Below are 69822 nucleotides of genomic sequence, written 5' to 3' on the forward strand. Positions count from 1 at the left end.
CGGGGAGGATTTGGTGGGGGAGGTCATCTGCTGTCTATCCTCCCACTGTTCGGGGCAGTTTTACCCAATTCCCCTCTGGCAGCATCAGCCACATTAGCCCAAATTGTCTGGTAAAACCTGGTTTAGTCTGCCCAGAGTGAGCTCAAGAAAGCTTTTATTAATGCATATGGGAAAACAGAGGAATAGCCCTTACAATTATCTCCATTATAACAGCAAAAGCACAAAGGTGTCAAGACTTTATCATCACCATTAAGAGGTTCTCGTCGCCTTCACGACGGCAAAGCTCGTGGGAACAGCGCTCGCGGGCAAAACTCGGGCTGGCAGAGCCATCCCTGAGGCTGCTGGGGAGGGCACGGCTTTGTCAGGACGTGGCTCCCCATCACCCAGCACCGTGCGGGACACATCCTGCCCACTGCCACCGACCACCACGCTGGACCTCAAAACGCAGCTCCTTCCGCGTGACGGTTTCTCAGGAAGCCCGGTTGCCTTGGCGGGATGTATGTATCATTGGGTGGAGAGCTACAGGAAGCGGATAATAATTTTTTTTTCTCCATTTGTGCCGGTTCAGACTCTAATATTTAAAGACAGTTCCTATTTCCTAGATTCACAGATGGTGAGGATGGAGGGAACCAGTACATCGCCCGGCCTCAGCGCGGGCACGGCGCGGGCCACGGACTGCGATGCTAAGGTAAGCAGTTTGCCCGACGAGAAATATTTTGCTTATGAATGAGGGGGCTTTTAAAAAAACACCCTAAAGGCAGCAGAGGGGGCGAGGTTGCTGCGAAAAGGCGCCCGAGGCATCCACGCGTGTTCGGGACACGCAGCGCCCACCGGCCTTCTCATGAGCTCGCCCCGGGACCACCGCGCAGGGCTGGGGCGGGGGGCGGGGGGGGGCGCGGTTCCACCGCCTGTCTCCGCGCTGCCTCCGCCGGCGGCCGGGCCGAGCCGAGTTTAGCCGAGCCGAGCTTAGCCGGGCCGGGCCGGGCCGCCCCCCGGCGAGTCCCGGATGTTGGAGCGGCCCCGTTTGCTCCGTCCTTCGCTTCCATAAAAGGCCAAGGGGCCCGGCGGCGCGGGGCGCGTTTTTCCTTTAATTATTATCCCCCTCCTCCTCCTCCTCCTCCTCCTCCTCCTCCTCCTCCTCCTCCTCCTCCTCCTCCTCCTCCTCCTCCTCCTCCTCCCCCCTCTCCTCCCTCCTCCTCCTCCTCCTCCCCGCCCGCCCCTTCTCCTCCCGCGGCGGCCCCGCAGGCAGCGGCTGGGGGGCGGCGGGGCAGCGCTGCACCCCCCGATCCCGCCCCACCGCGCCCCCCCATCCCTCCCACCCACTGCCCCCCCCGGGCGCGGAGGCGGGCCGTGCCGGGCCGAGCCCAGCCGAGCCGAGCCTTGGGCGGGCGGTGAGGCGCGGCTGGCGGCGCAGGAGGCCGGGGCCATGGCGCTGGACGGGATCCGCATGCCGGACGGCTGCTACGCCGATGGGACGTGGGAGCTGAGCGTCCATGTCACCGACCTGGGCCGCGACGTCACCCTGAGGGTCACCGGCGAGATCCACATCGGCGGCGTCATGCTGCGCCTCGTCGAGAAGCTCGGTGAGTGCCTCCCCCCCGCCCCCGGCACCCCCCGGACAGCCCAGCGCCCTGCCACGGTACTGGGCTTCAGCATCCTGCCCCAGCACCCTGCCCTGATACTGTGCTTGAGCTCCCAGCACCCTGTCCCAGTACTGTGCTTGAGCTTCCAGCACCCTGTCCCAGTGCTGTGCTTGAGCTCCCAGCACCCTGCCCCAGCTCCCAGCACCCTGCCCCAGCTCCCAGCACCCTGCCCCAGTGCTGTGCTTGAGCTCCCAGCACCCTGCCCCAGTACTGTGCTTGAGCACCCAGCACCCTGCCCCAGTACTGTGCTTGAGCACCCAGCACCCTGCCCCAGCACCCTGCCCTGATACTGTGCTTGAGCTCCCAGCACCTTGCCCCAGCTCCCAGCACTGTGCTCCAGGACCCAGCATCCTGCTCCAGTACAGTGTTTGAGCACCCTGCACCCAGCACCCTGCCCCAGTGCTGTGCTCCAGCTCCCAGCACCCTGCCCCAGCATCCTACCCCAGGACTGTGCTTCAGCACCCAGCACCCTGCTCTAGCTCTCTGCTTCACACCCTGCCTGTCCTAGCACCCTGCCCTGACACCCAGCACCCTGCCTCAGCACCCCCATCCCAGCACCCTGCCACCCTGGGTCCCAGCACCCCGTCCTAGCACCCCATCCCGCCCCGAGCTGCCCCTCTCCCCCTTCCAGGCTTCACCCCGAAGCCCCCGCTCCCACCCAGCACCCTGTGACCAAAACCAGCCAAACTTTTACACCCCAGGGCCGGTGGCGGGGCCTCAACCCCCATCCGCCGGCTGCTTTGTGCGCAGGATTTTTACACGGAGTTGGGAAACATCTTCATTTATGGGGTGGCGGGGGGATTTTCATGGGTGCTCTCCAGTTTACAGCAAAAATTGTGAAGTTGTAGCTGGCTCTGTGCTGCTTTGGGTGAGGAAAGCGCCTCTGAGGGGTCTTTGCGAGGATGGGGTGATTAACGGGGTGGCGTGGGCGAGGTGGGGCTTGGGCTTGGGACCGGGGACACCGCGGTGTCCGGTGGCTTTGGGTGGGCACCTGGACAAAGAGCCCGTTTGTCTGGGACGCGTGGGAACGCGCGGCCGAAGCCGCCAGGACGGCTTCGTGGTGGAGGAGCCAGCTTGGGCGCGCTCCCCGCCGAAAACGAGCGCCCCAACCCGCCGGCCGCGGGGAGCTCTGCCCTGCCAAACCTCCCCCTTGTCTTTTTATCAGCTTTTTATGGCTCGGGTGTATTTACTCAACGGTATAGTCCAGGCTGATGGCTGTAATTGCTCAAATAAAATATTAATTGCGAGGTCCCCGCGCGTGCCTGCGGCTGTGGGAGTAGCGGAGCTGTCAGCTGCAGGTCCCGGCTCAGCGCAAAGCCTTCGTGCGGCTTTAAAAATACCATCTTCCACCATGCTTAGGTTTTGATTTATTAATTATCTGAAGTTAAAGGAAGGAAGAGACGGATATAAATATGCTTGTTTCGAAAGGAAGCAAGCGCTCGCATCAAAGGGTCTCGTGCTGGAGATAGCCTTGACTCTCCAAAAACTTGATTTTTTTTTTTTTGTTATTTTTATGCTGGAGCTGCAGAAAGACTTGCTGAAGTTGAGCACTCAGTGGCTAGGGAAAAAAAAAAACCTAGCAGCTTTCTAGAGACGATAAAAAACCATCCCGTTGATCACGAATGAATAAGCGATGCTCCCCTCAGTTTCGAGCTGGGAGTCAGGGCTGAAAAAGAGCCGTGGGCCAACTCGTGTGCCGAAAGCCGGGCGCGTGCACGGGGCTGAGTCCAGCGAGGACCTAAATTAGCGCCTGACGTAATGCATCCCCCCCCCCAAAATGTGTTTGCCTGGATCCTCTCCGCTTGTTAAATTAGGGATTGTATTAGAGGGAAGGAATGCAGCGGCCGCAGCGCCGGCCCCGGCGGGGGGAGCGGGGATGGTGCTCCCCTGGGGGGCTCAGCCCCAATGCCCCCCTCCCTGGGACGGTCAAGACCTGCGGATATCTCCGGCTGTTGCCTTCCCTTTCCCCTTGGCTTTTGTCGACGAGCCAAGCTATACGTATTTGGTTCCTTTTAATCTTCCTGCGTGTCAGCTCTTCCAGCCCTCTCATTATTTTTATGGCTCTTCTTTGAGCTCCTGCCAGTTGATCAGGGTCGGGTTTAGCAGAGCGGGGTGGGACAGGACTCACTCCTCACCCTCTTGTGCCTCCTCAATGCCCTCCTTCATCCAGCCTCTGCCACCGCTTTGTCCCCAGATACATTAACTTTGCAATTTTTCCACATTGAAACCCTTCCCCTGCATTTTTAACTTGTCCCTCCTTGTTGTTCCTCTGTCCCTGCCAGTGTTAAGTTTCCCTTTTTTAACACCTCCCAGCAATAAAAAAATAATTCATCTTTTGCAAAGCAAATTTTTGCTGAGAGTTTTAAGGAAATTTCTTAAAAATAAAGTTTCCTTGCAGGTCTGGGGTTCCATATGGGCTGTTCCGCTTGCGCATCGTGGTGGGGGGAAGGAAGGGGGGGCTGTGCCTTGGGCAGGGGTTTGCTGGCTCCATTCTTTGGGACAAACCTCCTGTAGGCTTCGTGCTGCTGGAGGGCAGGGAAAGCAGATTTCTGTGGCCTGGCTGGAGTTTCACTGAAGTTTAGGGCATCGCTGTGAATTTGCATCAGACTGGCTCTGCTCTACTTGTAGGATGCTGGTAGAAGCTCTTCAACCATTAGTGAGCTGGGAGAAAAAATGCCTTTCCCTCCTCCCAGCAGCAAGAATTGCTTGGAAAAGGGAAAATTTTAGATTTACATTAGTATTTCCTGGTGCTTGTAGGAGAAAACGATGGCTGTAAATAGCCCTTTGCCTTGGAGAGGGCTGGAGTGGACGGGGGACGTGTGTTGGGGTGCCCTGCTCAGAGCAGGCACGCAGGGACGTCTCTTCTCCCTAATTGCACGGCTGCAGGTACCAGTAAATCTTGTCGACTCAGTCCTTGCCTGCGCAGAGTGGCTGCGGTCAGACTATTTGGGAATAGGCAATTAAAATCTGTCACTAATACAGGCAGGGGTTGGAAGAAACCCAAGCAGCAGATAGGGATTCTGGTTACTCAAGTGAATTGCAATGACCTGTTTGCTCCCCTGTTATTTATCACCCTGCTGGATTAAGCCACTTCGTTAATTGAGCCGTGCCGTGTGCTTGGCAGAGTCATCTCGGAAAAATAGGCAAAAAACCTGCTGAGGTTTTAAGAGCAGTGGTATTTAGTTGGTCCGTGCGGCTTGGGGTCTGTACTGGAAACTCCTGGTGCTTGCTCAGGGGTTTTTAGGAATTTTGCCACTATTGACTGACGAACAAAAAAAAAAAGAGGCTTAAAATCGCTGGGAGCAGAGGAAGGAAGGAAGTGAACACAGGTTATTGTTGTTGTCAACTTCAGGCTGTTTTAAACACATGCAAGAGAAAAACCCTGCTTTTTTGAAATGCGCTTGGGAGGAGCTTTGTGGGATATAGGTTAAGCACAGGATCGCGTTTGGGGGATGCTCTGTTTGGTAGTGGGAATAAAAGAATAGCTGACAGAAACAGGGAAGGGGGACAAATGGTGGCTGGCAGAGGAATGGCTTGAGACAGATGACCTAAATGTGCACTGAGCAGATTCAGAAAGCCCGTGGATAGAAGTTTTACAATGGAAATGCAGATTTCTCTCTAGGTTTCTTTTATGGACAGAATGTGTGGCAGCCGGCTCCAGCTGCGGGGGTTCACTGGGAACACTGGGGGAGGACTGAGCACCTTTAGGGGTTTGTGCCTGGAGAAAATAGATAAGTGAATGAAAAAAACACTCTGCTGGGTTTGGAATTACGATAGTTCTTCTGGATCCTTTCTGGGATAAATGTCAAAGCAAGCCCCCTGCCCTCAATAGACAGCGGCTGATAACAGCAGACAGTGATGACATCTTCTGAGGCCTTGGGGTTTTTTTGTGAATCACGTCTTCGATAAGAGTTTGGGCAGCTGGTTTAAACTCCATTGTTCCCGTTGGCAGATCCTCCGCTATCTCTTTTCCATCACTTGGGAGAGGTGGGATGTCACCTGAGGACTGACACAGGAGTTGTCACATGCAGAGTGTTTTGGTTTAGGTGACATAGCACATCGTAGCACATCAAACTCTTTCTTTTGCTGGTTTTAGCCTGCAAATGTGTCTGGGATTCACCTGAGGGGTTCTGTTCACCATGGAATGGACTCTGCCCATGTTATCTTGCTGGTGACTTCAGCTGTACTCTTTGCAAGATTGATTGAAAATATTAGTGTTTTCCCTGTAAGGTCCCTTTTTCTTAATGGACCCCTTAAAGGGTTATGAATAAAACACCAGGAAAGTGCAGCATCATTGATTTCCCCAGGTTTGTGTTTGAGGTTTTGCAGTGCTTATAAATGCTCTGAGCCATCAAGAGACTTGCTGGGGAAATTCTTTGCATTGAAACTGGAATGAACTCTTTAGAACAGCTTAAGGCTGTGTAAGAGAAATGCAGAGTCCTTGCCCCAGCCCATTTCTATTGCAAACACAAGGCAGGATGAGTCTGCAGTGCTGTCTTGCAGGTGACTTGCTCCTTTTGCTTTGGAATTCTCCAAGGAGACTCGGGTAGGGGCTCTGTAGGTGACCACGTGCACTTTTGCTGTTAGAGGAGGCAAGAAAAGTGGTTGGAGGCTAAAGAGAAATAAAGGAAGGGTTTTTACTGTAGCCACACTTTCCAAAAATACGTATCTGAGCATCAGTGCTTGGTGCCTGGAGTATGGTCAGGGCATTTTTCCGGTCCATGCTGCCAGGATGACAGCTGAGCATCTTCATTTGCAAGATCTGCAGATACTCATCTGGCCGTCAGTTGTTGGTCGAGAAGAGAAGGATGTTTTGCTTCAAAATCACTCTGCAGTATTGCTTTTCAAGTACGTGGCATTCACGAGAGACCACGAGTGCCATTTAGTACTCCGGGAGGCTTGCGAGAAGCGGGGTGGCGGGTGCTTGTCTCAAATAACATGATAAATGGTGGTGGTGTTTGGTGCTGAGGGCAGCTCGGGCAGGCGGAACTCCTCCGACACTCCGCACTGACCCCGCTCCAGATTTCCCCAGGAAACCTCATCTCAGGCTTTTTAACAGCAAAATTTGCACGGCCGGAGGGAGGTGGGATGGTGAGCACAGAGACTGGGGGGATCTGGCATGCTGCCGAGCACAGAAGTCCTCCTGCTCCAGGAATGAGCAGGGTTTTGGGCCGTTTTGAGGTGAAAGTGGTACCCTGGAGGCTGCTGGATGCTGCCCAGCAGAGATGCTCCAGGCGCAGATGCTCCTGCTTCAGCGGCATCTTCAAGGAGAGCACCAGAGCTGCCAAACCACCCTGCACTGACATATTGCCACTTGATTAATATCTTTGCTAGTGACCTGTGCTGAATCCTCATCCTCCGAATAACACATTTTTAATGACATTTAAGTGAGAATTTGCAAGTGCCTTATTAACACAGACACTTCCCAGCCACGCACATTGATCTGTGCAGGGCTGGCTCTTTACTTTACATCCAACTCTTGACTCCAGGAAGCTTCCACGTAGGCCCACACCGAATTACAGGATCATGGCTCGAATAATGTCCTCTTTGTTAGCCTAAGTGGAATATTCAGCTGAACTGCCAATGACCAGAGGAATTTGGGGCGGGGGTAGGTAAAAGCCGTACGCAGGCAGCTCCAAGCTGCGGTCACAGCAATTAATATTTCTATCCAGAGTGGTGATGACTCTTCGGAAGCCAAAAAAAAAAAAAAAGTTTTTAAATTTTATTTTTATTTAATTTTTTTTTTTTAATTCTTTCCCTACAATCCATCTGCTTTGGCTCAGAAGAGCCTGGCCGATGACACAGATCCCGGTCGGAGGGGGAAGAGAGCGGGGCGGGAGGCGGCGGCGGCGTTCCCGCGAATACCAGAGCCTGGGTTTGTCGTACCACAGACAGGAAATTGTTGGGTTTGCTGCTCCCACCCAGCCCAAATCAGTAGTTTCCTCTTCCAGCTCCCTCAGGTTTCGATTTGACGTAAGACGCGCGGGGAAGCCGGTGTGAGGAGCTGCACTTGCCACACTTACATCACTCCGAGGGAGCTAAAATGTTAGAAATCATCATGTTCATGCACTTTCCTTTTTCTCTTTTCTTTCTTTTTTCCCCCATAGCAATCCTTTCCCTCACTCTCCTCCATCAGGGCCTGCATTTCACTCAGGCATCTGGCTGAATCTCTCTCAACCGTATAAAAACCCAAACAAATTGTATTCAAAATTTCTATATAAAAAGACAAATGCCTCTGGGTGCCCCTGGCAGGGATTTCTGAACCCCCTTTCTGTGCCGTGATGTGTGTGATGGTTGAATTTATAGCAGGCACCATCCTCCTCTGTGTACCATCATAAAATCATGCCCCCACCTCTGATTTTTGATAAGAAATGGTGTTTGGGAGTTGTCCATCTGCAGTGTGCAGACCACTGTGGGTTTATGAGCACCTTCTTGCAACTCCACTATGGGACATTATAAAAAGCAAACCAGGAACCTGGATTTTAACCCTGGCTCTCTGGTTGTGGAGAGGAAAAAAAAAAAAAAAAAAGGATTGTGGATAACTGCATGAAATTGTGGATGCAGAGAGTGTTTATCGAGTTGGGAAAGAGAAGAGGGAGTATTTGCACTGCAAACTTCAGTCATTTCAACATCACCGGTGACACAGCCACTGCAAGCTCCTATTTTGGGTGTTTGGGGGATTTTTTTTAGTGGTAGTTTTTCTTACAGACAAGGGGAAGGAAGGAGATTCACGGCACTCATGGAGCTCTCAACACACTGATTTCAGCCTGGCATCCAACCCTGGGCGTGCTTGGAGGAAAAAGTCTTGTAGTGTTAAAACGTCTTAAAGAAGATGCATTTATTCATTCTCATTCCGAAATGTGAATTAACCAATAGCCTAGAAAGGGGCAGAGAAACAAAACCGAGCAAAGCTTCTCAGCTGGTGGGATTCAGTTCTGAATGTTCTCGGTGGTTTTCAGGGTTTTTCAAGTGTTATAATTCGGAAAAGTACTGAGAGCCCCAAATGCCTGCTGGATGGAGAAATAATGAGTTTGAGCAGAGTTGCAGTAACTTAGTTTTCTTGTCCGGATTTGCTTTTTGCACATTGTTCTTGTTGTCCAGGCTGGAGCTTCCACCAAGTAGAACTGATGGGGCAGGGGAAGAAAAGTGGCCAGCAAATCAGAGGAAAGCTGTTTCACTTTCTTCTTTATTTTTGGAGAACTGTGGTCCTCAGCTTTTCTTGTGCTCGCCTGTTGTCCTGCGAGGTTGCAGCAGCTCTGGGTGCAGCTCGCAGTTGGTAGCCAGCTGGGTCAAATATGAATGGTCAGGAGCTGTGCTCATGGCATGTCCACGTGCCAGCGTTGGTCCCTCTCCTGCAGGCCAGGTGGGATCTTGGAGACCTCCAATTTTGAGTAAAAAGTGGCTGAATTTGGGTAACAGGTTGAGAACGGCGTTGGGAGGGGATGCGTGTAGACAAACAGGCACACCAGCAGTTGCATAAACCTTCCCCTTTATAATCTCAGATGGTTTTTAGCTTGCAAAACTAGACAGCAACCAAAAATTCATCTTGCCAGTTATTACATTTTAAATCTCTTACCAGCCGATTATGCATGTTTGTTTGGTGGTTGTTTTCTTTTTTTTTTTTTTTTTTTTCCCCTCCTCCCTGCAGGCATATGTACTTTTGGAAGGGTTAATTGCTGAAACTCCAAATTCAATTAGAAAGTCTGCATTTTATGCAATTGCCTGGAAGGAGCTATATCACTGTCTTGCTGAACTTCCCTTCCTTGCTGATAATACACAGAGCTTTGCTCAACATGACATCCAGCCTGAGGGCCATCTCGGGCAGAAATTGTGTTCTCCACCACCCCACATGTCCTGTTCTACGGCTTTTGTGCCTGAGCTTGGTTGTGTGATGGGTGAGGTGGACCCAAGCTCAAGGTTAGAGGTCTTGAAGCCCTTTAAAAGTGTGTTGTGTGCGTCAATGAGCTTGGGCTAACTGATGCAGAAATTCCCCAATATTGGACACTTTTAAGATTTGGCTGGACAGGGTGTTGGGCCATCTTGTCTAGACTGTGCTTTTGCCAGAAAAGTAGGACCAGATGATCCTTGAGGTCCCTCCCAACTTGGTATTCTATGGTTCTATGAAATAAGAAAACCGGTGTGGTTTCATCCCCTCCCCGTGGCGTGCAAAGGACCTGGGGCAGAGACCAGCTTCACCCCAAACCTTGCTTTGCCCCAGGAGCTCGTGGCTGGTGGCATGTGAAGCACTTTTGGCCGCTGTCACTGCCAGGGAGGGGTGAGACTCCTCTCCCTTATGCTCTACCCCAAGGGATACACTTTGGGTGAAACCTGGAAGGTTTGATGTCCCTCTCCTGTGGATCCAGCATCCCATCTGGTCTGCAGGAGGGAGACCAATGCTGGCTCACAGGTTGAGGCTGCCCGAGGCATGCTGACAGTTGCAAACCTCGCTTTACAGAGGGCTAAGCTTTTATCAGAGAATAACCGTCGTTAAGGCACGCTTGGGGAATTGCCTGGTGAGACTGAAGCTTCAGATGAGAGGTTGGGAATTCAGGTGGCCCCCTGGGTCCTCCTTTATCTGCGTCGTGCATCCGTCCTGCCAGACGTCCTCTGGCTCCGCTATCGGGTATGATGTCTTTTTGGCAGGGACCGGCTCCCTTATGCCTTGCACGTTCATTGGGATGAGTCAGGATTGCAGACTGCTGGCACCGTCACCCTGGGACACTTTTTCTTTTGGGTGAGGGAAGGGAAGTGTGATACTGGCTGGAGGGTGAGGGAGCGCCCGGGCTGGTAGTCAAGGCAGTTGAGTGCTCCCTGGAGAAGTGGTTTTTTCCTTCCTTCCTTCCTTCCTTCCTTCCTTCCTTCCTTCCTTCCTTCCTTCCTTCCTTCCTTCCTTCCTTCCTTCCTTCCTTCCTTCCTTCCTTCCTTCCTTCCTTCCTTCCTTCCTTCCTTCCTTCCTTCCTTCCTTCCTTCCTTCCTTCCTTCCTTCCTTCCTTCCCTCCTTCCTTCCCTCCTTCCCTCCCTCCTTCCCTCCCTCCTTCCCTCCTTCCTTCCCTCCTTCCCTCCCTCCTTCCCTCCCTCCTTCCCTCCCTCCTTCCCTCCTTCCTTCCCTCCTTCCCTCCTTCCCTCCTTCCCTCCTTCCCTCCTTCCCTCCTTCCCTCCTTCCCTCCTTCCCTCCTTCCCTCCTTCCCTCCTTCCCTCCTTCCCTCCTTCCCTCCTTCCCTCCTTCCTTCCTTCCCTCCTTCCTTCCTTCCCTCCTTCCTTCCCTCCTTCCCCTGCTGCTGTGTTTCTGTCCGATGCTTCCTATTTTGTGCTGGATGAATCACGGAAACCGAACTCCTTAATTGAGTTTTCTGCCATTTCTCGTGATTCCATGGGAGGCAGGGAGCAGCCGGTGAAAGCCTCCTCTGGAGGGGTGCTTGATGAGTGGGGGGAAACACCTGGCAAAACCAGGTTGTAAAGATCATCTTAAAAAAAGAAATTAATAAAAATAAGAATCCACCCTTGCTTTCCTTTTTTCCCTCCCGTAGAAAAATGAGCAAGCCAAATTGCTCTGGGGTGCTGGTGCAAGGATTTAAAGCAAGTCTGCATGGTGCTTGCAAAGACCTTCCCCAGCCCATCGGTGTTTGTTAGCGTGGGGGTGTTGGGGAGCTGAGGTGGCCCCGGCTTTCGGCTCCTCCGGAGAGTTTCCTGATGTTTCCGCTGGGTTCAGCGTCACTGCAAAGCTGCTCTCGCCCTGCTCAGGGGTTTAAGCAGGGTTGGGTATGGCTGTGCTTTGCAGGTGAGCAGCTCAGAGAAACCCGTAAACCTCCCACTGCAATAGATGCTGAGAAATAAAATAGATTTTATTATATGTGTGTATATATAATAAATTTATGCATAAAACTGTAATAAAAGTATGTATGTACCTCTAGGGCAAACACCATATGCTTGGTTCACAGCTTGTGGTACAGATTGCCTGTGCCTTTTGCGTTTGTTGGGTAGCATCAGAGGTATAAAGCAAATTTAAAGGGGGTTTGCTGCTCTTTCCGCAGGTGAGTGGCATCAGTTCAGGGCAAAGGTGCTTCCAGTGTGGCCGGCACAAGATAAATAATTTTAGTCCGAGGAGGAGGAGGTGCTTGTGTTTCAGTATTAGCAGCGCAAGTGGTAGATACTGCTGTGGCATCTTAATGAATTAAATTTCCAAGTGCTGGTTGAGTAATCCTATTAACACTGAAAAGAGCTTCCTTCCTAGAGTTTACTTTAGAAAAAAAGTAACTTTGAGGCTTGTCGGGATTTGCTCTTCTCCCTGAAGCCTGCGTGCAGACCTGGCTCCGGCAGAGAGGCTTGAAAGGTTTTTGTCCCGTGGCTCGAGCGTGGAGGAGCAAAGCCCTGCGCTGTCAGGAGCAGCGTTTCAGGGGGCATTTGGGTTCAATGTGCCAGCCTAGTGCTTTTGCGAAGATGCTCATTGATGGTGTGGGCTTGTAAAATGTCCCTGCTCCGCACCTGGATTATAAAACAAACCCAGTGGTTTAGAAACCAAGCATAAAATTTCACGGGGGTGCCTCATTGCTGGGCTTTGTCACCTCTTCAGCACTTCACTTACCATCCCAGCCCTGTCAGGATGTAGGCTTAGCCTTGAAAACCTCACTTATAAACCAAATAAAAGGACACTTTTTTTTTTCCAGCAGTGCAGCAGCACGTTCCCTCATTAGCAAAAGATGCTCTGTAATTTTTCTGAGCAAGGATGCATTGAACATCTGCATTCAGCGTTGCGTCCCTGTGTGCTCAGTGTCCTCCATGGGTGATTTTTTTTTTTTTCCCCCTCCTCCTTTTTTTCATTGCTCTTGCATAGCTCTCTGCAGCTACACGGCGTGCTGTGAAGTCAGGATTTCACAGTGGTGAGCCGTGCGTGTCCCCTGGCACGCCGGGACGAGAGGGAGGTCTCCTGCGCTCAGTTGCGCTCACAGGAATCACAGTGTTGGGAACAAGGCTACTTTTGTCCGTTTTTTTTTTTTTTTTTTAACAAGTCAAACTATTTTTTGTGAAAGAAATGTTCTTAAATTCCAGTACAGGTCCACCCTGTTTTAGGCACCTCTGTGGGTGGGATTAGATGTTGTCCTAAACATTTGTTCTCCTGAAGACACAGTAGGATAAAATAGTGGTGGTAGTTGCCCATAGTAGTAGATACAGAAGAATTTAAAGTACCACTTTGTATTTACCCATGGGTAAAAGCCCTTCTGCAGGTGGTTGCTGCAGAGTGGCTGCTGTACATACGTCAAATACATATGAGGCATGCAATTAAAACCCCCTATTAAGCCTCATTAGTACCAAGAGCATCAGATTGTCATGGTTACAGCTTTATTACAGCAGTGTGATAATAATTTCATAGGATATTTATCTCTGTGTTTCAAAGTATAATTTTTCAAGTGTCGTGACCAGAGGCCGGAAGGATTTTTGTTCCATTGTGAACTTTGCTCTACAATTAAATCCCCGTTGGGGGTGGAGGGGAGTCTACTCCAGTGCACACCATACCCCAAAAGACTCAAATCTGCACTAAAAAATGGATTCTGCCCCAAGACAGCGACCGTTTCACCCAGCAAAGCACGTCAGCGTTTCTGTTGGACTCAAGATAAATGAAAACAGCTCTGGTTTTAATTTTTTTTCCCATAATTGTCCTAGAAGGAGTGGCTTTGGCATGTTTAAAGGAATCTGGGTTTAAAGAGGTCAGTATGAGCAGTGAGGAGCTACGTCCCATCCCTCCCTGTAGGAAGCAATGTGTTCAGCTGTATAGGTATATGTGTGTGTGTGTGTGTATACCCATATATACACCTATAAAATATAAATACATAAACACACACATAGCTGTGGTTTATATATTTTTATTTTATATATAAATAAATATAAAAAATTATAAATAAGTATGTAAAAATACATATATTTTTAAAATCTGGCTTGGGGGTTTTTTTTGCCTTATTTCTCACAGTGATGATGTTAATCCAGTCAGCTTGCTGGCATTGTCGGTTCGCAGAGCGGCCTGGGCATGTTGATCTCATGAAATCCCCTTCCCTGCACCGACCGGGAGGACCTTTCAAAAGCAAGTGATGATCTTGCAGCCGTTCCCCAGCAAACCGTGTGGGACTGGATCTGGTCCACTGGGATGCAGAAGCCGATCCCTGCACCAGCGTGTGCAGGTGGGGGAAGGAAACGCAGCAGTATTTAATAGTCGTATCAGTAGTTTCGGAAAAGTAAATAATATTAATGACCATGAGAGCAGGCACTGGAGCAGGACCTTCAGCAGTGCTCTTGACTGTAAAACGCTTCTTTATTCTTGCCCTACCCCACTGCCTCTGTCCTGCTTTATGCACAGAATCATCCATTTTTTGGTACTTCTGGATGTTTTGGGAACGTCTGAAATATTCTCTGATTTTTTGAGTGATGTGAAGATACACCTTCAGACCTCATTGACACACACTGCTTGACAGTACGTGGAAAAGAAAAACTTACCAAAGCAACCACATGAGGTTATGTCCAGTGACTTTTGGTGGTTTGTTTTGGGTTTTTTTCCCCTCTTTTTTTTACTTGTAGTCTTAAATTGCTCTCCTTTCCAAGTTTTTAAATACTTCTGCCTTGCTTTCCGTGCACGGTGGCCATGTGGTGCATCCTGAGGGGACAGGAGGGCAGAGGCCGGGGTACATCCCCTCCCAGTGAGTTTACCCAGGACACAGGAGACACTCCCAGCTATTTATTGCTGGAGGTCTCTTTTCCTTTGAAGGAGTTTTTCTTCCCCACTGCCTTCCCAAGAAGGGTGTGTAACCAGCCAACACCCAACCTCTGGCTTGGAGAGCCCCTGGCCACTCCTTGGGGCTTGCGAGTGCTGGATTAATGCATTATCACCAGGTATTTGAGTTTAAAGGTACTTCAATCTCCCAACTGGCTCTCGAGCTGTCTGCTGCCTGCAGTTGGGGTTTCAAATGTGCTGTCCACATCTGTAATTTTTTCAATAAAATGTGTATTGCATATTAATTTAAAAAAAAAGACATGCAACCCACTGGTTGTTTTCTTCCATCCCTATAAAAACCCTTATGCAATCTCAGCCCATCTGCACCAAACTCATTGAAAAGCTGGGAAGTTGGGTTTTCTTTCTCAATAGATTACCAAGTACAAAAATCTCTTTTTGCAAGAGGAAATGCTTGGCTTGTGAGTTGTTTTCAGTCCTTGCACCATATCTTATATATAGCATTTTTATATATGTGTGTGTCTGTATAAACATGTGTGTGTGTATATATGACACATATATATGTGCGTATATATTTTATATATGCATATATTTTGTCTGTGTATATTGTATATACATACATTTTTATGTATGTGTATATATATGATGTGTGTATGTATGTTTATATGTATAATATATTTTTATATATATGTGGATCAGTTTGAGGTGTTGTGTGGGTAATGGAAAGGCATTTTGCTGCCTCAACTTCCCAACCGTGTCTAAACCAGAGCAGGAATAATCATTGTTAAAGGCACCCTGGTGCCCATCCACCACTGGGGAAGAGCCAGAACTGGGGAGGGCTGCTGTGCTAATTCTGCTCCTATGGAAAAACCACCAGTGGGATGGATGGGCTTTGGTTCTGCCGTGTTTTGTACTGGAGGAGGATGGTCATAGAATCACAGAATGGTTTGGGTTGAAAGGGACCTTAAAGATCATCTAGTCCCACCCCCCTGCCCCGGGCAGGGACACCTTCCACTAGCCCAGGTTGCCCAAAGCCCCGTCCAACCTGGCCTTGAACCCTTCCAGGGAGGGGGCAGCCACAGCTTCTCTGGGCAACCTGTGCCAGGGCCTCACCACCCTCACAGGGAAGAATTTCTTCCTTAGATCTCATCTAAATCTACCCTCTTCCAGTTTAAAACCGTGACCCCTTGTCCTATTCCCTGACCCCTTGTCCTATTCCCTCACCCCCTGATCAAGAGTCCCTCCCGAGCATCTTTGTGGCCTCCTCTGAACACTCTCCAAGAGGTCCTTCCATGGTCCTTCCATATTGCTTCCCCAGGAGGGCTGAAGACTTGAATCTGTTGCTCTAAAAGCCATCACTTTTAATTAAGAAATGAACTGAAACCTCTCTTTGGCTGCATCCGCTGCCCCTCCTAACATGAAGAGTATTGCAGGGAAACCAGCTTCAGCTGCAAATCTTTGTTTCCAAAAATCAAACAAAAAACCATGATGCAAACCAGCCAGGTTTGCAGAAGTTCCCTACGTACCTACCCAAGCTGATGCAGGAGCTTTTTCATAATCTACCTCCCATGTTAAGGTGATGGAGGTGTTCACAGGCTCTTTGTTGTCCTGTGGATTTAATGAGGGATGTGTGTGTGAAAGGGGATCTGGTGCTACCCTGCGGGAGCCTTTCCCAGAGGTGGAGACCACCACTGCTGGAGTTTCCTGCTCTCCAAATATCAGTCTAGTGGGATTTAACCGTGTGCTGGGGAGGGGGGGAAAATAAGAGGTTTATTTGATCATATCAGGGCTCTATTGTCCTGAACGGTGCACAGAAGGAGAACCCATCTGCAATAGGGGATATCCCGAAATAACAAGGCAAATACAGTGTTTATGTAACGCTGGAGACTTGTATACTATTGCTTGTAAGTCATAAGCTCGCACAGAAAGCCTGCCAAGTGACGGTCATGCTTCTGAAGAAGGGAGGTTCAATAGTTGCTGCAAAAGCAGAGCAGAAAAGGGACTTTTAAAATCCACGGATCGGCAGAGGGAGAGCGTTTGGAGCAGCCAGTTCCTGGGATAAATGGGATAAATGGGCCATCAGGCAGAGTGGATGAAGCTGCCTCAATCTTCTTTGCACTTCACCAAAATTCAGCCTTTTGCCTAAGTGGTAATTGTGTATGTGTGTATCTGTGCAATGGCAAGCCCAGAATTAAAATACACTTTGTATGCGTCTCAATTAAGACTTATTTTCTGCTGCTTGAATTCTAGATGTGAATTTTGTGGTGGGAATAAAAATCTGCAATTGTAATTATGCTGGACAAGCTGGTCTGATGTGACTGCAGCAAGTCACTGGCATGAATTGAAATCTAAGGATGTTTAAGGTTTAAAACACTTTATTGAGCAGCCCTTCACCTCTTCTCATAATGTTCCATCTTCGCAGAGGACTCTGCAGCTGTCTGGGTGATTTAAGATGCCTCTTGCATTTGCAGGACTGTCTGAACAGCTTTTCAAGGTGAACAGCAAGCTTTCTTTTTGGGTTTTGCTGTACAAAATGTCCTCAGCACCACCCATGCCGTGCCTCTGCCTCTTGGCACGGTTTTGGGAGGCAAATGCAAAACTAAGTTCTTCTTCCAAAAAAAAACCAAAATCACAGCCAGGTCCCCCAGCCCTCCCCAGCTCCCAGTAACAGAGGTTTCGGTTCAGGCTGCTTGGGGAGGTGGAGGAAGGGGGAGTGGTGATTATTTTTGATGCCGGGAAGGAAGCGTGGTGCTTCCCTTTCCCGTGGGTGCTGCTGCTGGGGTTGGGCTCCTGGAGCTCCTGGTCCCCAACCCATGCTCCAGCTGATGCTGACGGCTCCAGCCTCCACATCTCCGCAGCCTTCACCTGGCAGGTTCCTTGCCCTGAAGGGGAGCATCAGTGGCAATGATTTGCTCTGACCCTAGCAAATTCATGCAGCTCATTTCCAGGGATCCCTCTGCACTCTCCTTTGCCCAAGATGACCGTGGTGGGAGGATGCTTTTTCATTGCACTGGGGACACCTAAATCCTGGTGGCTCTGGCCTTCCTCTCCCCCCGCCGTGCCATAAGCAGGAATCAGCCTAATTTAAGCTAATATGGGTAGATTTTCCCATCCCACTGAACAAGCCTGTTTCTTCTTCTATTTGCTTTGATTGAGATGCTGATGAACACTTGCAGGCTCGCACCATTTCTGCTTCTTTGCGTGACAGCGTTGCCATAAGGCTGCTACACTTCGTGGCTGGCCATAGCAGCTCAGGGATGTGCAAGTAGCATTTAGCAACTCAGAGGAGCTTCTGGATCTACCAACACCTCCGCTGAGATTTGCAGCGTGGTTTTGGACCTGTAGTAACCTTTTGAATTCGAGGTCTGGGATCTCTAAAATGAGTTTGCAGCGCTCAGAGAGTTACCCAGTCTCTGATAAATACAAAACAGCCAGTCCTGCAACTGACAGTAGTAAATGGGGAAAGACTAAGCCGAAATAATAAGCCTTGTTGTAAAGCTGTAACCCCAGCAAATCAGTAACTCGTGAATTGGGACCCTGGTGAAGATTTATAAACCTTTGATCAGATTTAACCAGGCAGTTGGCATTCCCTGGCGTGCAAGGATTACTCCAAGCCCTGGGTCGCACCCGCTGCCTTGCAAAGCACCGAAGGTTTCTTGTCTTGTTAGTGTTAAACTCAACTCCGCAAGTCAGCTGCTAAACATTTGCCAAGCTCTTTTATATATAACTACCCCATGGGGCAGCCACAAACCTTTACCTTTTTGGCCATAGACAACATCTCACTGTTAATTCAAAGTGTTAATTACTCTCAGGCCAAAAGAGGATGCTGTGCATATTCGTGCCATGGCCTGAAAGGTTAATCTGCAGCATAAACCCAAATCCCATTCTGTTAGTGATTCAAAATACCTTTTTTTTTTCCTCCCCCCAGACTTTCAGTGCCAATTTGTTCAGCTTTCAGTAGGGCAGAAGTTGGACTTCATTACCAAAGTCCATTGTAATGATTTCTCAGATTTTTTTGAGAGTAGCCAAGACTTGTGCAAGCTTGCATGCTTTTCTATATTTGGTTTTGTTTAATTTGATTGTACAAAGCTGTTGAAAAGTCTGGCTGAACATTTCCACTTTCTGACTGCATGATTATGCCATTATACCAGGAGTTCAAAGAAGAAAAGCTTCTGCTGGCTTTTCTCAGTAACCCTGAGATTGAGATCCTGTTTTCAGATGGGGACAGAAGAAAGTTCGTTTGTTACACTGTTTTCATCTTGATTAAGTTCCAACGTGGCTTGTGGGGATAGTCTTCATGATGTCTGTCCTGGAGTGTGTTCTTGGTACCTTCAGCCTGTCTGGTGGAGTGTCTGCTGGGGCTTCACCCCCGGACTCTGCTGGGTTTACCCTTGGCTTTCTGGCTGGTGCCCAGCAATGCATGAGCATCGCTGCTGCAGGATGAAGGAGCTGTTGCAATAAACATCAGCTGGCAGTTTTAATTTGGGTTAAACTGATGTTTCACATTGGGAATCTGGGATCTGAGGAGGATCTGGAGCTGAAAACTGAATTATTTTATTACCGGTGCCTTAACCTGGAAAGTGCAGTGCTTTTAAGCTTCTTTTTTATTATGAAAATTAAAATAATCCTCATACAAAGTCCATAAACTCAAAACTTACTGGTCACTCTGTCATTTGCCATATCGAGCCCAGAAGTGTCCCTGTAACTTGTCCTGCAGCCTCTTCAGGTTCTCATGTGCTTGCCCAAATGACATCCTGCAGAAACATTTGGTTTTTCCTTTGAAGTGAGAGCTCTGACTGTTGCCATTGATGCTGACACACCCCCCGGTCAGTGTTTTTGGAGATGGAAGGTCTAGGCTAAGCAGAGCTTTGCAAAATGCAGCTGCCAGCGCCTGGATCCTTCCCTCTCACTCACCTTCCCTTTCTCCTGTGTTGGTGGGACTTTGCACTGTTAATGCTGGTTGGTGGTTGTTGGACTGGAAGACGCTCCACAGGAATGGCAGGGGGATGCAGGGAGAGCAAGGCAGGTGTTAACGAAAAATATCCCAGGTGTTAGGTGAAGTGTTGCACAGCGGCTGTCTTTTGGAGTTATCGCAGTGCTCTGGTTCCCCAAATGCTTCCCAGCTGGGATGTGACCTTCAAAAACCCCATGGTTACGTGCCTGCTTGTGGGTTTCACACTGTTGTTCCTTTGGGAAGTAACTTTTAGTTTCATTTGGGAATTTTCCAGTTTTGTTTGTAGAAACTGAAAGACCCGGAGAAGACATGTTGTTTCTATTTAATCCTTCTTGCAAACCTCCTTCTAGTTCTGCTTTCTGTGTGTGCCAGGGTGGCTGGACTCATCTTTGCGTAGAGCATGTGGTGGGGATGGGGAAACCCAAGAATTGATAGTTAACCTAAAGAGCTGTGCAAAAATCCCTTCTCCGGGAAGGTGTTGGGTCGTTCATGACCCCCTTGGCTTCACGCTTGGCATTGCTGCTGAGCTGAGTGATCCACGGACATGTTGTGTCTCATCTTTATTCCTCTTGAGTTCTTTCCTACTTTTATCTCCAAGGTGGCTTCTAGATGCTATTGAGTACAAGCAATTATTTGTATCTGAAAAGGGCTGCCAGCGTTTTTGGATCGATAGTCACTTCTCCGTGAAAGGCATTTAAACTTCTGCTTTTGTCTTTTGAAGGCTAATTCTGGTCCAACTTTTAACTGGTAAAACGGTTTCTCTCTTCAAGATGTCAAGAAAGACTGGTCGGATCACGCTCTGTGGTGGGAGAAGAAGAAAACTTGGCTCCTTAAAACGCACTGGACGTTGGACAAATACGGGATACAGGCTGATGCCAAGCTCCAGTTCACACCTCAGCATAAGCTGCTTCGCCTTCAGCTGCCCAACATGAAGTACGTCAAGGTGAAAGTCAACTTCTCGGACAGGGTCTTCAAGGCGGTTTCTGACATCTGCAAAACATTCAGTAAGTAGCGAGCGCTGAAAGCTGCCGGTGGGGAGGTTGTCGTTCGGTTTGGCTCCTGCCTCTCCTTCGGTGCACGTGCTCGTCTCATAAATTTACTAAACCACTGGTATTTTCCGGCTTCGAACACCCAACAGTCACTTGGGCATCAAACAGCCTGGATGTCTGCTCTTTATCCCTCGCAAATCTAGCCTTTTATGTGCAAATACTTAAATAATGGGACCAGTTGTACCAGAAATGTAAGAAGAAATACGTTTTCTGTGCTGACGTTTTCTGTGCTGAATTCTGTTTCATAGCAAGGCTGTTCTCGGGTTTGTCTTAGGCGAGGCGGTAGCAGCCCTGCTTTATGTTAAAGCTGCTGGTGTTGGGTTGTAATTTTTTTTCTGCAAATTTATGTGCTAGATGAAAAACAAACCCTGAAATAGGAAACCTGCCAACTCCGTGGGTTCTCTTCCAGTGGAAAATCATATTAGAGATTAAGTGATGATGCTTCACTGTAAAACTGTCTGGTGGAGGGAAGGAACTGAGTCTCCCTCTCTCCTCCCCAACTCCTTTTCACAATCCTTTCCCTTGTTGAGAAGAAGCCCCAGAAGAAAGGGTGGATCATTTCCTACCACGTACACAGGGCTTGTCCCAGGCTGCTGCTTTTGTGCATCACTTTTTTACCCATCTTCACTAATTTCTCATCCCAAAAGCTAGTGCTTTTTTCTCCCCCTCCCCAGAAAAAAAAAAACAGGAGATGGTAACTTCGCTCTGAGGAACTCAAATAAGTGCTCAGCGTGGGCTCCGTACCGGTGTCCTTCCCACTTGCTCCCCTCTGAAAGGAACCTGCAACCCGACCTCAGCCGTAGTAAATCTATTTCTGCTCTCAAAAAGCAGCTAGGGTTACTCTTGGCTGACCCAGTTATTTTGTGAGGCAGGAAGAGCTCAGCCGTACGTGCGGTGTTACAGCGTCGCCCCCGGCACATCTGTGGTTAGGTCGGTATATATAGCTGATTACGAATCTTTGCTATTTCTTGCCTGTTGTGTTTTTTTTTTTTTAATATAAATATTGGGCAATTTCTCCTTAAAATAGAAAAGGCTTAGCCAGCATTATTTCCCAGTCGATTTTGCTTCCCCCCCCGTCTCCCATTGCCATTTTTAATGTCATGCTAGACAGAGAGGTCACAGGCATCCGTTTGGTTGCTGATGAATCTTTCTAGCAGTGAGTCACATCAGGAAATTCTGATACAGTTAATCACGTAACAAGAGATCTTTCACTGACACTGCCGAGCACTCAGAACCTTACATGGGCCTGAAGCAGCTATTTGTTCCAACTCCAGGGCTCTCAGTGTATTTATGAACAAACCAGCAGAATAATGCTAATATTTAAAGATGTGGAAGGGGGAAAAGCTGCTCAGATAGCTGCAGCCCAGCTGTGGTAGGAGCTTGCTGCAGCAGGCGAGGGGGGACACATCTGCCGAGGGTGGTTCTTCTGACTTTCCTTCCGTGGCATCCAACATGCTGGAATAAATGTTCCTGATTTGGGGCAAAGCAGGATTTTCTCTGGAAACTTCACTCTCCTTTTAGTGACTCTTACCAGCCTGAGCTGTTTGAGAACGGACGGAAACTACGTGGCTGAATACAGCGATTAAACCTTATTTAGCCTTTGTGTTTTCTGGGAGCCAGATGTTCAGCAGAGCTACGGGGAAGATGGCCACATCGGCTCGAGGGAAGAGGGGATGGGGATGCAGGGGGGAGGCGGTGCTGGAGCTAGAGGTGCTGGGAAGCTCTTCCCTGGACCACAGAGGTATTTGGGACACCTATGTTATACAAAGGTGTATAGTAATATATGTAATATACAGGTGTATATTATACAGGTGTCAAAATACTACTATTCTTATATAGATATAAAACATAATATCTAATATAGCTTAACTTATATATGTTATATATAATATACAGGTATATGTTATAGATATTAAAAATATGTGTCCAAATACCACTTTTTAAAAATATGTATATATAAAAATATATATAAATATGTAAAAATATAGGTGTCCAAATACCACTTTTTAAATATATATATATAAAAATATATATAAATATGTAAAAATATAGGTGTCCAAATACCCCTTTTTAAAAATATATATATAAAAATATATATAAATATGTAAAAATATAGGTGTCCAAATACCTCTGTGGTCCAGGGAAGAGCTTCCCAGTGGCAAGACATAAATATAAGGTTTGGTGTTTGCCCCAAGGGGGTCTTGCTTCATATCTACATACAATCCAAAAGCTGCCTGGGGCAAACACCAAACCACTCCACACAAACCCCGCGCTGCCTGCCCGTTCTTCCTCTGCCTGTGACCTTGGTGCTGTGCCGTGGGTCAGGCATGTCCTCAAGCACCCGGTCCTGGAGCCAAGCACTGGCGATGGAGGCAGGAGCTAATCTCATCCGGGAGGTCACGCGCTTGCTGGGCAAGAGGGGCTGCTGCTTTCTGCCATGCAAAATCATCCCGGGGGTGTCCTGCTGCATTTGCACAGGACGTTTCGTTCCTGGAAGGCGCGGGGGATATCTGCCCACACCTCGGTGCCCGTCGCAGCTTGCCAAAAATTAGAGTGGCTGTAGGGTGGTGGGGTCATCCTGGCTTGAGGAGCTTGCATTTTCCTTTTTCTCCAACACAGCGCTCTCTTGGGGGTCTTGCAGAGCATCCTATAACACTTTCCTAACCCACCTGTTCCCCTCTTCCCCGCCCCTCCCCAGGTTAGTGTTTATGCTGCCTCATTTTTCTCCTTTCCCTGCCCTCCGCAGCATCTCTGCGCAGGTTGGCTGCAGAGAGCACTTGTAACCCCTGTTAATCATGCTGATTGTCTCCCCAAGGAAAACTCAGTAGATATTTCAAGGTAGAAGGGGAAAGAAGTAGCCCCTGCTCAAACAGCACAGCTCTTGTCTCTGCAGATCCCTTTATTTCTAAAGTTGGGGTCCAGTGTGACCTGGACTGATGTCCAGCTGGCAGAACTGGGCTTGTGGGTTGCTCATATTTTAGCTATAACTCTTTGCTGTCTTTGCCCCCGGAGCATTTAATTACACACTTCAGTAATTTTAGCATATGGCATGATTAATGAGTAATTTAAGTAATTCCTCATGTTGCCGGGACTCTGGCTGGTTGCATTTATAAAATCCTCTATACGCAAGCAGGAACACACTTGGGTGAATTATTTAGGGTTGCGCTTTTTCTTATATTCCCTTTAACTTGTACCCAGAGGTGTCACCGCTGCAGCGTGTGGTTGTTTTTTAAAGAAAAGTCTCTGTTCTTGTGCAGAGTGAGGTTATTGCAAAGGGCAGCTCTCGCCGCCGGCCGGGCTGCAGCTCCCGGAGGTGACTGTGGGAAGATGCTGGAGCCACTGGCACATCCCTCGCTTTCTTGGAGGTCGTGCGAAGCTGGAAAAAAACACAATCTCATTCCCAGTCGCTGGATTGCAGCCCCTCAATTCCCACAGCAACCGGTCGGGAGGGTTAACGGCACAGATTGACCCTGCCTGCAGTAGGATCAGGCAGGAGCAGGCAGGAGGAGAGGAGCGGGGCAGTGGATGGGATGGGCAGCCCTCACCCGAAGGGTGGCCTGGAAGCCTGCCCGGGAGCAGCTGCTGGCAGGCAGCTCTGGCCTGAAGGGCCAGCTTTGATCTGCAATTAAAAACCAGAGAAAGAGAAAGTAAAACTTCACTTTTTTTTTTTTTTTTCTTGGAGCAGCATGGGTTTGTGCTGCCTGCCTGACCGGCAGCGGGGCACGGAGGTTGGGATGGGGTGCTGCCTGCGTGCCCCCCTCCTCCCATCGTCCCACTGGGGAGATATTTCCACCCAACGGACAGCCCATCAAATACACAAATGCAATTTGATGATTTGATGGGGTTGCAATCAACACTTTATTGGCGTGGGTGGGAATATCCTCGTTGGAAAATGGGATTTGAGGAGATGGGAGATGTGGCTGCATTGTCAACCTCCTGCTAACCCATCATCCTATATAACAACGAGCAGAAAAATCCTCTTTTCCTCCACAATGGTTGCATTGCAAAGCTCCCGCTAACTCATCATCCGATGCGTGGAAAAATCCTCTTTTCCTGCACAATGACTTCATTTGATTCCAGGACAGCAGACGCCTTGCATCTGCTGATGGATGCCCTTAAGCTGCTTTCTTGCAGCATCCTGCGTCTCCTCCTGCTGCCTGTATTTTTTTTCCATGTGTCCTGGGACCAGTAAGGGATTCCAGGCAGGATCCACTGCTGCTGTGTGGGCACGTGGGAGAGGAAAAACAAACAGCGAGATGCAAGCGTGAAGGTTTTTTCCCATGCCTTGGCGTTTCCTGCCCCAGCGATGCTGCTTCTCATGGGGAAACAGCGCGTGTTGCAGAGCCGCAGGGCGAGGGGAGATGCTGTGATGGCATAAAAGCTTGCATCCTTCTCCTCTTCCTCTGGATGTGAAGATTTGGGAGCTACTCTGTCCTCCAGCCTGAGCAGAGGAGCGGGGATCATTCCAGTTGATGCTGGTGGGAGCTGGAAGCACCGGGAGGAGGACGTGGTGCCCGAGCTGGGAGGAGGCAGCTCTAGGAGGAAGCACTCCAAAATTCATGACTACTCCCTCCCTTACCCACCCCGAGTCTGTGCAAGATGAAGAAATTCCCTTCAGGTCTTTTTTTTTTTTTTTCCCCAGAGGCTGGTAGGGCATCACACCCAGCTCCTGCCTCATAATCCTCAAAAGAGCTTCATGTGAATTAATCACCTGTTTTGGAAAACAAAGTCTGCGGAGCATCCTGTGTTGAGCAGTGACAGTTTCCGTGCCCACATCCCATCTCACTCTGCTCCCCAGCTCCCCGGGAGCGAGGGATGCTGGCAAGTTGGGACCCCTCTTGCATAGGGTAAGGGTGGTCCCATCCCGGGGAGCTTGTGGGGCCGGAGAAGGAGGGATGGGCTGCAGAAAATCCTGCGAAGGTGATGGGCTGCTTCCCCTCACCTCTCCCTGCCCCGAAATAAGGAGGTGCCCGCAGCTGTGTGACGGGAAGGCGATAGCCAGTCTTCCTTGCTTCAGCCTCCAGCCACCCAACGCAACCTGAGACGAGGTGATGGTGGCATTTGGGAGCGGCGTGATGCAAGCCCAGCCCCAGCAAGGCGACACCATCCAGCAGTCTAGACGCTGAATATGACCCTACCTTTTTTTTTTTTTTCCCTTTATAAATGGTCTCCACTCCAGTACAGAATGTCCTCTGACTTCTGAAGTATTTGTAATATTTCCACGCCCTCTGTTGCCAAAAAAACTTCTATAAAAAGCCGCTTTTTTTTTTTTTTTCCCAAAACTGAAACCCTTTGGTACTGCGAGATGCGCAGCGTTCCCTGGGCTCTGCCCGTGCCCGTCAGCACGCAGAGCCACAGCCCCGGCGCGGTGGCTTTCTAGGAGGCAAAGCTGTCTGGAATTACTCCTCACCGTTGCAAACTCCCACTGAAAACCTCTTTAAACTTTTTTTTTCTTCCTTCACACCCCTCTGGAAAACAAAGTAGCATTTTTCCCAAAATAGGGGGCCTGAAACAAAGTCCTGGTAGACGCATGTGAGCATCTTGGGTGGGGATTTGGGAGGCAACACCAGCATCTTGTGATACTGTGTCCAGATGCTCAGTAGCACCGTGAAGATGCTTGGAGACAGCGTTCGTGTACCAGCACGGAGACAGACCCGGTGAAATACCGAGGAAGGGTTTGCTGCCTTTTGCTGCCACAAGCAAAGAGGTTTGGCAGTAGCGCAGCTATTTCTAAATATGTCTAGGGGATGGGTGTGGAAGGAAATCTTACCATTTAGAGAGTCGGCCAAATTGCAATGTACTCAGCTTTTTAAATTGTGAGGCCCAAGTGTACCGCTGCCAACTTCTTCATTTTGCTATTTTCCTCTTTTATTGCTTGCCTATATTCAGCTGCAGCTGTTGCGTAGATCCAGATGAACACCAGAAACTGGTGTAAGGGAAATAACAAGATTTAATTGCAAAGCGACTGAAATGGAAAAAATATTCCCCTTTCTTTCCCCTCCCCACCCCGGTCCCTGTTCTGCCTGTCGAGTAGCATCAGGTTGTATGTCACCATGTGAGTCAGTGAATTTTTTCATCCTTACTCTGCTGTTGACAGAGACCCTTTAAATAGACTTTCATCCTGAAGACATTAGGAGATGCTGGCAAAGCTGATGCTGCCGCCTTCCTTAAGATTATTCTGATTGCTCTTTATGGTCCAATGCAGAGGGTGTAAGTGGATTTTTTCTCTTGTTTGTGGCGCTTAATTTAATTGAGTTTAATTTGACTTTAGCTGCAGTTCAGATACTTCAGGGGCAAAGCTCAAAGTGCTGTCTGTGCTCTGAGTGGCATCCGGATAGCTGGAGTCTGGGGATTTCGTCCCACTTGTGGAAAAAAACATCCAGACACTCAGTCTTTGTTAACTCTGTCTCTCCAACGGTGCTTTTTATCAGCCTTGCAATAACTCTTGGCTCCATCACCGCTGGCTGCCTCCTCCTCCTCCTCCTCCTGGGTCCCTCCTGGCCAACGGTGCCTGATTTCAGCTCTGGGTACCACTCACGCAGACAGCATTTGCGAGCAGCAGTCACGCCGCTGCAAAGCCCACTGACCACATTTTTCAGGTGGTTTTGCAGATGGCCACTGTGGTGGCAAGTCAGTAAGTCAACAGGCACTTGGGTTTTCCATGCTGAATTTGGGAAGGCTCTGGCAAAGCCCCTGCCAGGGTCAGCTGCAGTTTGGTCTGTACCTGTGACACTCGTTGGGCATCTCAGGAGGCTTTGCAGGATGTCCTGACATAGCTGCATGGCCCGGGGCAGCAAGTGGAGAATTTGGCTTTTGCCCAAGTAAATATTTAAGCACCCAGGCAGCTGAAGAACCCATAATAAAATGTTCTGAATGTAGGCGGGTGTAGAAACCTAGTAAACTGTGCTAAGGGGGTAAGGACCTGCTCCACCATCAGATACTGCCCAGCGTCCGGTACAACCACGGTCTTATCTCCAAGCCCTTCAAAGTTATATAAGTCTTTTTTTTTTTTTTTTGCCTTTGGTCTGTTTTGCAAAACTTTTATCTCGAGTGAATTTATGTTGAAGATAAGTTGGTTACTTTATTCTGTAAACTCAGGAATTCTGTAAATTCAGGAAGCACGATCCATAGAATTCACTCATTCCAAAGAAAAATAAGAAAAATACTTTTTTTTTTTTTTTTTAAAGTCTGAAATGGGGTTTGAGGTCTCATTTTTCTTAAGAATCGTCATGGCGATATGCAAAGGCTGTAATTTTTATGAGTCATTGCTTCGAGACAGTGGTGATCCAGTGCAGAGATAGCCCACTTCAAAACACATTTCCTGATGGAGGATAACTGGATCAGGATTAAAGAGAGGATTTCCCCTAAACGCTGTCTGTGCTACAAGTAAAATTATGGAGTTTTTATGGTTCAAGAGCTAACCAGGCAAACCAGCCCTGTGGCCTTTTAAGTGAGCCAGAAATCGGGTGGAAAAGTGGATGCTGAGAGAGCTGCTTTGGAGCATTCATTTTCCTTATATATCAAAACTGAATATTGAAACTACTTTGATTTCCCATAATTTTAAATTTTGGGGAACTGGGTACATACTCAGACCGATTCTAGTCTGTGATGCTGTGTTACATGTGTAGGGGATGCAAGAAAACCCCAAATCTGATTTCTCGTGGGAGTGAGAGCACCAGAATCATACTGTGTGTCTCCTGACCCCTTGGTGTGCTGCTTGATGGGGTCTGGGGACCCTACATTTTGGATGGGGACAAAGCAGCAAAATCACCCCTTATTCCACGCCAAGACACGTGGATTTTGGTCCCATCTCTGACTGCGACTGCTTTCCCATCACAATACACCTTGGTGGTTAAAGATGCAGCAGCTGCAAGATTTACTTGGTGGATTCAGTGCAAAAGAGCATGAATGGTGAATTTTACACCCTGCAAGGCGGATATTTTTCTTTAAAGCCGGTTTTCTAGGGGCGGTCAGTGTGGTGTCCTATGAAAAAGGAGGATTTCATCCCAGCTCTGCTGTTCGTCTCAGGGTGTGAGATAAATGGGCACAGCTGGGCTGGGTGAGCTGTGCAGGGGCTGGATGAGAAATAAAGGATTACATGGGGAGGAAAAGGCCATGGATTTGTCTTCAGCGAGAGACAGCACAGGCACAAGTAGGCTCTTGCAGGCAGATGGAAAAAAAAGATGCTGTAGGGAGTAAAATGGCTTCATCCGACAGTTAGAAAAAATTCTCTTGGAGGTTGAAAGCTGCCTTCCCAGTTGCGTTTTTTAAATGCCTCCCATGAAATGCTTGTATGTGTGCTCCTCTCACCAAAGGGCATTTCACTCACTTGATAAAATCACAGAATCACAGAATAGTTTGGGTTGGAAGGGACCTTCAAAGGTCACCTCATCCAAACCCCCTGCAGTGAGCAGGGACATCTTCAATGCGATCAGGTTGCTCAAAGCCCCGTCCAACCTGACCGTGAATGTTCCCAGGGATGGGGCATCTACCACCTCTCTGGGAAACAAAGCCCCTAAATTTGATGAAGCCCTTCTGCTGGGACGTGGACATGGAGCTGCAGCATTGTTAGGGCTCAGCCACAGCTGCAGCTGGTCCAGCGTGGGCTGGAGGAGATGTCAAAATACAAACAGTTCCTGCCTGGATCCAGCTGAAAAATGGTTTTGGAGCAGATTTTGGGCAGTGCTCTCCCATCCGTTCGAAGCGCGCCGCGTATCGTCGCAGATGGTTTCTGCTAGCAGCTGCTACCAGCGACGCCGGGAAGCTTGATAAGAGGTTGGGTAGCTGGGTTTTCACATGCTTGCACAATAAATAAAAATAAAATGCTAAAAGGATCATTTACAGTAATTTCTAGTAGATGTTGCTGGTGCCATCTGTCTTGTGTGTACAGACAAGGAGTCTTTTTTAAAGCAAACACAGCCCCGACCAACGCATCAATTGAAGAGTCAACACATTAAGCCTTGTTCAGAAGGTCACTTCTCCTGGTCCACCCACATTTCACTGACCCTTTTTCCTTCAAAGTGACCTTTGGCAGGAGCAGCCTGGCTTCAGCTGGAAGATGTGGATGAAATAGTTAACAAGAGGGTTTCGAGTGGGAATGTGGGGCTGAAGTCAAACCCTGGGGAGATGTTTTACTCCAGGTGAACAACTCCAGCAAATGGGCTCCTCCAGGTGCAGTGGGACTTAGTAAAAAGCCCAAACCTATACAAAGGACTTCAGTTTTTTTGCACCAGTTTGATACTCTGTGGATCTTACTCTTGCTCTTACGGTCAGGAAACAGGGGCTGGGGCTCTGGAGCTGTTCCTTGTCCCAGTTTCCAGTTAACTGGAGTCCTACCATCTGCAAGCCCTTACACCCTGGGATAGGCTCTGCTTTAGCTACAGTAACTAAACACCATGTTTGCCAAGCCTGGCTCTGTTCAAAACACTCTTGAAGTCTCTTTGTACACTTTTTAATCATAGGTAGCGGCAAACACTTTTTTCACCAGCAGTTTACTGAAAGATTGCAACATGCAAAGTTGCCTCTTGCTTTTTCTCTAATTCTGGGGTGGGAAATAAAACCAACATCGCTCTCTTGCTGCTTTTCTGCTCTCTGCATTTTAGCACGGTGGGCTTTATTTTTAATTTCCCCTGCAACTCTCAGTTGGCTTCAGTGGGTTTGTAAGGTCTTGGAGACGATGGTATGTCCAGCGGACCGCTGTTTGGGAGAAATTTGTGGCTTATCAGTGGGAAACACGTGCAGCCGCAGGGGAGCAGGGATGCTCCAGCATTGCGAGGATGCCGCTGCCTTTGCTGTGCCCCGCAGCCCTGCGCCGTTTTGAAGCAGCTGCCGAAAACTTGCCCATATCCTTTGTAATCCGATGATAGCATCGTGAACAACTGAGGGACTATAAAAAGTTGCTTTGAAATCAGATGGTCAAGCTTTGGGCCGACTCCAACAGATCGCTTTCAGGAGCTGAGCTTGGCCCAGAGCCCTTCTCTTGGCCTCTCTGAATGGTTTCAGCTGAGAGGCTGTATCAGTTGCTAATGCACCATAAATAAACATCAGAGTATAAACCTTGCTAGCGAAATACCAGGGGAACTCCTCATTTTAGGCTGTGCTGCGTGTTGTCCCTTGCACATGACCCTGGTTGCCCCAGCAGATTTTTTCTTCATGAGGTAAGCTGGCGGTGATAAATGGGAATACGAATAGCTGTCTGGATTCATACACTGGGTATTTATTGCTAGAAATGGTCAAAAAGTTGTGTGGTGAAACTTAACTGTTGGGTAGTGGGTGCAGGGCTGGAGTTGAGCATGATAATGTATGTAGTAATAATAAATCAGTGTTAAATTAAAGCTTAAATATATAAAAATAAATCTATACATGTCTATATAAATATATATAAAAATATATAAATATATAAATAAAAAACCAATATATAAATATATAAATAAAAACAAAGCTTAACTTAAAGCTGTTCCAGATGATGGTTTAGGATGGGAGACCCGCGATACTAAAGGTAGTTAAATCCAGAAGTGCCCAACCTCTGGATTTGGAAACGCCAGGGCTACAGGATCCATCCCTGGAGGCCACCTAAAATCAAATCCCCCCAATGTGACAGGCACGGCGGGGTTAGTGGTGGTACACAGGCAGTTAGTTAAAATAGCAGGGAGAAAAAAAGTGAAAAGCATGGGTTGTTATTTAAAATAGCGTGGCAGGGAGTCTGTCATGATGTCCTTTCTGGGAGGGGACAGCCCGTGTGCCAGCCCCGTGATGCTCACCGTGTCTGCAGACAGAGAAGTGAAACTCCGGGATGTGACCTGACACCAGGGAAGCCGTGCTTTAATAAATTAAAAAAAAAAAAAAAAGTAATTTTTTGAATGGTCTGTTTGTAACAGCAGCCATCCCCTGACAAATGTGGAAAAGCACTTCTGGTTAATCGTCTCACGGTGATGGGGCGAGGGGGGAGCAGAGCTCGCCTCCAGCCTGATGTTTCCCCACTTATTTGCAGTAAGGAGAGATGCTGGCACGGGCAGGCGTGAGTCGGGGCAGACTCATCTGCCGTGGGAATGTGTCCTGCTCGGGTCACGTGCTGGGGACCAAATTCCAGGTTTAATTATAATCCCGCGCCTGGGAGTATAGAGCAAACTCCCACTGCTGCCAGCCCGGCAGTGAGATATGAACCCTGTAACCTGTCCTCGTTAGAATAATGACTTATTGTCTTGTTCAGCATTCCACTTGGTGGGAAAATACAGCCTGGCTGCAAGGCAGCCAGCTCCCTCTCTTCTGTCTCCCGGTCTCTCTTGCAGCTACAGCTGCAGGCTCCGATGTGGACAAGACTGGGGGCTGCTTTCCTTAGGGCATCCCGAAGGCAAAGCTTTGCACATCTCCGTGCAGCTGAGCATTTTTGGGTGATCTATGCAAAAAAAACAGAACTGGAAACAGCACAGAGGCTTGAACGTGGACAACCAGCTGCAGAGGAGAGCTCCGAAACTCTTCCTTGCAGGCTCAAGCATGACCCATAATCTCCTTTTTTCTAATCCAAGCTGTATTTTAGAGCTCTCCGATCTTTTTGCAGCCTTTCATCATTGCAACAGGATGGCTTCATGCCCAGGTGAATGTTTTTCCAGGTCAGTTCCCACATATCAACTGAGGACAGTTTAGAATAGATGGAGGGTTTTTTTCTCCCCTCTTGGTTTTTGCAGCACCGGCGAGGGGACTCCTGGCTCCCCTCTGGTCCCTCGGTGGTTTCAGTGGTACAACTGACCATGGGCTCCTCTTTCCCAGAAAGCTCCTTCTTGCTTGGAAGCAGCTGCAGCAGGCAGAAGCAAACCCAAAGTGCCACCTTAGTGGGAAATGGCCTTAAAATTATCTTTTTTATTAGCCCCCCCATACTCCCATGGCTTAAAACGCAAACAGGCTGGGATGCTCTTCACTTTAAATAACATGGGTTTAAATTATTGAGGCTGGTTCTGGGCAGGGAAATGGGAGAGGCTAGAGTTTTGCTGTGGAAAGGAGACACTTTGGCCAAGATCTCTTTAAAAAGTGAGTGCCTGAAATATAGGCTCTAAAATTTCTGGTCTGATAAGTAAATAAATGGCTCGACTCTTGGATTGCTCCTATGGAAGTGAGAGTACCTGGCCTGTTTACCTTGGTGCCTAAATAGGGGTTTACCTGATGATTTATATTTATATTTATATTTATATTTATATTTATATTTATATTTACATATACATTTACATTTACATTTAATTTAGATTTAGATTTAAGATAATGAGTGGGAATGGTACTAGGCTCTGTCTTGAGGTCTAGCAGTGCTTGTATTTGCATTGGAGTGGCTGTGCCTGGAAAATTCTGCATTTTATGCAAATGCCATGTTACCTCTCCAGCCAGGGACAGTGCTTGTTTCCAACAGTCTTGCAGGGAAAATGTTCTCGACTTGATTTTTAACCATTGCAAAACGGGAAAATCAGCCAAGGGAGATACTGCACGTTGCTGGATGTTGTTCCGAAAGGAAGGATATTCTTTTTTTCCCCTTTTTTTCCATCCTGCCTTTGTAAAAGTGGTCCATTTTCTCCCCAGACATCAGGCATCCAGAAGAGCTTTCCCTTTTGAGGAAACCCAGAGATCCATCAAAGAAAAAAAAGAAGAAGTTGGACGATCAATGTGAAGACGACGCCTTCGAGCTGGAGGGTCCGCTGATCACACCAGGGTCTGGTGAGCCGGGGCTTCCTTTGTGAGGATGGGCTTGCAGGGAAGGGGTCGGCAGGAGGCAAACAGATAATTAAATGGGGGGGTGGGGAGGAAATGACATAGCAATATCGGTTTGACCTAATTCCTTAAGGTCTGTGCAAGAAACGAACCCCAAATAAATTCCACAAATCATCCAGGGCTGCAGCACTTGGTCGCGGTCGCACAGATGCATGCCTGAAGCTGTCACGCGTGTAGGGGAGCAGAGCAACGCCAGGTTTTATAAAATAAACCAGAAGCCAAGTGTGACCACTTTAACACTCAGATTGTGTTACTGTTTTCTTACCCTATTAAGAAAAGGGTTAAACGGAAAATCGTTCCTAATGTCAAATTCCAGGTGTGTTTTAGGCAGTACCACCGTTCTACTCCTTATTTATAGCCCAGCAAAATCAGTATTTTATTAATTGCATTAGAATTGCCTTATGTTAAGGGTGTATAGATCATAATGCTAAAAAACCCACCTTTTATTGCTGGGGGGTAGTTTGCCAGTCTGGCTTACAGAACCAGAGCAACATTGGTACAAGAATTGCTAATGGAGTAACATCTCTGATGGAGTAACGTCACTGATGGAGTAACATCTCTTGCCACAGGCAGCAAGTTGATGCAGGGAGGTGTTTGCAAGCAGAGGGGGTTTTCAGCTCTGCTCTGCAGCTGCTGGAGGTCTGAAGGCAAATGCCAGGAGCTTAAACCATAAAGTTGGTGAAGTGGGAGCACTTTAGCCCAAATGGGACTCGCGGAGAAAGCCGCAGCGATGCGTGCTGCCAGGCGGGCGAGACGTGTCTGGCTGCCAAAGCTCTTGGTTTTAAATCCAGCAGTGAGAGGGAAGCAGGGCAGTTTTAATTAAAAAAAATATTGTGGAATTCAGTAAACTTGTATTAATTGGTCTTAAATTAGCTGAAGTACAAGTGAAGGTCGTGGAGTGTGGGTAACGGCACTGGTGGCTCTGGGCTTGCAAGCAGGAAGGTTTTGGCCGTGCAGGGCACGGGTGAGGGCGACAATGATGCCCTGGAGCTGCCGTGCCGAAGTGATGTGCACCACAGGCTCCACAGCAAACCATCCGCACCTGTCTGTAGCAAGGGAAAAATAATCCTTCTTTTGTTCTGGTCTCATTCTTTCTTCTCTCAGTTACTTAAAAATACTTCTCGGCTAGTCCTCTCCCACTCCTGGCTCAGGGAGCTTTCCCTGCATCGGGCAAGGCTCCAGTCCATTTTCATTTTCATTTGGCATTTTCATCTTGAAAGTCCATAATTAGCCTTTCCAAAAGTCTGTGTTCACGGAGAGCATCTCTGTTAGATTAATATGCAATACTTGGCCTGCTTTGAGGGAAATGTACGCAGAAGATAGGTTTTTATTTTAATTATTTATTGGTCTTTCAGCAAGTCACTTTGAACTGTCTTGCTGATTTTGCTTTCCTTGTGAATGAAATTACTTTTGCTGCAGGTTTAATTACTGCAGCTACCTGCCATGTTTAGGTGCCATTAGTTAAAAGTTATGTTTTTAGTCTGAATAAACTGTTTCTAGCGTTGTTCCAACATCAGTTTGTGTGCTGAATGCTTTTGTAAAACGAGTAAATATTTTGGGATCTGCTTATTTCAGGGCACATGGATGTAAGGGGCATGTTTTGTCACTGAGCACCCTGTACCTGGCAGTGAAACCATTTAAATCAGAGCTGTCAATACACCCACAGTAAATGTTGCCCAACACTTTCCATTAGAAGACCTGTATTCACTTGTTTATAAGTTAGCCAAACTTACAACTGTTCCAACTGGAACTTTCCATGACATTGCCTGCCTTAGGCAAATTTTTTAAGGGAATCTTCTTCTGAGATATTTCAGACGTTTGGAGAAAGCGATGAGGAGAACATCCGAGGGGACGCTTTGCTTCTCTGGAGCAAACACTTGAATGGAGGAATGTGGGGGGGATGCCCGTGGGAAAACCCGCCTGATTTGGGGCAAGAAGCAGGATTTCCTTTTGTTGGTCCAGTTAATACTCAGCCCTGGCTCCCTGAGCCACATGAAGGTTGAGGCTGGCATGCTGCGAGAGTGAATGGGGAGGAGGCAAGAGCATCTTTTGGGATGTGGTTTATGGATGGTGATGGTGGTTTATTGCTGGTTCTTGTTGAACTGCGCTGCTGCCACATAACAACAGTCCATGGGGAGAGCACGTTTCTGCTGCTTTTATAATCATAGAATCATAGACTATCTCAAGTTGGAAGGGACCGTAAGGATTATCGAATGCAACTCTCAAAGCGTAAGTTCCTGGCAAGTCACTCCCAGCCTTCGCCTTGCAAGTGTGAAGCTTGAAGGTGGATATCTCCATCCCTTGACCATTTCTGCTGGTTTTTTGCTCGTGCCTGGTTTGTTGGGTCTGTCTTGACAGCAGGTACCCACGGTACTTACTGGTCCACCCCATCATTGCTGCAGACTGGGATGCCAGCAAAACTAGCAGGAGCATTAAAAGTATCCTGGTAGTTTTCTTGTTCGATGGCGACAGACGGTTTTCATTTATATTTTCCATCCCGTCAGGCAGTTTAGAATCACGTTTCCATATTATTTTAAGTTTCCTAACCAAGATGTTGGCTGTCATTCGTATGATGGTGCTGATGCAAACCGTTCTTACTGCTCCTTGAGATACCCATCGCAAAAAAATGAGTTTGGAAAGGTTTTTCTATTGTTTCGGTCTTAGACTTTTCCAGATGTTTAGCTCAGCTTTCTGTCATTTCTTGGCCATGCAGGGAGGAGGGATCATTTGGAGTGAGGGTGGCCCGAGGTGGTGGTTCAGGGTAGCAGTGGGAGGTGGCACAAAAGACCTTGCTTGTGGCAACTCAACCCTGCCACGTGCCACCTTCAACACCCTTAACAGTGCTCTTGGAGGTGGAGTTTGGGTGCATCGAATTGCACATCTGAACAGGCTCGTGGTTTAAAAAGGACACAGCTTTTTCCCAAAAAGCCAGTTTGTTAGCGGTCCTTCTAGGTACTGGTGTGCAGATGATGCTGAGCTCATTGCCCAATGTACATCCGCAGTGGAATTACTGACATTAGGATACGGTTGTTGAACCTCCCTTGTTTTGAAACTCTGGATTTTATATTCTTAACGTAAAAATCAATGTTCCTGTGAGATGAATAGGGACGATTTAGCTCTCAGCTATTTTGGGGTATGAAATACGAAGCTGGGTCTGCTTGCTTCTCTTCAAATTTGTAATTTTAAAAGGGTTTTTTTTTTTTTGTCTGCTTTGAGTCTGTATGAGCTGTAAAGCTTTAAAAGGCCTGGGAGTGATGTGTGCTTCAGGATCAGTTTTGCACCAAATCACACCACTTGCTCAGCATATTAATATGAAATTTGTTTGGCTGTCTCAGCAAGCTTTTCCGTCCGTGAAATGCCGTGTTTCCGTGCCCGGCTGTTTATTGTAACGTGAATAAAATAACCATGGAGTCACTTAGGTTGCTTTGCCTGCAGAGTCCACCAGCGCTACTGCAAACACTCTGTTTGAGTGGTTGAACCTCACCTGTGCTTTTCTACCCTCTTCCGAAAATGCCCATTTTCGGTTTCTCTCCTTTCCTACTCTCCCGGTGACTTTCTCTCGCCTTCTCACTTCCCTCCTTTCTTTCCCTCTCTATAGGCACCGATATTCTTTACATCGGCCCCGTCAAAGGTGAGCTCCACCTCAGTAGGACTTTTGCGCTCTGCCTCTGGTCTCTTTGGCTGCGCCCTTAGTTTATTTTCCTGCTCCTCTAAAACTTTTGACTTCCAAAATCTTTAAGCAACAGGTAATACCGGTAAGTTGGGGGCCGTTCGTGTCCCAGGCGCCACAAAAACACAGGGGGCAGGAGTTTCCCGGCGTGGGAGACCTGCGCCTTTTCCCATGGATTTGGGCTGGAATGAGTTTTCCATCAGGTTTGCTCTCGGAGAAGAGCTGAGAGAGAGGGGCAGCGTTTTCCCATTGCGGAAAAAAAATGATAAAAAAAGGGAAGGTTTTTCATCCGCTGGCTTCGGGTTTGTGTCTGAGTTAGCTTGGTTGGGAGCAGGCAGGGCTTGGCCGTAAGCTAACTCCTGGCTTTTATCCCTCTTACTGGTAGGAAACATATATTCGAGCCCAGGACTGTATAGCAAAACGATGACACCGACCTACGACGCTCACGACGGCAGTCCCCTGTCACCCACTTCAGCGTGGTTCGGTGACAGCGCCTTGTCGGAGGGGAACCCGGGCATCCTGGCCGTAAGCCAGCCCGTCACCTCCCCGGAGTCCCTAGCCAAAATGTACAAGCCACAGGCGCTGCTCGATAAAGCCAAAATCAACCAAGGGTGAGTTAAGGATTCGATTTTCTGCTTTTTTCTTCTTCCTTTTTTTTTTTTTTTTTGTCCAATAGATGGCTTTAAATTGCATTCTTGAAAGCGTCATCGCGACTTCGCCGGAGGTTTTTTTGTGTGTGTTATCCCGTGTTGACAATTTACAGATGGCTGGATTCGTCTCGATCTCTCATGGAGCAGGAGGTGAAAGAAAATGAAGCTTTGCTGCTCCGGTTCAAGTACTACAGCTTTTTTGACCTGAATCCAAAGGTACGGAGCTATTTATTTTACTTGCATCTGGCAGGCAAAGGCTTTGAGCAAAGGATGTCTGTATCTCTAATGTGCTTTTGTGTTGGTAAATCCTCCACCACTTTGAAGATTGGCCATGCAGGCATCATCCTGGGTATTGCTAGGCATGCTCCAAGGGTTGCTTTGGTAGCAGGGGCTTTTCAGTCTCGGTTGAAGCGTTGGGTTGAAACGAAAAATGAAGTGGTTTGTCTTGAACTGGGCTCGGTCGTTTTACACCCGGTCCGTGTTTTTGCCGTAGTACGACGCGATCAGGATCAACCAGCTGTACGAGCAGTCCAAATGGGCTATTCTGCTGGAGGAGATCGAGTGCACGGAGGAAGAAATGATGATGTTTGCGGCGCTACAGGTAGGAGACAGCCCGAGACGGTTACAGTTTTGGTTAAACTTGATTTTGTAGCTTTGCAGACTTCTCTGTTGATGAATATTGATGAACACGATGAGTGAAATCTGCTGTAACTGGTGTTTTAAGCCTCACCTTGTCTTCGGTGGGAGCTTGGACTCCTCATGCTGCTAGAAGCCAGATCATTTCCCGTCTCCTAATCCTCACTTGAGTTTATTAGGTAATTTAAATATTTGCTGCTGATTACTTCTCATGAAAAGGAATTTGGCCTTCTTTTACCAAATTTGTTTATGTCTATCTTATCTTTTAGTTTTGCCCTTCTTAAAAAACCCCCAGTAAGTACACTAGGTTACTGAACTGTGCGTTTCTGGCACGCTGCCCCCCAAACAGCTGGTGATAATCTGTGGGTTTCCCAGAATTATTTATTTATCTGTTTTGTGAAATACTCGGTGTGATTTGGCATAAATACTATACCTGCTATTGACTTCTGTAAGATGGATGGCAGGCCATTTAGTACGTGCGGTCTGGCGTGCCTCGTCACTGTAGGATGCAGAAATATCCCCATCAAGAGCCAGGCTGTGTGCTCCTAGGGCCCCTCCTAGTAAAAAAAGAGTGAAAACAGAAATATAAAGACTCAGCTTACCTCTCCAAGCTGTGCAGAGTGGGCTGGCCATGGGTCTTTGTGTGACATTTCGTGGATGTTTTGGTTTTCTGGGATAAAACCAGATGCAATCCATCCTCCCAAACTGGGAGGTACGGCTGATATGCCAGAGGGTCGTGCTGCCATCCAGAGGGACCTCAGCAGGCTGGAGAAATGGGCCAACACGGACCTCATGAAGTTCAACAAGGGGAAGTGCAAAGGCCAGTATATTCTGGGGGCAGAACAGGACCTTGGCGGACACCAAGTGGAACATCAGTCAGATGTGGCGAGTGGTACGCTGGGCTGTGTTGGGCAGAGCATTGCCAGCAGGTCGAGGGAGGTGATCTTTCCTTTCTGCTCAGCACTGGTGAGGCCACTCCTGGAGTACTGGGTCCAGTTCTGGGCTCCTCAGTGCAAGAGGGACATGGACATACTGAAGAGAGTCCAGTGAAGGGCCACAAGGATGATGAAGGTCCTGGAGCTTCTCTCCTATGAGGAAAGGCTGAGGGAACTGGGACTGTTCAGCCTGGAGGAGAGAAGGCTCAGGGGGGTTTATTAATGTATATAAATACCTGGTGGGAGGCTGTAAAGGAGATGGAGCCAGGCTCTTTGCAGTGGTGCCCAGTGACAGGACCAGAGGCAATGGGCACAAAGTGAAACACAGGAGGTTCCCTCTGAACATCAGGAAACACGTTTTTACTGTGAGGGTGACCGAGCACTGGCACAGGTTGCCCAGAGAGGTTGTGGAGTCTCCATCCTTGGAGATACTCAAAAGCCAACTGGACATGGGCTGTAGGTGGCCCTGCTTGAGCAGGGGTTAGGACCAGATGATCTCCAGAGTCTTTTCCAACCTTTTCCAACCTCAGCCAGTCTGTGATGCTGTGAAAAGAGTAGCTCTGACCTACAGGGTCCAGAGCGGTCCTCAAGGTTTGTACCACTGACTCCTTGGACTGAAAACAGCCAAGATGGTCATTCCTGACTCAGCTGTGCTCGGGTCTCAGCGTTTGCCAGCCTCTGCTCCCGCAGAGGGTACGGCTCCAGTTTTCCACTCTGCTTCCCAAGCGTGGCGGCTGTGTTGTGACAAGCCCACGGCATCCGGCAGATCGCAGGAGCATCCCGGTGAAACGTTGTGCCTTGCCTTTCAGTACCACATCAATAAGCTGTCCATCATGTCCTCGGAAAACCACCTGAACAACAGCGACAAGGAGGTGGATGAGGTGGATGCTGCGCTCTCGGACCTGGAAATTACTTTGGAAGGTGGCAAAACGTCGACGATCCTGGTAAGGGTTGCGGCCACGCGGTGGCAGGGTGGCTTGTGCGTCCCCTCCTCACCATGCACGAGGCAGGAATAGTCATCCCGAGCTGGGAAATCTTCCAGGCATCCAGCAACCTTTTTTGTTTCCTTCCTCTCCCCTTTTTTTCTATTTCTGCTCTTACAGCGTGAGAAAGTTGCCCACAGCCCAGTGAAGCAACGCAAAACATAGACCCCGATAATATTTTCTTAAAAACAGTATTTTTTTTAAATACTAAGGGGTGGTGGGAGGGGACCCCAGGCACTGTCCGACGTGGAGCCAGCACTGAGCAGGAGCTCTGCTCTGAGCCCAAAGCGACATAAAGTTCTCTTTGAGCACGTGCACGCATTGATCCAAACGCTTCATTTGAGCTGTAAGACCACCTTCTATTTTTCGGGTGTTTGCAGTTAATTTAGCAGGGAGAGCTCAGCCCATCCCGCGTGCCCCGCTCTGCATTGCTGCAGGAGTCAAGTGCAATATTGCTTTTTTCCTGCTGGGACCATAAGACCAAATGATGTTGGAGAAGTCTCAGAGGAGCCAGGATCTTACTAAAACCCCCCTGCACCAAGCCACCTTCCTGGTGAAATAGTGGAAAACTAAATTAAAAATAATTTGGTTTCTGTTCGCGCTACCGACTTTCCAAAATACTGAATTCTTCACACTGAGGTTTCTCTTTCACTGTTTCTAATTCATGGCAAAGTTTTACAGCACCTAAAAGAGCTGCCATGATTTTCAGAAATACCTTCTGCTTATGAAACTTTATTTTTATTAGACTGGATTTCAGCCTGGAGTGGGCTATGACTGGATTTCAGAGGGTTTCATGGTTTTTTTGTTCTGGTAGGCTGTTTTAACACTGGTTTTCCACCTTTAAAAATGTAAAGCCCCAAAACTAAACTGCTAAAAAAGGAGTAGGTCCTGTCAGACTTGGCACAGCACAGCTTTTCCAGGCACTTTGCACATTTATACCATCTCTGAGTTTCATTTTAAGTTCTTTCAAACCCTAAAATCCCTGAAATTTTCCAGTCTTACACTTCATATATTTTTTTTAAGTGTTTACGAAGGGTCTTTTTGAAGTTAACATCCATACTTAGCCTGCTTTACTAGCCCTAATAACAGCAGAGATGTGTAATATTAACTGGTTGCCTCAGGGACAGCAGCGCTGCTTCGGTGCGACAGAAATAACGACAAGTTTTTATCGCCAAGAGATCTTTGATAATTTCTTTGCAAAACTAGATCTGAAGCAGAGTGCTAAGGAACAGTCCCTGCCAGATAGGAGTAAAGACGACAGTGATTCATCAAAAAAACTCCATCCCTTTCCGTAGGGGTTGCTAGCAGTAGCCATTTCCAGATGCATTCGAGTAATTGAATATGGATAATGGGCAATTACTGGATTGTTTGTTTAGATTCTGCATTTTTTTCCCCTTGGTATCTATAAACAGCATTTCTCATTGCAGACAGAAAGTAAACTGTTTTGCTACTGGAAGCTGTTGGAGCAGTCTTTGCTTTTTCTGCCCTTTGAAAACCCTTTAGTTTGAGCTCGTAGGAATTGCAAGTGCCACCCTGTATATTTTGCTCATGCAAAATGTGAAGATAAACTCAATATTGAAAAAGCTGGGGGAAGAAACCTTTCTCGACTGTCAGAAAGCCCTTCCCCAGTCCTCCGTGGAGGTCCAGAGCAGCATCTTTTCCTTTTGTTTGGAGCATAAGGAAATAACTAAGGGAGGAGAAAAATCCCTGTGCAAGCACAAGCCGGTGTGACCGCTGGTGACCTCGCGGGTGGGAATTGGCTCCAGCGGCAGCAGGAATTCCTCAAAGAAAAATAAAACCTTGTCCTCTGGTTTCCAAACAGCACTTCTGTGCAATAGATTTTTCTCTGCTTGCTTCTCCCGTGAAGTGGATGGGGCTTTCTCAGGAGCGTTTTCATGACCCCTGAGTCCCGCTGTTGGCCGCTGAAGCTGCCGCCAGCTTCCTCCCCTGCGCAGCATCCCTTCCCTCCCGGACCCGCCGCCCCAGCTCCTCTCGCACAGGCAGCTAAATGGGATAATCTTTTATTTTCAGGGTGACATCACTTCCATCCCAGAGCTCGCCGACTACATTAAAGTCTTCAAGTAAGTGCTGATGGGAAGAGGTGCTTGTGAAACTGGTAATGTCTATGAATAATTAACTGTCCTACCGTCTAATATCCACTTTTTTTTTAATCTTCTGGCTTAAGATCTTGCTGCACACCACTATGTTATCTTGTGTGAAAAGCCCCCCAGCAATCACTGTGTAATAGCACAGCTCAGCATCTATGGTCTCTTACTATTAAAAAAAATATATTCTTTATCCTGTAGCACAGTCACTAAGCATTTCACACTATTCGACATCTTCAATGCTGAAGTTGATCAGTTCTTAAATATAAAACCCAGGGTGTTTTCCCACTTTGCCACCCCAGCAGGTACGCATCCCTCTGGGAGAGCTTGCTGCAGCCCGTAGCCAGCAGCATGTGCTGGGATATTTCTCTAACATAATTAACGTCCAGAAGATAATCAAGCCATCCTAAAATTAGGAGTGAAACCTAGAAACCTTGCTCAAATACTTCTCCTGGTTTGCAAGAGGCTTGATGAATTATAAACAGCCAGGATCCTGGTCTATCTGCCCTCTCCTTGCCAAGAGGAGCAGGTTAAGCTGACTGTGCTCCTCTGTCAGCTCACTCAGGATTTAGGAGTTATTTTAATTTTGCTTTGACTTGGATGGTGGTACGTGGAAGCCGGGAACGGCAGCGTCTGGACTTTGAGTAACATTTTGGCAGCCACGACCATCTTTTGCAATTTATTGCCTGCTGCGGCAAGGGTTACGGTGAAAGTTCTGGAAACTGGAAATAATGATGAGATTTCACAGCATAGCTATAGGATATAGAAGAAGAGCTGTGTGCAGCAAAATAGCTTTGGAACAAGCCTTTATTTTATTAATTGTTTGGTTCTGGAGCCAGAACCTAGCACTTCTGTTCTGAAAAACTCTTTCTCCCTCTCCCCCCCTCCAAAGATGAATTAATAAGGTCTCCTTGTCCATCTGGGCTTGTGGTCTGTCGTAACCGGGGCAAAGTTTCAGGGCTGCAGCCTGTGCCCTGCATGCGAGTGGGTGCTTTTTCCCCCCTTGAACAAACAAACAAACAAACAACTTTCTCTTTGTTTTGATGTGCTCATTTGCCAGTAAAATTAGGCATGACTCGAGGAGCTAATTGCTTGTAAATTGGATGCACCAGTTGGTGGGGCAAGAGATGGAGCAGCAAGAAGCTGCCGGTTCTTCACCCGGTGCAAGCCCGAACCCCAGGGTTGAGATTTGAGGCTATCCTGCCACGGCGGGGAAGCACAGAATTGCCATTTTCTTCTAAAAATGAGGGCTGGGCAGAATTTTACTGCCAGAAACCCAAATAAATGATGCAGTGTTAGGAGCTGGCCCAGCTTCGGACGTGCCTCTTGTCAGACTTCAGTTGGGGAGGAGCTGCAATATTCCCTAGTCTGCCTTATATATAAGTCCTGTATATATGTCCCTATACATGCCTGGCGTTGCTGCAGACACTCGGGATGTTTCTGTCTCCCCTGCCAGCCACGTTACTGCCCGTGCCAACCAAAATGCCCTGCCTGCAATTTAAAGAAGCCCCCAAAAAAGCTCGAGACAGTAAAGATGTATTAAAGCATCTTTAGCGAAGGATGCAAAGCGAAGGATGGAAAAACATGCACATGTAGGATGGCTTGGCTGGAGGTTGGGGACTCCTTCTGTAGTGGGAGGCAGCTTCCAAAGGAAACTGCGGTTATAAAGTTTGCACAGGGCAGAGCTGTGTGTGCCAGGGCTTTAGGAGGAGGAGAACCAGCAAAGGCAGGAGGAGGCAGCAGAGCCCCGAGCTCAGACGTCCCATCAGAGGTGTGGGAGCAGCGAGGTTCAGGCAGACGCCGTGTTTCTCTCCCATCACCCCAATTTCCTCCTGACCCACACACCCCAAGCAGCCCCCAAAATGCTTTTTGCTTGGAAATGAAAGTGCAGAGCCCTGAGGACAAGCAACTGGGGCCGTCGCATATTTGATCCCTCCAGATGAGGGTTCAGCAGCTGTTTCTGGGACTGGAGATAAGAGAAATGCGATGCAGTGAGAAACTGCAGATTAAAGTTCAGAAATTAGGAGGAGTTAAGAAAAATCAGAAGCTTGCATCTCTACAAAGGTCCCGGGCTCGTGGTGGGATGAGCAGACTCAGGGTACCACCATGTCAGGTGGCCACTTTGCTTTGCTGCAGGCTTGCCAGGGTATCAGTTCTTCTGCAGAGTCGAGCAAAATCCGTGTTTTCCACCAAAAAGAACTGAACCTTTTCTGATGCGAAGTGGAGTATTTAAAAAGAAAACAAGTGTAGTCGTGCATGTGCTTGACTGAGAAGTCTTTTAGAAGTACTGCTTCCTTTCAGAGCTTGAGCAAAATGGTTCCAATTTAATGTGGCAGGCGAAGAGGCGTATTCTGCAGCGATTCGTGGGCATGTCTATTTTTGTAATACAGTTCTCTAGCTCCCCCCGCCTTGCCCCAAGTTAGTGGGACCTCCGTGGGATCAGAGAGACCAAATTTGCAATTGCAGCTCAATTTCTTGACCCAACATTGCAGTGAAAGGATGGTGAGTGATAGCTGAGCTCCCAGGCAGCGACTTTCCCGGGGGCGCGCATACCCCAGGCTGCTGACCCCAGGTTTTCCAAGGATGAAATGAGTTTCCCGGTGCGGCAGTTTGGTTTAGGAGCTTAAACCAAATGTAACGTCCCTCTACCTGTCTGGCAGGCCCAAGAAGCTGACGTTGAAAGGCTACAAGCCGTATTGGTGCACCTTCAAAGATACCTCTATCTCCTGCTATAAAAGCAAAGAGGAAGCCAACGGGACTCCTGCACACCAGATGAACCTGAGAGGTAAGAGAAGCATAAGCACTGTTGCATTTTATTCCAGTAATAGGCTGCTCCTCTTGCGCCTTGTTTTCCCACTGATTTATCTTCTTGGCTTGCTATCCTCGGGGTGGGTGAATATGTTGAAAGGAATGAGGGTGACTGGGTTTGATAGCATGGCATATAATTAGACTTCTAGGAAGTGAGTATGTGGTACGTGTGACCCCAAGGGGAAGCACTGCCAGCCCCCCAGTAGCATGGGGGAACAACTTGCTGCTCTTTTTGTCGTGGCTATCCAAAAGAATAACTCCCACGGCAGAGAATAAGTTTGAGCTGGAGAGAACAGACCATTCTCTTCCTCTGCTGCCTTTACATTTTTTTCCTCCTCTCGCCGGTGCCGCTTGTGAGCAGCCTCAAGCGCTCCCTGTGAGCCTTGCACATGAATTTTTAAATCCCTACAGCTGCTGTCTTTTCTTATGTCAAGTTAAACATTCCTGTTCCAGCAGCCACCAAACTGCAGAGAGCTCATTTTTTTTTCCCGTGGAGGCAGGAGCAGATGTGGTGCCAAGTGACCTCGGGCTGCAGTCAGAGCAAAGCCCAGCCCGCAGGACCTTTTTGGGAGCTTTTGACATATCTGCTGTGACGGCACTTTTAAAAAATCTCGGAGGCGGCGTTGAAGCAGCGCCCGGGCTAACGTGGCTGCTTCAGTTCATCACCCCCTGGTGTTTATACAACCGCTTGTAGTTCTCTCCAGACACCGAAAGCGGGATGCTCACACCTCGCCACTGCCTGTACCAGCGATATGCCCAGCTGAAATAATGTATAGGGGTTTCAGGGTGAGAGTCAGCACCCATCCAGCCACCTTTTCCTACCCTTTCATGAAAATTTTGGGGACAGAGGGTGTTTGCCAGCCATTGGGTCCATTCGTGAGGCCGGGCAGGATCTATGAGATGAATTCTGTGGGTGCGCATAGCTTTGACTTCATTGCTTTCAGAATAGGTTTTGCTTTTTTACCCCTTTTTCCCTGTCACTTTGAAAAAAGAGACATCTGACAGTTTTTGTCCCTGCTATGTAGAGTGTTTGTCCCATCGGAGATGTGATGCAAGACCTTTGCAGCACTGAGATGCTGTCGGACACCCTTTAGTTGCATTGCTTTGCTTTTTCTTTTCCTTTTTCTCCCCCCCCCCCCCCCCCCCTTTAAAAGCGTACTTCTTCACACCTCTGTTAAACACTGGCTCTCTCGTTGCAGGATGTGAAGTTACCCCTGATGTGAACATCTCTGGTCAGAAGTTTAACATCAAACTTCTGATTCCGGTGGCGGAGGGAATGAATGAAATCTGGCTTCGTTGCGATAACGTAAGTTTTATCGCTTGGACCGGCCGTCTCTTCGCCCTTTGCCTGGCATCAGCTCGTGCTCGGATGTGCCATGTAGTTGGTGTTAATTAAAAAAAAGTACAAAATGCGCTCAAATGCATCTGATCTCGATGTTCAGAGCACGCAAATGAATTTGGGGTAGAAAATCAGCCCCTGCTCTTCCTTGGCTTTGTCCCTCTGTCTACACGTTGGCTGGCACAAAAGACGAGCCTGTCTTTGTGCACACTTGAGTCTCCTGGAGCTGGAAGGGAAATAAAGGCTCCCTGGAGTTTTACTGGGGGAAAAGGGGGGGCAGGTGGCACCCCCACTGCTCTGACAGGCCTGGGTCTCTGTTTCGGGGGGGCAGGAGACGCAGTACGCCAGCTGGATGGCCGCCTGCCGCCTGGCCTCCAAGGGCAAGACGATGGCCGACAGCTCCTACGGCATGGAAGTACAGAACATCCTCTCCTTCCTGAAAATGCAGCATTTGAACCCAGACCCGCAGCTGATCCCAGAACAAATCACCACCGACATTAATCCCGAGTGTCTGGTTTCTCCTCGCTACCTGAAAAAGTACAAGAACAAGCAGGTAGGTGCTCGCCCACTCTCCCGGCGCGGCGGCGGTGGTGGTGTGGAGCGGGCTGAGCGTGCACCCGAGCCGGCGTTTAACACTGCGTGTTTCGGATGTTGGCACCTAATCGGATGCACGCGGTTACTAAAACGAGATGCCGACTGAAATGGGTGGTTTCGATCCAGCACCTGGGGATGGCACCCACGACCTTAACTCTGCTATATTGTTATGCATGTACACAGCCTCAGCGGCAGGGAACCGTTTGTTTTAAATACATTCTTAATTTATTTTCATTTATTTTAAAAACACGGGGAATGGTTTAAAACGGGAGGAATTGTTTTTTTGCTCCTGCTGGTACCAAGGGACGGTGCAGCAAAGCATGGGTCGGCTGCCCCCGTCTCTCCCCGCGCAGATGTAGCAGCGATGAGATGAAATCAGTCCCCGGTGCTGGGATTAAAACCCCTTCCCTTGCACAGAATCCGGGCAGAAATCCTCAGGATCAGTGGAGTTGCAGTTGCTTGCAGTGCTTTATCCAGACTTGGCTGTAACGTGGTTTGCATATTTCTCTCTTTGCTTTTCCACTACTTCCAAATGCCAGTCCTTGAAACATTGCTTCATTTTGAGTTGCTGTGACTTGTGCTTGAACTCCCAACGCTACATTCGATCCGTGCATGACAGGGCTGAACTGTTCTGCGCTGGAAATAAATGCATGACTTTCTGAAAGACATTATATGCCAGGACAGCGGCAAAAATAAGTAAGGCATTGCTCCGTGGCCTTTCAGTGACTTAATGATTCAGCTGTAGCTTCGCAGCCTGTGTGCTTCGGCCTGGCTGTGGCTAGATACGATTTCTCCAAACCCAGAAGAAGGCTGCAAGTCAGAGAAGCAGGAAAAATATAACTTTTTATTGGCACTGCACGATGATTTCCTGGCAGTGGAGTTATATTTTATATAGCCCTTATTATTCCTCTGAATAAGCCTTTATATCCACTTGGATGGAGGAGAGGCTGCATAAATAGACGATTTTTACATATATAATACCTTCTAGGCTTGAACTCAGTAAAGTGGAGGCACCTGGAAAAATACTAGTTCGCAGAACTTGCTTACCGTGCAGGTATCCTCGTTATAAAAATAACCTCTGTTAAACTGTGGGGGCAGGCACAAGCCCTCGCCCTGCTCCAAGCCAGGCCCGCGGCAGCGATGCAAACGCCGGGTCCCCCATAGACATCGGCTAAACAGCAGATTTAGGCTTTTTTTGTATGGCCAGAGGCAGAGCTTGCAGCAGTGGAGGGTGTTTGCCGGCGGCGGCACGCGTGCTGGCACGGCTGGGAGGGACATGGAGCGATGGAGGCTGTGGGAATGCAAGGAATTCAGCTGCAAGGGTCCCTCCGCACCCCGGCATGGGGGAAGGAGGAGGAGGAGGAGGAGGAGGAAGAGGTCGTGCAGCCCACAAACGGTGCTGAAATGGGAACTGATAGTGGGCCTTGCTGGAAGATTTATAGAGGCGCTTGGTCCCACAGCAGCCCCAGAGCTGCTCAGGGGGTGTTTGTCTCCACATACAGTTGCAGCAGCGTAGGTTTGGCAGGTTGGGTTTGGGGAGCACCAAACCCTAAATGCAAAAAAACCCAAAACCAACCCAAAATAAGCGTATTCACAGCTCTCAGGTGCCTTGCTGGGGTTCGGTGTCAGAGCAGCGTCCAGCCAGCTTGCAAGAGCAGATGCATCCCCAGGAAACCTGGCTGATGTTGCCCTCCAGCCAGTTGTTACCCCAAGCAGCATCCCCATGATTTCGCTGCATATCTCAAATAAAAGGAGCTCTTGAGCTCACGGCCCATGGTGAGCTTCCTGTTGAGCTTCTCTGCGAGTAAGTGGGCTTGAGTTTGTGCAGAGGTGTGGGAAGGAGCGTGAGGAGGAGGATTCTCCTCTGAGCTGGCAGCTTCACCCTCCCCTTCATCCACCAACAGGACCAAAACCAGCTCAGGACCAAAACCATCTCTACACGGTGCCTGCCAGCCAGGATCGCACCGGTGCTCAGGCGGGGCTGGCACGAGCAGCAAATCTCTGCTCCTTGTCCCTTCTCCGTCCTTACGTTCACTTTGGCTGCTTTTCTGCCTAAGAAATTGTGCATGTGGTTTTTTTTGCTTGAACTTTGGTTTGCAGTTAATTTACACTTTTTCTTTGCTTTGTTGCCATATTTCTGATTGCTTTTTTTTCTTTCTGCCTCCTTTTCTTTTTTTTTTTTTTTTTTTTTCGCCTTGCCATCTACAGCCAGGCTATGTAAGAGACTTGGTAAGTGACAGCAACAATAAAATTAAGATAAATTTAAGATAAAACTTAAAATAGTCTAGAACCCCTTTGGTTTGGAGAGCAGCAATGAAAAAACTAACAAAACCCACACCCCCCTGGAGAAACTTGGGCCCTGTTTGATTTTTATAACGGTCCCCAGTGATTTATGTAGAAACCCTACACCCGAAATTTGCCCCGCCGTTTGCTCACATCCTGCGTCTTAAACTAACTGAGCCTGAGCACTCTTTGCCTCCAGACAGCTCAGATCTATATTTGCTTTTATATGTCTGGAGATACGAAGCAAAAGCAGCTCCACGTTTATCAGCCGCGGTCGCAGGGTTTGAGCAGTCATAGCTGAAATAAGACCTCGGGGTAGAAATTATCGATCACCTGCGTCGCTCATAACCGCGCTGACTCCCAAATGCCTCCCGAGTCGTTACCCGTTGGCGTGGCGGTCGTGATGCCACTAACGAGCCCCCTCGCCTAAAGCCGGTGTGTCTCGCCGCCCGCAGATCACAGCACGCATCCTGGAAGCCCACCAGAACGTCGCCCAGATGAGTCTCATCGAGGCAAAGATGCGGTTTATTCAAGCCTGGCAGTCGCTGCCGGAGTTCGGCATCACTCATTTCATTGCAAGGTTGGTGGGTCTGCTGGGCAGAACGGGAGGAATTTCATGAATAAATATGCGCTATACATTAAATAGGCGGCACATCCTTAGGTGGAAGTTGCACTGGAACTGAAATTAAAAGCATTAACTGCCTCAACTTATAGAAGTGATGTTATAAGTTAGCTCAGCCGCTGCATTTAACACGCGTGGCCGTGGATGGCAGGCGCGCATTTATTCATCCCTCGCCGTGTCGCAGGTTCCAGGGGGGCAAGAAGGAGGAGCTGATCGGCATCGCCTACAACCGGCTGATACGGATGGACGCGAGCACGGGTGACGCCGTCAAAACCTGGCGGTTCAGCAACATGAAGCAGTGGAACGTGAACTGGGAGATTAAAATGGTGAGCCGGTGTTTTACACCTCGGCCGCTTCCCCCCAGCTTGCACGGCGGCGCTGCTCTCGGGTTTATTTTAAGTCGGCTTTTGTGAGTCAGCATTTAAAAAGTCAGGTTTTTTCCCGTCGCTGTTTTCTAAAGCGTGGCCCATCCAGCTGTGTTAAGGTAATATCGTTTCTCCTCCCTGCTCTTCCACCCTCCACGGAGATCTAGCAGAGCTTGTCCTAACTGCTGGTGGAGTTGAGTATGAGCCTTAAAAAGAAGAAAAGAACCCTGAATCTTTCTTTAACACAGGCAGTTACACACTTAATGCGTAACGATTTTCTCCAGTCTCTGAACACCCACTCAAAGGCAGCTAAATAAAATCGAACTTCAGAACTGGTGCTCGGGCTTGATCCTAACCAATAACATAAATGTACTGGGCCTTATCCATACTAAAATTCCTTTTATTTGCAGTACAGCTTAGGCTTTCGTGTAAGTAATGAAAAGCAAGAGTAGACACTTCCCTAGGTTCTGAGATGGGCTTTTACCAAACCGTTACATTCAGATGCACAAACTTTTTGTGCTCCTTTTTGGCGGAACGCCTAATTAAAATTGCCAGGGATATGTGAGGGCTGTTCTCCTGCTGTTTGCGGCTCATTAAGAATTGATGGAGAAATTATTCAGTCCCTTCTTTGCCTCAGAGTCTTTGTTTCAACCCAGTTGCAAGCCCCGATATTCCAGTTATTCAGCGCAGATACTCTGCTGGGAATCCCCGTCCCTCCCGCAGAGCTGTCAGTGATGGGGGGACAAAAAAAATAACGGGTGTCAATAAATGGACAGTCTATTCAGTCACTCCAAAACGAGCTCTCATAAAGCATTTCTATGGCCAAACTTCAATTTACAAAATCAGAATACACTTGCAGGGAAAACTGGAAAGAAATCCCAGCCCTCCTCAGCAGGTCTGTGGCCGGTTTTTCTCTTTTGAAGCAAAGATGTCACCATGTGCTCACTGATGAGAAGTGCAAACACGCTTGGTATTTATCTCTGAGTCATGGGAGAATTAAATAAATAAATAAATAAATAAAATAGAAAATTAAATAAAAATATGTTAATAAAAAAGGCAATAAAAGGTATTTCTGTATCTAAACATTTGAACAAAAATTGCGTCATGGAATCCTAGAATATCTCAAGTTGGAAGGGAGCCATAAGGATCAACGAATCCATATCATCATTTACATTGCTGGATTTTGCTTAGGCAACGGAAAACACATCTGGGTTAACAGAAAAAAAAAAAAAAGGTAAGAAAGGAAGAGCGGTGAGGCTAACCCCTGTGGTTTTGCCCTCTAGGTGACGGTGGAGTTTGCAGATGACGTTCGGGTGTCCTTCATTTGCACGGAGGTGGATTGCAAAGTGGTTCACGAGTTCATCGGCGGCTACATCTTCTTGTCGACGCGAGCGAAAGATCAGAACGAGAGTTTAGATGAAGAGATGTTCTACAAACTGACCAGTGGTTGGGTGTGAGTCCCACGTACTGTACACCGAGAGGAAACCCTATGGCCATATTAATATTTAACTTTAAAAAGCTGTTCTTTGAAATATGCTGCTTAATAAAGTAAGCTTGAAATGTATCTTTTTTTTTTTTTTTATCATGAAAATTTTTGCATTACCAGACCAGTTAATCTGTGTGCACTAATGAGCACTTCTGTTAATTTGCTATAACAAGACTGTGTCTGGGCCAGGTGCTTGTGCCACTGGCCTTTAGATACAGAATCTGGGCAGATCAGGATAAGATTTGACTGACTTAAAATACCCGATTTTCTAAGAGAACTCTAAGCCATCTTCTTGTAAAGCCATCCAGGGCTTAACCTATATGAAGTCTATTTATCATGTTTAATGCATGAGTGTTTTCTTTCTTTTTTTTGTGTTTTTTATTCTGTACATTTGACCTGTTTTGAAGTCGTCCTACCCATAAGTAGAATTGCCATCTCTCCTTTCACACTACATGCGCCAGGACTGCTACAGGTGCCTGACATGACTTTGAAGATAAGTTGCGTGTGGCCTCGAAGATGATCTTCTGTTAGTCTGTTATAGCTTGGTTTTATTTGTTAACTTGCCTTTTGATAATCATTTATATTGTCTTTTTTTAATTTTATTTTATTTTTACACCATATTGTATTATGACACTTTTAGTATTCACCAGCATAGTCACTGTTCTGCCTATGATATGCAAACTTTTTCATTACAATATGAAGTAAAGGTCTATGAAGTATAGGTTTTGTGTAACTAATGTAAAAAACACAAATTTTATAAAATTGTACAGTTTTTTTAACTAGTCTCACAAGCCAGCTAGAATATTGCATAGATTTGGTGTATCAGCATTAACTATAGTATGCCTGTAAGGGGTACGGGGAGTAACCAAGAAACAACAAAAAACCAAAAAAACCCCAATTTCAGTCCAGTAAATTTTTATCTAAGTTAAATGGGAGTGCAGAGCTGCACCACAACACCCTCAATAACTGATATAGGGGGCCAGGACCTCCCCGTTCGTTAAGCTGGCATCACATTAACGCTAACGGGGAGGGATCTCCTGCCCCACCTAATGCTGAGGAATAACCAGTGTTGCGCTCCTATAGTCTTGTGGTTTCAAGATTATGTATAAATGCATTTTATTTTAAATAAAAGTCAAATCTTTTATTTAATATTCAGCTGCCACTCCTAGTTTTTGAGGTTCAACTGTGCTACAGCAGAGCCATACACGGCTCCCATATGATACAGCCACCCCACGCTCCTGCCCGCTGCCTCAGCCCCAGCTTGCCAAAACAAAATGCCACCAAAAACCAAAACAAAATACAAGGATGAGGCAGGAGAATCTAAGGCAGCAGCATTGATCCCATCCCCTGGCTGGGTGGACAGTGGGGAAGCAGCCTGGGGATGCGGGGAAGGATGCTGCCTGGGACACATGCCAGCACCTAATTTGAAGTCTGCTGATGGGGGGTTAAACAGCCTCAGCACGCTGGACTCCATTGGTAAAAAGGAAAATCGATCTGTTTGCAAATCGGGCTTAAAATGCTGTATTTCAGCCTTTCAATTGGCGGTGAAATGAAATTGGGTTTGTCCGTGCCCAAAAACACCCCGAGGTTGGGGCCGGGGATGCTGCTGGTCCAGCTCCCAGCTTTGGGTTATCCCCACACAACACGACAGAGCCACAGCAGGGCCGGAGGGAGGTGAGGAGGGATGGGAAGGGGGTCCAGCCGTGGGTGAGGATGGCTGCTCGCTGTCACCTCCAGGTCTGGGGGGACAGAGAGGGGCAGGTGACAGCAGCGCCTGCAGCATCATCCCCGGGCACAAGCTGAATTTGCTCCCTCACAAGCAGATGCTCTGAGGAAATGATGCATTTCCCCATCACTGCTGCATTTCTGCAGCAATCCTCTATTTTTTGCACCACGTGCTCTTGGATGGGTTGCACTCTTGCTCCATAAAAGCACGGAGAAGGGGTGGCCCGATGGTGCTGGGTAATTCCTCCCACTGTGTCCCAGCACAAAAGGGACTGTGGCTGGGGCAGAGGTGTGCTGGGGACATGCCAGGGATGCTCCTAACCCTGTCCCATGCCCACGAGTTTGTTCTTTTGGGTGCTGGCAGCTCCCTGCTGCCCGGCAATTCCAGGCACACGAACAGAGGAGCGGCATGCACGCTTCTGGCAAACGGCGCCGGGATTTTGGCTGGATGCAGGAGCAGGTGAGGCGTGGCAATAAAAAAAAACGTGCCTGGCCTGAAATAGCACCAAAGCTGGGCGTGTGGTGGGGATGGCTCACTGAAAAATATTTACCTGCTATTTCATAGCCTGAGGTTATGCAGGATGGGGAGGTGTAACGTGGAGAGGTGTGGGGGGAGACGATGCGCCCCCCCCGGATCTGTCCATTCCCAGCCACCTCCGCAGGGCTCTGCTACGCCAAATCAGGGCCTGATTTTGCATCTGGGGGAGGCAATAAGACAGGAAATGCTGAGCAGAAAAGCAGAGGAGGTCGGGGAAGGGGCATGGGAAGGCTGCTTTCGACCGCAGACCTTCCCGGCGCGGCCCCCCGAGGATGGGAGCCAGGAGAAGCTGGGTGGGAAGCAGGGAGTGGTGCGGGTGCTTGCAGGACTCTGGGAAGCAGCGAGGGGGTTGCAGGGGGCTTCAAGGTGATCTGAAGGAGGCTGCTGGGTTTTCTAAGATGTCTTTCCTTTCTCCTCGGATGAAATGATGGAAATGAAAATGAGCTGTTGGAGTGGAGAAGGCAGGGGGATAAAAAAAAAAGAAAATCTGTGGTTTACCTAAAGTCTGGAGAAACACCAGATAAAATAGAGCACGGGTGGGAAAGCCTGAGAATGGACATGGGGTGAGGAGGGAGCACGAGGAGCACGTCACAAGATGGTTTGGGGAAGGAGGTGGTGAGAGCTGGAGCCGCGGGAGGGGATGGATGACCCACCCCAGGGACATGCGGCAGCGACAGCAAGCCGGCACGAGGGCAACGAGGACCGTAGTCATCAGACATCGCCGGTGGGGTGGTGCTGAGTCAAAGGGAAACCAGGATGTGGTGGGTGCAGAAGGTTTCCAGGGATGTGCTGGGGAGAAGTGTCAGAGGCTGGGTGACTTTGGGGGTGTTTGGGCATTAAAGCCAACAGCAGAGGATGAGGAGGGTCTTGGCAAGCCGAGGCAATGCAAATCCTGGTTCCCAGCGCTGAAGGGAGACGCAGAGGTTTATTCTGCTGATGCAGTGAAATCTGGCTGTGGTTGACCCTATAGGGTAAACAACAAAGTAAACCAAATTAAAACCAAAACCAAAGCAAAACCAGCCCGTGGGTGTTTGCAGCGCCCTGGGGTGACTCAGCCTTGGGGAAGAAGAGCAGTAACTGTCTGGCATCCATAAACTGGTGGCTACCCTGGGGAAAAAAAAAAATTATCTCAAACTATTTTGATAAGCACATGATGGGGAGGGAGGCTCAGAGCCAACAAGGCTGGTTAAACCCCCGTTTAACCAAAACAAGCAGCAGAGGTGCCTGAAGACGGGATTACTCCAGCCCTACAGCAGGCAAGGCCAGGGGGATGGATGCTCCTCCCTTGCTGACCCTGCTCTAGGACCTTAAGGGGGGCGGAAAGGAAAAAATAAATCACTTCACCGAAAGGTACTGATGCAAACCGGCTGCCAGGGTGAAAAACCACTTCACTTAATGCATGCAGGGGATTTGCATGCCTGTCTGAGCAAGGCATCGGCTGGGGTGTCGACTAGGATTCATACAGCTTTTTAAGCCCCAAGTAATTTAATACCGTGCAGATGGACAAGTCACATAGAGGTTTTAAAGCCGGAACAGCAGAAGTTTGTACAGGGGAGAGATTCGCAGACCCATGGAGATTTTAAAAACAAAGCAAAAAAAGAAATATCTCCAAGCTGGGCTGTTGCCTGCAGCAAGGGGGGGTGAGAGCTGCATGGCCTGGGTATGGGGGCACATCCCGCCGCTGTGAATCGAGGAAAGAGGATATTTGGGGAAGCTGTTGTTTTTTGGGGGGGGAATAACACAAAATGACCCCTAACCACTATAAAAGGAGCTAGGTTATTGCTTACAACCAGGACACGTGGGAGCACGGGGCTGGTTTCCAAAAATCTCCTCTGTTCCTCCTGCCATGGGATGGCCACCCCAGGCAGTGGGGCTTTCCTGCAGCGGTCAGGGGCTGAAGAAAGCTCCTCAAATTAATCCATAGTAAAACCAAACTGGATGAGTCATTTCAGCGCCTCAGCGCTGCGGGAAGCACGTTGGGGACTTTCCAGCCTTCGGGGCAGGAAAGGGCTCCCGGGTGGCCGACGCCAGCTCCCTGGGGTCAGCTGGGTGCAAAGGCATCTCCCAAATTCCCAGTGCTCACACCACTGGGGGAATGTGAGAGCCTTCCTCTGCCTTGTTTGGCCCCTCCAAGCCTCTTGTTTTATCAAGCATCGAGGGCCGGGAGCCCAGTGAGCATCTTTTCACAGAATCACAGAATCATCTAGGTTGGAAAAGACCTTGAAGATCATCCAGTCCAACTGTTTTACCCTGACCTGCCCCGTGTGCTGCATGAGTCAGCAGAGAGGGGCCCTGGGCACCCCCAGGGTGACTCAGGGGCTCCAGAGATTTACCTGGCGTTGACCAGGGATGCAGGAAACCCAGACCAGGCGTCGCCACCGCCAGCCAGGATCCAGCCCAGAGAGGAGACCACATGCAGATGTGAGTTGCCTGCTGCCGAGAAACCCCCGCTTCCCGGGTGTATTAACCCTCATCTCTGATGCAGGAAAGGATGGTGAAGAGCCAAAGCCCTCAGCAGCGGCACCAACTTCATCAGTGTAATTAAATTCAGACTGATAGGTGACCACGCTCGCACGGCTCAAAACCTTTCTGGAAACCGGTGGGGTTTTTATTTGTTTGCTTTAAGTATCATAAAAGCACTGTATGCTTTTATTTGTGGCACCAAGGCACTAAAGAGATAAAAGATCTATAAATATCTGCTGGATGTTATAGATTTAAAAAAAAAAAAAAAAAGTGCCTTTCGGCTTGCATCTTTTCCCGTAAGCACCAGTGCAATGTGGTCTGGGCAGCCCGGCCTCACGCCTGCTCCCGTTTTGATTGGCATCCCAGCCTTCCCTTTGAAATCCCTGCATCCTTCCAGCTGTTCGACATATTTCAGGCTTGAGTCTCCCCCCCACCCCTTCCCTGAAACTGCTCCTTTAGTTTCTCTTAAGCTCCCCCGTCTGGTTTTCATAACTGCAGGACACAAACGGGGACATTTCCCAGGGTGTTATCGAGGCCACGGCTCTGCAATGGCCCGGAGATGCAAACCCGGACCTTCCCCGTGGGAGCTGAAAACTCACCCGGGTGCAGCCACGCTGATGGGCTGGGGAAGGAGAGGATGGGAAACACCCGTTTAAGAAGAATTAAAAAACCCAACATGCCCAATTCACCCTGAAAAAGCTGGAAGGGAGCTTACATCGGTTTGATCAGCGTTTTATCTGATCAGCATAAAAGGCTGCAGCGTTTGCACTTTGGGGGGTGGGGGGGGTGTATGTTTCTTTTTTCAGCTCGACACAGGAGCATCAAAATATTTTGCTAGAACCCAAGTGACTCGGAAAGGCCAACTCCATATTTCACAGCGACTCAAGTATGCAAGAACCTGTCAGATACTGAAATCATTGGGAAAGTTTTCTCTTTCATCCATAGTTAAGACAAAGATCTGGAAATGGAACTCCCCTGCGCTTTTGGCTCCCAGCAAAGCCGCAGATCCCCGGCTGGTGGGAAGCCTCTGGCTGGAGGACTCCCACTCCCCCTCCTCTGAGAAAGCAGCAGTTTGAGCAAATAAAGCATTTGCTCTGGGGTTTTTTTCTGGGGGGGGGGCTTTTGGTCAGCAGCTGGTCAGCCCCTAATGAGCAAGCTGGGCTTTGATTTCCTGCCTGGGAAAGGAGGCGTAAAAGAAATGGAAGAGGATCTGGGTTAGAAATTTGACTCACGCCAGTGATCCTGGCTGGGAATTGCTCCCCTTTGTCCCTTGCCTGGGGACACATCCCAGAGGGAGGCACTGGCTCAGCTCAGAAGCAAGCTGGAGGGGCCAGGGGGGAATTGCAGTGGTGTCAAGTCTCCTCACACACAACCCGCAGTGCTTTATCCCACCAGAGCTACTGGCAAGCCCCGGCTGTGCTCCCCACATCCAGCCCAGGAGCAGGACTGGGGGGTCATTTGCCAGTCAGAGAGGGACCTGGGGGTGGTGATTGCCAGCCAGCTGAACAAGAGCCAGCAGTGTGCCCAGGTGGCCAAGAAGGCCAATGGCATCCTGGCTTGTATCAGCAATAGCGTGGCCGGCAGGGACAGGGAAGGGATCTTACCCCTGGACTCGGCACTGGTGAGGCCGCACCTCGATGACTGGATTCAGTTTTGGGCCCCTCACTCCAAAAAGGCCATTGAATGACTCAAGCGTGTCCAGAGAAGGGCAACGGAGCTGGTGCAGGGTCTGGAGCACAGGTCTGATGGGGAGCGGCTGAGGGAACTGGGGGGGTTTAGTCTGGAGAAGAGGAGGCTGAGGGGAGACCTCATGGCCCTCTACAACTCCCTGAAAGGAGGGTGCAGAGAGGGGGATGAGTCTCTTGAGCCAAGGAACAAGCGCCAGGACAAGAGGGAATGGCCTCAAGCTGCGCCAGGGCAGGGTCAGACTGGCTCTTAGGAAGGATTTCTTTGCAGAAGGGGTTGTTGGGCGTTGGAATGGGCTGCCCAGGGCAGGGGGGGAGTCCCCATCCCTGGAGGGGTTGAAGAGTCGGGTTGACCCAGCGCTGAGGGATCTGGTGGAGTTGGGAACGGTCAGTGTGAGGTTCATGGTTGGACTGGAGGATCTTCAAGGTCTCTTCCAACCGAGATGATTCTGTGATTCTGTAATTCTGTGATCACCCCATCTGTCCTACCTGTGTCAGGCAAAGCATTCAAGGGACTTTCTGGCTGTGTTTAGAGATGGTGAAGGCTTCCCTTGCACCTTCCCACAGTAATTGCATGTATTGTCTCTCCCAGGTGGCAGGGACAGCCGACCCTCACCGGGGACGCTTGGGAAAAATCAGGTTCCTGGTTTCCTTAATGTCTCTCAGCAGAATTAGGCAGGAATGCAACCAAAGAGCTGCTGTTTGCTACCGGTGACCTTGAGGAAACAGTTTTGGGTGTTTTGCTTTTGCCCTGATGAGGCAGCAAGGGCAAGGAGGGCTCTCAGGAATGGTAAACCTGGAAAGAAGCAGCTCAGAAAGTCTTGGCAAGGTGTAACACTGCGAGCTTGGGACATGCCCAGGCTCAAGCAAAGCAGGAGGAGAGAGTGCACTGCAACAGGTCTGAGACCAAACACAACCCAAACAGGTGGTCCCTTCCTAGAGCTTGGGTCCTGGCCCAGCAATCAGACCAGCCCATCCCCTCTGCCTGGCTCCCCCCACAACAAGAAACACCCCGAGACGCCCCCCCAGAGCAAACACATGGTAAAAACACCCTCGGCCAACCCAGACCCCAAGGTGTCCTCATTCTTTCCCACCCATCTGGAGGGACAGAGCTGCCGCAAGGCCACCTCCGTGTCCCTCTGTGCTGTGCCCTGTCCTGGGCGGCCATCTGGAGGGACCACATCTGATTCACATCGTCTCACAGCTGAAAATCATGTGTCAGATGCTTCAAAGGACACAGCCTTATAGCCGAGGGGCTCCCCTTGAACTCGATGGCAAGCCGCCCCGCTGCAGGGTCCGGGTGACGGCCAGGGGCGGATGTTTTATCTCCTGAATGATTTTTCCCCTTCCCATAAACAAGAGCGGATGGGAACTTGTCTGAGACCGACTGGGAAATGATGGAGGGGGGTGGAGGGAAAGGGGTGTTAAATCTTCAAAAGCACCGAAGTGCCAGATCCTGGAAGAGACCCTGAGAGCAGGGAACATCGCTGGTGGGGGAGCAAGCTGAGCACCAGGGAGAGCACTGGGCGAGCACTTCTATTTTTCTTTTAAGCAGAACTGCACAAAAAAAGCAAAAGAAAATCACTTCAATGACCTAAAAGATGAGCAGACAGACCTTGCCAGCCCTGAAGCAGGAGTATGTGGCGGAGATGAAGAGCCACTCTGCCCCAAAGGTGGACCTGGCCCTGGGCACACCGTGGGGCACAGCGCAGAGTCCAGCCCCAACTGCTCCCCGGCACCCACAACCAAACCCCAAGCTGCCTCAGATGTCCACAGGGCTTGGGAATGAGCACAGATGGATCCGACACCTCCCAAATTGTCCTTCAAGCCCTCTGTGGCCATGGCAATCCCGGCCCCTTAACGATGCCGTTAATTAATCCAGAGTTCAAAAATAGCCCTGCAGGATTTCCTGCCTCCCCTCTCTCCCCTCCAACAGCACCACAAGGTAAGAGGAAGGAGGAGAAGCTCATAAAGCAGAATTAAAGGATAATGCTCAACGGAGCCCATGGTACATCCCTGCATTATCACTCTCATTTCATTTGGAGTCACCCCCGTCCTTCCCCTACCCACGCACACCCAAAGGACATCCTTCCTGTCCCACGTACGCAACACACAGGTGTAAGCCCTCTGAGATATGTTGGGCTCCATTAAATTCAGGTCATTAAATTCCCGGGAAGCACCCAGGCAATGGGGATGCAGGCAGCGCGGCGGGGGCCTCATCACCTGCCCTGCTGCAGGAGCGGGTCCCGACATGGAGCAAGCTGAAATCTGATGTGTAATAACTCCACCTAGAGGGAAAAGGGACGGTCAGGCACGACGGGCCACAGGCAACCGTGGCACGGCTGAGCACCATCCCCGTTGCCTGCCAGCTGGGACCAAGGAGGGCTCGCTGCCTGGACACGGAGATGGCCCTGCTGCCGGTGACCCCGAGCGGGTATCGCTCGCCGTGGTGGTGGCACGATGCTGGGTCGCACGGGTGTATCAGCCACCAGCAGTTCTCAGTGAGCCCACAGCCGGCTCAGATCCAAAAACCCAGCTGCCCCTTTCCACCCCCAGGACCAGTTGCCACTCACTGGGCTCACACCTCAGGTTCATGGCCATCCCATGGGCAACCTTCCAAGTCTTTCACTGAGGGCATTTCCCTCTGTTGTTATTTCCTTGCTGACACCCAGAGTTTCACTCCTTCCTGGCACCTCCTCAGGCACAGACATCTCTGTGGATAGGCCACACAGTTCAAAACTGGTGGGGAAATCAGAGCAAATATGTATCTTGTCACACTCCCCCCTCTCTCCCAGTGCTCCGGGACACTCAGTGCTAAAATACCCCCCAAATCTGAGTTTGTTCTGTGCTCTGGCTTTCTTTCATTTCTCTTTTTTTCAATAGCAGATCCACCTGCTGTTTGGTCAGAGCTAATAAGAGCTGGGAAGTGCCTCCTATCTCCTCCAGACCCTCTGCTCATCTCCAGTCAGGACCGAGAGCTGGGGGGAGGTTGGCCACAGTCTCCCTACCATGTGCAATGGGAGGGGGATTCCTTTGGAGGGAAATTTGGGACTGCTCGCCCTGCTCCTGGCTGAACCTCAGCATTAAGGGACCAGGGATGGAGGATGAGAATACACCCAGGTGTGGATGGGAGGAAGGAAGGGAGGAAGGGAGGAAGGGAGGAAGGAAGGAAGGAAGGAAGGAAGGAAGGAAGGAAGGAAGGAAGGAAGGAAGGAAGGAAGGAAGGAAGGAAGGAAGGAAGGAAGGAAGGAAGGAAGGAAGGAAGGAAGGAAGGAAGGAAGGAAGGAAGGAAGGAAGGAAGGAAGGAAGGGAGGAAGGGAGGAAGGGAGGAAGGAAGGGAGGAAGGGAGGAAGGGAGGAAAGAAGGAAGGAAGGAAGGAAGGAAGGAAGGAAGGAAGGAAGGAAGGAAGGAAGGAAGGAAGGAAGGAAGGAAGGAAGGAAGGAAGGAAGGAAGGAAGGAAGGAAGGAAGGAAGGAAGGAAGGAAGGAAGGAAGGAAGGAAGGAAGGAAGGCGTATGGATGGATGGTCAGGATGAAGCCACTGGCACAAGCTACAGTACCTTGCAATTCTAAGAAACCCCCATGTTTTCTCCTCCTGCCCTTCCCAGTCCCCCACCTTCACTGACCAGCTGCTCAGTCTCGGTTCAGCCCTTCTGCCCTTCCCACAGGACTCTTGCCTGCCCGTGCCAGCTCTGGGCATGGGAATCAGCCACCTTTTTTTTTTTTTTCTCTGTAACCTTGGAAATTGGGAGACCAAGGGAACATAAGCTTCAGCTTCTGTTTAACAACCGCCCCTTATCGCTGCCCACACAGTGCAGCCCAGGCAGAAGATAAAGCATTTTCACTGCGATGGATAAACAGAGATCAAGCCTGCCAAGCGGCTTGCATGGTAATATTGTCCTCTGCCTGCTCAGCTGCCCAGATTTGGGGTGTGCTTCTTCCCAAGCCCCATGTTCAGTTCCCCAGCGGGTGCAGGGTCCAGCTGGCTGGGCAGAGCCTCCCCTTGCTCCCAGCTCAGCCGGTTGTTAACCACTTACTTCCAAACTGCTGCACGCTTTGTCCCAGCAGCCGGCTGCTGAGGGACGTGCCAAGGCCTTTCTGCGCCGAGCCCTCGGCCAGGGTGGCCACAGAGGCTGCCGTGCTGGAACTCACGTACAACCAGGGTGCGAGAACTCCCTCCTGCCTACAGTTCCTCTCCAAAGCCCTTCCCGCTGCTCATCCTGCCAGGGTGGCAATTTTGTCTTCAGGTTTCAGATGAGCTGATGGTGCAGGATGGACACTCACTCGTGTCCAAACCCCAGCTGGCCCACGGCTGCACAGAGGCCAGTTTTGGCCCTTGAATGTATTCCCCAGCATCCATGGAAGGGGAAGACAAGAGATCAGGGCTGTATTTCCTTTGAGGAAGCTTCGAACCTGAATTTAATCGAGCTCATAGAAATACAACCTTTGGGAATTACAAGAAGGTCCTTCTCTGGCCCACTGATGGGACAGCAGGTGAAACAGCGTGTTTGCAGAAGCAGTTGCTAGACAAATGCCATCTTGGTGCCACCAGCTTGTATTTGGTGGAAGGGAAAAAAGTAAAAGCTGTTATTTACTCACTAATCCATCCAGAGAAAACGGCTTATCAAATCCACAGTGCGCTTATTTGGTATGGGAAGGCTGGGCAGATCTGTCATCTGGAGCGCTCTGCCTGTGGCTGATGAGAAAAATGTCCTTTTACCTGCAGGGACCATAAATCTGTGGAGTTACCAGCAATGGCCACACCCTCATACTGGCTGCACGCAGGCTCAGGACACTTTGAGATCAGAAGTACCATTTGGGCTGTGTTCCCCATTTCTCAGCTTGAGGCCAGATCTGTGCTTGATCTGATCCCAGCTCCAATATTTTGAGGTGAGCTGATGCTATTTTACTTCTCATAAAATAGCCACATCCAAAGGAGAGCAACAGCAATAAATAAGCTTCTTGCTGGAGCTGCTCTCGCATATTTTTTAAGCCCCGACTTGGACTCTGAGCAGGGATATTTGACTATTAATGAGGTGCGATGCTGTTAGACTCAGGTGGGGATTTTCTCCATTAAAAATAAGTGTTTCTGGACCATGGGCAGAAGAGAGGAGAAAACCTGAAGACACTGAACACACACACACACACTTCTTCCAGCCTCCGTGGACAGTGAGCTGGGGCTGCCTCTGCAAGGCCCCCTGAAAGCAACGCCTGGGGCAGGGGGCTGCCACACACCTGCGGTTCCTGACACTCCCCCTTCCCCTGCAGTTTAATTATATTTGGCTTCTTGGCTAAAGAGGGGATAATTATTTCCAGCGAGGTAGACACGGTCCAGATGCACTTCTCCTTTCATAACTACACTAGAGTTATCATAAATCCCAAAGAAACACCATTTCCCAGGTTCCAGGAGTTCATCTGGATGGCAGCAGAGCTTTGCTGAAGACTGCCCGGTTTCCCCTAGGACTTTATTAAGTTTGAGCAGGTATTTAGTTTCTCGTTATCCATTCGTGGGCAACATTTGGAGACACATGGCAGCATCCTTCTTTCCTCTGGCAGACAGATGAGGGTTAAGCGAGCGCAGGGTCCTCTGCAAAATCCAGGTGCCTGGAGCTGGTTTATGCAGCTCTTCCGGAGACGTTTCCACTGCTCAGGATTTATTGGTGGCTGGATACAGCCTGATCTATGAGAGGTTAAAAAAAACCAAAGAGGTTGGTCCCTAGGTATACCAAGCCCTAAGCATCTGTTTCCAAAACAGAATGTAAACAATTTGATTGTGGCAGGGATTTATTCGTTCTTACTGCCTTGTGTCATACGGCCAAAGGACAGGAGAGAGCTTTTTCTCTCCTCATAAAGCAGGGTGTGTTTCAGACGCAGACATTTACATCAAGCAAGTGCATGGCTCCTTTCCCATCTTTCTGACTGTGCCACGGTCACGAATTTGCAATTTCCCTGCCATGTGATCGCCTTGTTCCAGTGCTGGCAATTATGAGGCAGCCAGAGAATATCACTTTGCTGGTTGTTTTGTTGTTTGTTTTTTTTTTTTCCCCTCTGCAACAAAATATGTCGCAGTGGAACCAGTGGAAGGGAGATTAACACATCCATGACACAAGTGGAAATGTGTCATTTCAACTTTCCCCTTGCTCTCCAGTAACCAAATCTCGCCCTCGGAGGTACCGGGGAGATTTTCTCAGTTGACTGTTGTGAATCCTCACTGGCTCTAATCACTTGACCTTTAAAAAGCCACCGGGCGGGACGCAGAGATGTCTCGAGGAGATGTGAGAGCTCAGCAGCAGCCACGTGCCTTTCACCAAGCTTTCAGTAAGAAGCAAAGACTGTTTCATGTGTGGACTCTCAGGAGCCTTCGCAAAGTGGCTGAGCCCTGCTCCAGTTTCCCCTTGCTGTATACACTAATCCAGTCGTTCTCTGCTGGCCACCTCTTCTTTAAAAGCCTGTAGGAGCACCGCCGCCTCCTTCTAATGTGGTTAAAATTAGAGAAAAAGCTTAAAACTTACCCCACAGGAAAGGGGGTGGCTGAAAACCAGTTGGCCCCGTTCTGCCCTGCCTGCATGCTTGGCCCAGGTTTTGCCAGACGGTTTTGGATGGGCCCTGGGGGGGTGTAAGGAGCAAATCTTTGTGAGAGATTAATCCCCTCATGACAGCGGCCCTTCTTCAAAATATCTTTGGGTTCCTGAAATGGAAGAGGGTTTTGGAGGCGCTGACAGAGGAATTGTTCAGTTTAAGTCCCTCTGTCGGGGTAGGTTTCTTTCTCTCTGCTTGCAAACCCAGTTGAAGAGGGTCTGCTCCTACCTCTGCCCGCAGCCCGGCAAATTCACCTCTCCTTGGGAAGGTTTTTCCATCCGGATCATTTCCCTACTCTGGTTTAGACTCACGCTGCTACAAAATCCACGTGCAGAAAGGTTTCTGTCTTCAAGCCAAGCTGAAGCCAGTACCTGTGGTGTTAAACAGGACAGGACTGGTCTCCAGGACTAACAAAAATGGCCCTGCTGGGGCAGGGCAAGAGGCTTAACCAAACCAAAGGATTTTTTCCTCATTCTGCAATATGACGCTGCGGCGCAGGAGGAGCTCTGGAGGTCAGAACCTGAGGTACATGCACAGACGATAGCACCGTTCAGCTGTATAACACCACGGAGTAGATGTATCTTGTGGGTCAAGATGCCCCTACACGGCCAGTTGCCAGAAACAGGGAGGATGTATGTGGATAAGGCTTGTCCAAAACCTGCTGTATCCCCCCGTGCAGGGCCGGGACCTCTGCTCCGAGCCTCGCTGGGGAGAGCTGGGCTGACCCCATGTGGTCACGGCCTTGTTATGGCATGATATTATTCTTAAAAAGTCCTGAGTTACTTAGGTAAAATGCAAAATCTATCTCACATCCATAAAATCTTTCCATCAAGGAAAAGGCACCATGGAGGGAGATAAGTTAACCCCCCCCATCTGTCATTTTTCACACAGTGGAAATGCGTCTGCACTCCCAGTTTTCCCGTTTAACCAGCCAAAGAAGTGCTTCCCCATTTCAGGCACAGAAACAAGGTACAGTGTCCATTTTTTAGCATGGAGGGGACCTTCCCCATCCTCTTCATCCCTCAAAACAAAGGAAATAGAGAAGGGACGAGAGGGGAAAGCTCACACCCAGTTCGTGCCTTTCCCTCGCAATAAAAGGTTAATAGTCGTGGTGATTCACCCACACAGCCCCCAGCCCTGGCTCGCTGGACAAGCTTGGGGCAAGCATCGCCCCCAGACTTTGGGTGTGCCCGAGCCCAGGGAGGTTGGCGTGTGTCATCTGGTCACTCTGGACCCAAAGAAGTAAAAAACTAAGTAATGTTGATCATTTCCGTGGTAACAGAGTGATTCATTCGGAGGGTAAAGTAACAGGGGGAAGCAACATGGAAAATGAAAATCATGTCTCAGAAGCACGTTGTATTATCTTGTTCAGCAGGCCTCCTGCTCCATGCTACATGCGTGCCTCGACCTCAGCTATTTATAAAAGTCTCTCAAGATGATTTTGAAGTTGGTTTTTTTAATTGAAAAGGAAGAAAAACCCTCACTCGTGCTCCCTGCCAGCCCTGAAGGCTGAACAAGGCCCATCCCACCACAGGACAGGAGGTCTTGTCCAAGGGGAGTGATGGAGCCTCCAAAAACAATCCCCCAGAGATTAAAATTATCAAAGCGAGGGATGCTTTCATGACGAAAGCAGCTGCTACCTGCGGTTCCCCAGATGAAAGAGGAACCTTTGTACAGTCCTTTCATCAGAGTCATCCCTCCACAGGGACCTGTGAGCCCCTCCTGAGGCGCAGCCAGCTCTGGATTAAAGACAGCAGCCCTCCAAAGCCACCAAGCAGCTTCCTGGAGGAACTCTAGAGGGCAAATCCCACTGAAAACGCAAGGAATTGAATGCAGAGTAGCCAGCAATTACACTCTGCAAGCTGCCTAGTGATCTGTGGCTTCTGAAAAGCATCATACAGATCTTCACTGACCTCACACGGTCCAGGCCTCAGTTTTACCTTTCCCCTAGAAAAAAGTCCTGCAGTCAGTCCAAACAAATACCAAAATCTTTACGGGAAAGGCAGCTGGCTGAAAAAAAAACAAGCTGTAAAGAAAGCAGGCATGGATGAGAGGACGGTGTGATACAGCAGACCCCCCACCCCATGCTGTGAGGAGCAGGCCTGCCCACCCCCCACTGAAGGAGAAATCACTCCCTGCGCTGAGGGACACTGCCCACTCCCCTGCCCCCCTCCTCGCTCCTGGGGGAATGCTAGTTTAGCGATGCGGAGGGCTTTTCCTTCAGGCGTCAAAACCGTGTCAGGGCAAACGCCTCAGCCTTCGCGCCTCCGAGGCGATGCAAGGTGGCAGGGCCTGAGGCCCGCTCAGCCTGGCTGCCCTCACCGAGCCCATCGGGGCCGCTGCCAGAGTGAATCGGCCCTTCAGGCCGGGGAAGGGCAGGGGGAGCGGCGGCGGGAGGGACTCTGCGGGAGCGCCGAGGCCGGGCAGCGGCGGTCGGGCCGAGCAGCGCCAGGGAGCACCGAGCAGCGCCCGCCATCTTGTCGCGGCTCCGACGTCTAGGGCGCTACGTGCCGGGGGACGTGGCCTCCACGAGGGGGCGTGGTCACACCGCCACCGCCCAATCCGCGGGAGGGGGCGGGGCTGTCCCCGAAGGTCGCAAGGCCGGCGCGGAGGCGGGGCCTGGAGCTCCCGGCGCGCGGAGCCGGGGCGGGGCCGGCGGGCAGTGATTGGCTGCGCGCTGGCGTGCGTGCGCGCCGGGCCCCTCCCCCCTGCCACGTCCGTGCGGCGCCTGCGGCGGAGCCGGTGCGGGCGGCAGTTGGCGCCGCGGCCTCGTGCGCGGGTGAGTGTGGCGGGGGGGGGAAGGCGTCCCGGCTCCTCAGCGGCCCCTCTGAGGGGTTGTATGAGGGGCGGGACTGCGGGGAGACCGCCGAGGGGCTGGGGGGAAGCGTGTGGTGCCTCTCTGAGGGGCTGTGTGAGGGGTGGGCCTGCGGGGAGCACGCCGAGGGGCTGGGTGTGGGGCGAGAGGGTGTGGGGTGAGGGGACCCCGCTGAGGGGCTGGGTGTGGGGTCCCACCACTGAGGGGCTGCTTCAGCTGAGGGGATATGTGGGGACCCCCTCAGGGGCCGTGTGGGACTGTCTCTTGCCCCTCGGGGCGGGCCTGGGCTCGCTTGCCCCATCCCCGGGAAGCTGTCAGGGGTCTGGCCGAGCACCACCAGACCATCTCAGGGGGGTTCCCCCTCGGGCAGGCAGCTCATCTCGGGGGGACCCCTGGCTCCCTCCCCACTGGCTTCTCGGAGCGGAGGGTGGTGGAACGAGTGAGAGGGGCCAAACGTGTCCCGTGGGTGCTGGCATGGCCCTGTCCTGCTACCACAGCAGATGGGGAGCCCGGGATGCTCTGGGGGAGACTTTGAGGGTGCACCAGGGGCAGCACCAGGCCTTGGAGTAAGCTCAGCAGGTCTGGAGGTGCAACGGGCAACCCATCGAAACAGGCTGGAGCTCTTCTTCCTCACCATACTTTTTTTTTTTTTTTTTTTAATTGGCCAATGCATTTCTATTAAGTCATATTCCCGACTCCCAAAAAATGTGTGAAGCTTCAAACTTCTTCCTGCTTCAGCTGTGCTAGACATAACTTGAAATATAACTCTTAGTTTGCCACTTAACTGCTTGAAGAACATGAAAGATTTTATTTCCTTCATGTGCTTTTCCACTGCTGTGTGTGCTTGTATTCTGTAACCCTGAGCTGAAATTAATTAGATTTATTTTATTGTGTACAGGACACTCTGAATGTTGTTATGAACCCTCATGAATTCTAGAAAGGCTTTGTAATGGAAGAGGGTAGCGGCAACATTAGAATAATTGAGATCTAGGAACAGAGATGCCAGATGTATTGCTGGAACCAGGGACACCTCCGTTTTGTTTAGCAGTGATGTAATTAATACGCCGGCGATGGGCTTGCAGTCCTTTGCATGTACCAGTGTGATCTGTTCATTTTTCCCGCTGTTTCATTTTGAAAATTCATGTGGGATGAGAATTTATATTGCTGTTTAATTGCTGTAACAGCATTTTTTTTTACTTTTACATGCAAGATTGGGATGAGAATGGGGGTTTAAAGACCAGTGTATACCAGCAGGTGGCATAAGAAAAATTTCGTGGTTGTTTTTTTCTTTAAAAAAAAGTCTTTTTCAGTTGGGCTTCCCGAGCTACCTTGTTTTGAGGCTCTCTTGCTGCAGTTAGGCTGAGCTGCTTCATATCTAACATCCTCTGTTCTTCCTCTGGGCAGCCTAACAGGGCTGTAAGATGTCTTATTTTTGAAAAGTATCATCCCAAATACATTTTTCTTTCTGATGTTTATTTGGCCTGTCCAACAGCATGCGACTACCTTCTCTTTTATGGTGCAGCTAAGTTAATTTGAAGACGCATAAAGAACTTAGTCTCAGGAGAAGGTCCCATGGTACGCTCTGTTCATAGCAGAAACCTGGCCAGGTATTCCACAGGCAACAAAGAATTCTGTTCCTCTAGCAATGAGGAAAATATGTCCCTTTGCTTCTTCTTATCCCTAATTCTGAATAATACAGGATTCCCAAATCTCTCTTTAGTCATTAACAGGTGTCTCGCTGTCATGTTGGCAGTTCTGTGTTTTATCTGTTAATGGACAACGAGGCGCTGCGCTTTCCAGCTGAGATGGCATTAGATGTTGTAAACACCCAGAGCAAACAGGACTGCATGACAAACGCAGTACGGGCTGCAAGTGTGCGTGCAGGCTGTTGTGTCATCTGTGTTTTCATATGTGCGATGTAGTGTCTCTTGGCTGAGATACTAAATATTTATGTGATGGGGCTGGTTGAAAAAAGTGTACTGTTCCTACTGTCATTAATGCAAATGATCTCCTCTTTACTGGTAAAGAGTATGTTAGGGAGGTTTCTTGAGAGTGCGAGATGCTTTCCTTTTCAGAAAGCTGTAGAGGTTAAATACCCTAGTCAACGTCTTATCTGTTATTTTTTTCCAAGAGAAGAAAAAAAACTTCCCAGATGAACACAAAAATGCCACGCATGTTGACTTTAGATACCGTGCGCGGTGTCGGCGCGTGCGCTCTCTCTCGTCTAACCCGGCGAAGGTTGAGGCGCTTCAATTGCAGATAAAGTGAACAGCGGTTCTGGTTTCATTCACCTTTCTTTACGTCCCTGAGCAACATCACGTGGCGTGATAGAACCAGGGGAAATAGCATATTTAGAGATTAAAACAAGAGCAAACCAGAATGTTCCTTACCCCTGTACCTTCTGTTCCAGAACACCTGTTGCAGCCATGATG

The 69822-nt window shown here is 49.2% G+C and overlaps 2 protein-coding genes across 6 annotated transcripts in view; both read left to right on the forward strand.

The window, feature by feature from the left end:
* The first annotated feature begins 671 nt into the window (after nt 1-671).
* FERMT2 (FERM domain containing kindlin 2) lies at nt 672-52736 on the forward strand. Of its 5 annotated transcripts, XM_074869181.1 has the most exons (17): nt 672-688; nt 1415-1583; nt 20083-20316; nt 32923-33057; nt 36710-36742; nt 37167-37392; nt 37545-37647; nt 37925-38032; nt 39812-39946; nt 42017-42066; nt 44751-44875; nt 46098-46204; nt 46569-46790; nt 49040-49060; nt 49570-49694; nt 49921-50062; nt 51385-52736. In XM_074869181.1, the coding sequence occupies exons 2-17, from the start codon at nt 1427-1429 to the stop codon at nt 51556-51558; spliced, it is 2097 nt and encodes a 698-aa protein (XP_074725282.1). In that variant the 5' UTR covers nt 672-688; nt 1415-1426; the 3' UTR covers nt 51559-52736. The 5 variants fall into 5 exon arrangements, with proteins under 5 accessions (XP_074725282.1, XP_074725283.1, XP_074725284.1 ...); XM_074869182.1 differs by lacking the exon at nt 49040-49060; XM_074869183.1 differs by lacking the exon at nt 36710-36742.
* A 14545-nt stretch (nt 52737-67281) lies between these two features.
* Nucleotides 67282-69822, forward strand: part of GNPNAT1 (glucosamine-phosphate N-acetyltransferase 1) — a 6763-nt gene continuing 4222 nt past the window's right edge. The window contains exons 1-2 of the mRNA XM_074869187.1: nt 67282-67354; nt 69801-69822. The exon at nt 69801-69822 is cut by the window's right edge and continues 166 nt beyond it. Of these exons, the coding sequence (XP_074725288.1) occupies nt 69817-69822 (6 nt within the window). The 5' untranslated portion in view covers nt 67282-67354; nt 69801-69816. The remainder of the gene's footprint in view (nt 67355-69800) is intronic.

The sequence above is a fragment of the Strix uralensis genome, chromosome 4 (assembly GCF_047716275.1).
Source record: "Strix uralensis isolate ZFMK-TIS-50842 chromosome 4, bStrUra1, whole genome shotgun sequence".
Taxonomy (NCBI): domain Eukaryota; kingdom Metazoa; phylum Chordata; class Aves; order Strigiformes; family Strigidae; genus Strix; species Strix uralensis.

Bases quoted from the DNA above. Each gene is read 5' to 3' on its own strand.
- FERMT2 (XM_074869181.1), top strand. From the start codon at position 1,427: ATGGCGCTGGACGGGATCCGCATGCCGGACGGCTGCTACGCCGATGGG. The intron at 46,205-46,568 runs GTAAGTTTTATC...TCGGGGGGGCAG, and splicing joins TCTGGCTTCGTTGCGATAAC to GAGACGCAGTACGCCAGCTG. The intron at 49,061-49,569 runs GTAAGTGACAGC...CGCCGCCCGCAG, and splicing joins CAGGCTATGTAAGAGACTTG to ATCACAGCACGCATCCTGGA.